Below are 72,089 nucleotides of genomic sequence, written 5' to 3' on the forward strand. Positions count from 1 at the left end.
TCAAGCTGTGATGTTGATGGTTTGATGAACCAGAAGGGATTAAGAGCGGGAGAGAAATAAGTTCTTCTCATTGTTGGAGAGAATGAAAAATTTCCTTAGAAAATATTTGTTGAGTTATTACACTTTATATACTATGTACTTTTTATGTACTCTCACTAAAAAATAATTATAATGGTAAACCTATTATTGATAAAGAAATAATCTAGGTAACACCCTCCCGCAAGCTAGAATTGTGTAAATCTAACAATTCTAGCTTGGAAACATTAGCAAGAAAAGAACCCGGTGTCAGAGCTTTGGTAAGAAAATCAGCAAGTTGATCATTGGAACGAACTGGCATAAGATGAATGAGACAAATGCTTTTCACGAACAATGTGGCAGTCCACTTCAATGTGTTTAGTTCTTTCATGAAAGATGGGATTATTGGCAATGTGAATAGCTGACTGGTTGTCACAGAATAGAGTGATAGACTTTTGAAGCGGCAAGCCAATGAAATCCATTAAGAAAGATAACCAACTAGCTTCCCAAGTGGCAACAGCAAGAGACCTATATTCAGCTTCTGCAGAGGACTTGGCAACTTGCTTCTTACTCTTTCAGCTAATGAGCGAGTTCCCAAGCATGAAGCAATAATCGGAAACGGAGCGACGAGTATCGGCACAGGTAGCCCAGTCAGCGTCGGCAAATCCAGTGAGATGCAGATTAGAAGTAGAGGAGAAGAAGAGACCAGTTGCAGGTCGGCCTTTTAAATATCGGAGTACACGAAAAGTAGCCTGTAGGTGAGAAGTGGTTGCACAGTTCAAAAATTGGCTCAAACGTCCCACAGCATAAGAGATATCGGGTCTAGTGTTTGTGAGGTAAAGGAGTCGGCCGATGAGCTATCTGTAAACAGTGTTGTCTGTTAAAATGGTACCTGATTCCTTTGAGAGTTTCTGACTATAATCAAATGGAGTAGAGAGAGGCTTGCAATCTAGATAACCAAAATCTCTGAGAAGGTCCATGGTATACTTCCACTGATAAATGTGAATTCCAGATTTAGAGCATGTTACTTCCATTCCCAAGAAGTATTTGAGATCACCAAGATCCTTTATTTTGAATTTGTCATCCAAATCTTGCTTGATGGAATTGATTTCACCAATGTCATTCCCGGTTAAAACCAAGTCATCAACATATACTAGAATGGCAGTGAAGCTTTCAGATTGTTTCTTGATGAAGAGTGAATGATCATAAAAAAACTGCTTATAACCAGCATCCACAAGAGTCTGAGTGAGCTTAATGTTCCATTACCTGCTTGCTTACTTAAGCCCATATAGAGATTTTTGTAATTTACAAACCAAACCTGGTTGTGACACAGCCAAACCGGGTGGTATCTTTATATAAACTTCCTTGTCCAAATCTCCATGAAGGAAGGCAGTGTTGACGTCCAGCTGTTTCAAATGCCATTTCTTTGCCACTGCTAATGCTAACATTACTCGTAGGGTAGTCATTTTGACAACTGGACTAAAAGTATCACCATAATCTACTCCTTGCACTTGAGTGAATCCTTTTGCAACTAGCCTTGCTTTGTGCCTCTCTATGGTGCCATCGGGATTGAATTTTACCCGAAAAACCCATTTACAACCCATAGCCTTCTTGTCTTTTGGGAGTTCAGTGAGACACCAAGTTCTGTTCTGATCTAGAACTGTCAATTCATCTTGTATTGCCTTTCTCCAACATTCATGTGTAGCCGCTTCCTCATAAGTGCTAGGTTCTTGATTTGAGGTGATGGCTAGAGAAAGTGACTTATATTTTGGGGTTAGTTTATCATATGACAAGTATTGTGAGATAGGATATAAAGAGTTAGAGTTGGCAACGTTGCTAGAGTGAGCTGTGTGGGTTGTCATACAATGATAGTCCTTCAAATAAGCAGGCAGTTTCTTGACTCTTTCAGACTTTCTAGTAATGCAGTCATGTGTGATGTCAGAGTGTTATGATGCAGGTGCATTGTTAGTGTGTGGTGTGGTAATGGGTGCAATGGTGTGTGAGAAAATTGGTGAGTGTATTGAGCTTGAGAAATGTTCATTTGAATCTATGAGTGTGGTATGTGTGGGTGATTGCAAATGATGTGTGGATGGTGTATCATATTGAAAAAGATCAATGCATTGTGGAGTACGAATGGGTACCACAGAAATGTCAGTGCTAGTGGAATGTAAAAATGGAAAATGAGTTTCATAAAAAATTACATTTCTGGATATGAAAATTTTCTTTGATTTTAAATCAATAAGTCGAAAACCCTTTGTTCCTAATTTAAAACCAAGAAAAGCTATTTTTCTGGCTCTTGGGTCTAATTTTGTTCTTGAATTTGTTAATGTGGAAGCATATGCAAGAGAACCAAATACTCTTAAATATGAAAGGTCAGGTAAGTTACCATACAAAAGTTTATAAGGACTAACATTATCCAGGTTAGTGCTGGGCAGCCTATTAATTAGGTGAATGGTGTGAGCAACTGCGTATTGCCAAAAACAATGTGGAATTCCTGATTGAAATAGCAGTGCTCTAGCAACACCTAAAATATGCTAGTGTTTTCTCTCTACAATCTCGTTTTGCTTTGGTGTTTCGACACAAGAAGTTTGGTGTAAAATTTCAGTTGATGCAAAAAAAGATTTTAGAGTGAACTCTAGCCCATTGTCGGTCCTTATACACTTAACTTGTTTTTCAAATTGTACTCTGACAAAATTCACAAAATTAATAACCAATTGTGATGCTTCAGATTTGGTTTTCATAAAAAAAATCAAGTGAATTTGCTCTTACCATCCACCACAGTAAAAAAATACATATGTCCTTTATTGGAAGGGACAGAAATAGGACTCCAGATATCCATATGAACTAAGTCAAAACAATCTTTTATTTTAGTTGTACTAAGATTAAAAGATAATTTCTTTTATTTTGCAAAATGACATGAATCACAAGGAAATTTTGAAGCAATACAATCTATAAAATGATAATACTTCTTCAGAAAAATCAATTTATGCATGGGTATGTGTCCTAATCTAAGATGCCAAATGTTGTTGTGCTCACTGTGTGAAGGTGTGGTGGGATGAGTAGTAGTCGTAGTTACCGTCAATGAAGTGTGCTTTGTTGGAAGAGGGGGAAAGTGAGAGAATTCTGGTTCTCTACTCATTGTATATAACCCTTCTATACACTCAGCAATGCCAATCATTTTTTATGTGGATCTATCTTGTATCTCACAACACTTATCATTGATTAACAGTTGACAATGTAAGTTTGAGGTTAACTTTGACACAGATATCGGTTTAAAATAAAAAGAAGGAATGTATAAAACATTTTTGAGAAAATTTTTTTTAGAGAATGTGATTGTGCCAATGATGGTGCTAACAGTTTTGGTCCCATTTGGCAATATCACATTGATTGGATCAATATTTTAAAAATTTACAAAATCTTTTAAGTCAAAAGTCACATGATCTGTTGCACCGAAATCAATAACCCATAGTACATATTTTGGAGTGATAATGCTCATAATTCTCGCATTAAAATATAATGCAATGGTTTTATCTGGAGTGGAAGTTTGAATGGAATTAGTCAAAATTTGATTTGCATTATGAGGTTGTTGCTGTACACTTTTGTCTTTGATCAACTCTAATAAGGCAAATCTTTGCTCTAGAGTGAATCCAGATCTTGATATTTTAGTGTTCTCTTGGAGACAATTGAGCTGGAATTATTTGTCACTGAGTATATCATCATGCCCCTCAGTGATCACATGATTGATGGTGGTGTTATGTTGCTGCCATTGATAGAAATGGGAGGAGTACCCATGCTTCTTATAGCATACATCTTCTGTGTGGCCTTGCTTGTTGCAATGAGAGCAAGCCAATGTAGCTCCACGACCTCTGCAATGGGAGGATCTGTTTGCCATGTTTGCCATTTTGAGAAATCAATGAATCACAGAGTAATAGGAATTCAGATCTTCTTCCTTCCAACTCGTTGATTGGAACAGCTATGTTCACCAAAAAAGAATCTTGCGAAATAGCCTCTCATCAAACTCTATTGGATGAGTTTGAAGGAAGGGGTAAGAATGGGGGAAAGAAAATGTCGAAAGAAGAATTAGGAATAGAAAGAAAATGGCAAAATTGGATTGATCTCAATTCACAACTTTTTTTTTTAATAATTTGATTCCCAGCTTGGTTGCTCTCCACGCTCACCGCACGATGAAGAAAATCTCATGCCCTAAGCTATTCAAGCTGTGATGTTGATGGTTTGATGAACCAGAAGGAATTAAAAGAGGAAGAGAAATAAATTCTTCTCATTTTTAGAGAGAATGAAAAATCCCCTTAGAAAATATTTGTTGAGTTATTACACCTTATATACTATGTACTTTTTATGTACTCTCACAAAAAAATAATTACAATGGTAAACCTATTATTGATAAAGAAATAATCTAGGTAACATAATTTCTTAAAATATCAAAATCTCCGTTAATTGAAACACCTTTTCACTCCTCAATTCTTCCAAGCATCGCCGTGCCGTCGTGACAAGAAGCGCCGACTTCGTCGTCACACGTGTTTGAGAAAATGCAGAGGCCCGGGACTCCACTCTACAACATCAAGGCTTACCTCCCTGTCGTCGAGTCCTTTGTATTCTCCAGCACCTTGAGAGCCGTTCCCGCAATGTGTATTTGATCACTCGGACATGATGTCTTCATATCCATTGGAGTCTGGATCATAGGCTGCACAGCTTGTTATTGATATCCGTAAGAGGAAAGGTTTAAAGGAGCAAATGACGTCTCTCCGGATACTGCATTCTCATACAATCTCTCTTTCTTCAGTGCATTATTATTTCTTAACTACGTTGTTAAATTCCCGAACGCCGATATCATTGCTATCTCCTGTCTTCTTACTCAATTCCTCTTTCTATTGTGGATCACTCTTACTAACATAATTAATGGATAATTTGGTTACTAAATTTTTTATTAAAAAAATATATCTTTATTTAATTACATAATAGAACATATTTTCATATGTAAAATATAATATAATAAAGTAAATCTATTTAGGGTACTGAAAATATAATTAAAATCATGAATATATAAATATAATAGTAAAATTTGTATTCTAAACAAGTAAACATATGTTTTATCATACATAAATTATTTAAAAAAATTGAATAAATTGTTAAATTAATAACAAAAATTTAAAATGATAAAATCTAACTTTTTACCGTATTTTTTTATAATATTTTATTCTTTTAATTTTTAATTTATTATTTAATTAATTATTAAATAAATTATTTTTATGAAAAATTATTTTTTGTTTTATCTTAAAAAAGAGACCAATATAACAGTTTAAAAAATAACGTAAAAATAATATTTTAAATAAAAAATATTTAATATTAAAATTTTTAAATACAAAAATAAATTGTATAAATATTTAACAGATAAATATGAAATACATGCCTAAAATAAATAAAATATATAAATAGAAGTACTCTTGAAAATTAAATATATAAATAGAAGTACTCTTGAAAATTAAAAAATAGAGAATTATTTTTGTCTGTTTTTATTTATTTTAGACATGTATTTTATATTTATCTCTTAAATATTTATACAATTTATTTTTGTATTTAAAAATTTTAATATTAACTATTTTTTATTTAAAATATTATTTTTACGTTATTTTTTAAACTGTTATATTGGTCTCTTCTTTAAAATAATACAAAAAATAAATTTTCATGAAAATAATTTGTTTAATTATTAAGTAAATAATAAAGTACTAATAAATTAAAATTTAAAAGAATAAAAATACTATAAAAATACTTGTAAAAAAGTTGAATTTTATCATTTTAAACTTGTGTTATTAATTTTAACTATTTATTTATTTTTTAAATAATTTATGTATGATAAAAGATATGTTTATTTGTTTAAAATACAAATTTTATTATTATATTTGTATGTTCTTGATTTTAATGATACGTTTAAGTACTTTGAATAGATTTATTTTATTATATTATATTTTACATACGAAAATATATTCTATTATGTAATTAAATAAAGATATATTTTTTTAATAAAAAATTTAATAATCAAACTAACCATTAATTATGTTGATAAGGAGTGATCTACTGCAGAAAGAGGGATCGAATGAGAGGATAGGAGATAGCGATAAGGTCAGCATTGACTATATTAAAAAAAACGGCAAAGTTACGATGACAATTTAACGACGTCGTTAAGAGACGACGACGTTGGCGCTTTTTGTCATGACGGCGATGCTTGGAAGGACGGAAACTACGCGATGAAAAAATAATGGAGGAGTAGAAAGGTGTTTCAATTAACGGAAGTGGGGTTTTGATATTTTAAGAAATCATGTCATTACCCATCTCAAATAATAAATTATAAAATAATCTAACTATGGTTAAGATGATGACCAATTAAAATTTGACACATGATGAAAGGTAACTTACATGTTATTTTAGAAGGGATTGAGTAGAATTTACCTTTTTTTAACGTAGAACTCCTACATTACATTCAATTCAAACTATCAGTGATGAATAACAATTTTCACAAACAGAAACAACATTATTCACCTATAGAATCATAAACTACTAATGAAAATATTAACTAGAATCGAACCACATCTCAACCACTTGATTGGATTCAAAATATTAATCTGAACTTGAATCATTCATTATCTTCAACAATAAGATAACTGTTCAAAACTAATTTTCAGAGCTTGATTTCATCATCTTCTCTTTTTTTATTCATCTTTTTTTCTTGTTTTACCATCTCAAGTTTTCTCTTGTTTTACTCTTTTAACAAGAATAAAAATAAAAAAAAATTAAATAAAGAAGAAGAAGAAACACATAATGCTGTAAAATTACTTGGAAGAGGATGAACTCACATTCATTCAACTAAAAGAAAGAAAGAAATAAGAAAAATAAGAAGAAGAAAAGATGCATTAAAGAAAATATTTTTGTGTATTTGTAACAAAAATTTTAATGTAGGAGTTCTGAATCTGAATTGTTATTGTGATGAATCTATTCCATTCTCGTTTAGATATATTTTTATTCTGATAAGTTTTGCATAATTCAAAACTCTTCCTCTTCTTTCTCCTCATCTTCTGCAGCTGCTTCTTCTTCATCTTCTCATTTCATATTTATATAATTCTTTTTGGGAGAAAAAATCAAACAAAGAAAAAAAATACATAATGTTACAAAATCAATAGAAAGAGGAGGAGGAAAAAAATACAGCAACAACAGTAATAAAAAGAACGACGATGAAGTTGAAACACGCGAAAAAAGAGAAAAAATGCAAAGAAAAAGGAGAAGAAGAAGGAAGAAGAAGAGGAGGAGGAACGCAAGATACAAACATTGGAGGAGGAACGCGCGCATTATATAAAGAGGAGTGCTACACATACAAGTCATTTTTGTTTACAAGTCTTACAAGTTGGGCCTAACACGCGCGTTACAGAAGAAGAAGAAGAAGAAGAAGAAGAAGAAGAAGAAGAAGAAGAAGAAGAAGAAGAAGAAGAAGAAGAAGAAGCGTAAATATAAATAACTTGTATGATTTGTATGGAAAAGCGTTCTCTCTTTGCCTTCGATCTCCTTCTGTTTTTTTCGATTTTCATGGTTTCTGAAATCAAGCTTTGAAATTGTTTTGAAGATGATGGAACTTCAGAAATACACCCGAACGATTACAAAAATACACCCAAACGATTATAGAAATACATCCAAAGGATTACAGAAATACACCCAAACAGTTACAGAAATAAACCAAACGATTACAGAAATACACCCAAAGGATTACAAAAATACACTCAAAGGATTTAAGAAATACACTCAAAGGATTTAAGAAATACACCCAATATAGGGAGAGACAGTATATTTCTTCTTGAAATCAATACACCCAAAGAATTATAGAAATACACCCAAAGGATTACAAAAATATACCCAAAGAATTTAAAAAATATACCCAAAATTCGTTGAAGTACACCTTATGCATAATTCAGAACTCTTTCTCTTTTTCCTCCTCATCTTCTGCTGCTGCTTCTTCTTCTTAAAAAACGATTTCAGAGCTTGATGTCAAAAAATAATGGAAACCGAGAATAACGAAGAAAGAAAACAAAGAGAAAAGCACGTAAATGAAGAAGAAGAACAGGAAGAGGAAGAAGAACGTGTAGCAAGAAGAAGAAGAAGGAGAAAGAGAAGGTAAGAAATGTACCTTGAATAATGTTTCTTCGTTTTTTCTGGTGATTTTGATGAAGGAGAAAGAGAAAACGAAAAGAGGAGAAAAATTTCAATAAAAAAAGAGGGAGAAAGAGAAGAAAAAGAGACATAGAGAAAGAAGAAGAAGAAGAATAAGAAGAAGAAGAGGAAGAGGAAGAGGAAGCACGGAGAAAGAAGAAGAAGAAAAAGAGGCACACAAAAAAACGTGAAACGGCGTGTTTATAAATGACTTGTATGACTTGTATGGAAAATTACTTGTATGTGGAGAATTACTCTTATATAAATAGATTTTGTTGAGTTAAGATTAACTTATATGAACTTGTATGTGTAGCGAGACTATATATATATATATATATATATATATATATATTACCAAAGATAGGAAACTCGAACTCGCGACCTCTTAAATGAATATGAGGATTGTGAGAGACTATGTCATTTGAGTTATAACTTATTCGCGATAATAATATTATATACCTACCATTATTCTATGTAAGTGTATTTTTATGTTTTTATTCTTTTAAAATTCCTTCTATATACGTATACTAATAATATATATTTTCACTTTTGTTATACTAAACTAACTTTTAAATATATTTCTTAATATTATAATATCCACAAAGCATTTTAAATTAAATTAGTCAAAATATAACAAATTAAAATAAAAATAAATTCATATTAATATTATATATATATATATTCCTTAAATTAATTGTAATATAAAATCATTACATTGATAATAAAAAAATAGGTAAAGTATATTTTTTGTCTCTAAAATTTGATAAAAGTTTAAAAAATACCTTTAAGTTTTATTTTGTTTTAATTTTGTCCCAAAAATTTTTTATTTGTATCAAATATATCTTCGACGGCTAAACTTTTAAAAAATTTAAGACCAATCTAACAATAATGTATGAAAATTATGCTTGATTTGCTTGTGTTAAAAGTTGTTCTTATAAAATTATTGTTGAATTGGTCCTAAATTTTTTAAAAAAATTAGCCATTAAAAATATATTTAATACAAATCCAAAATTTTTAGAACAAAATTAAAATAAAAAATATACTTTACCCTAAAAAATATACTCACACGAAATATATTTTTAATTAATCAAAACGCTCAGTCAATTTATTAGTATTAAAATGTTGTGGTAGTCATGGAATGAATACCTAAATTTCTCAACAATTTAATGCCTGACTATGAAATATTTAACACTAGTCGGTCAATGTTGACCGTTAGTTTTTTATTTATATTTATGTTCAATTTAAATGTTGAGAATAAACAAAAATCCTAACTACCAAAACGACATGAATGTCGTGTGTTCCTATGGTGACTGTGACTTATCTATTACGCGGAGGGCGTAGAAAAAGGGCAAATGGGTCCCATCATCCGAGATGACCAAGACGTCCACTGCAAAATTCCACTTTCTTATTAGTAGAAAGACTTTGTGACTATGACACAAATTATAAGAAGGTTTAAAGCCTTTGCCAGCATGCTTCAGGTGCGTCATTCTCCTCTAATGAATGTTAAAACTCAACTCTTATGGCGTTAATCATGATTAATTCTCCACTCTAACATTATTAAAAGACTTTAAATTTCGTTCCTCATGACTAGTAGGTGTTATATTTTAAGGTGGAAACAATGTTTTCTCTTCTATACTCTAATCTGATGTACGAAGACTAACTTAAAAATTGCATTTCCACTACTATATATGGTATTATATTCGGGATGTAGTGGGACTAATTTTTCTCTGCTTCAATAATACTATGAAAGGACTACAAATTGCAGTTTCACCAATATATTATATTCTGACGTGGAAGTGTGGAACTGTACGTTCTACTTTTTTTAAATTATTTCTCCATTCTAATCTTACAAAAAGACTTCATTAAATTGCATATTTGCGTTTCCATTAAGTTATTAATTTAAGGTGGAAGTAGTGTCTAGTGGAACTATGGTTATCCTTTGAGTATTCCTGTCTAGAGTTTGGCAACATGGCATCATACAAATTACATAAAATGACTTTGTTTTTATAATTGAATAAGACGTAATAATATTCGACATAAATAGAATAAATGTTATAACAATATTTCCTAAAAAAAAATGTACAAATACAAACTTTGTTAAACATATATGTCTCTTTTTTTTGTCAATTTAAAATTTTGAAGGAATGGCTTTATTATATGATATTAAAATTTTTAGAGAAAAATCTATACTTCAATTCTCGTTCCTCATCGATTGAAAAATGACATTATGGCCTCTAACGATTAATTTCATCCGAAATTCTATCTCTCTATTAATGTCTCTATTTAGAACTAACAGATTTTGCTTACGTGTCATGTTAACTGATGAGGTGTCAATGAACTATTTCAAGGGACAAAACGCCCCTAACCGTATTAGCAATGCAGTAAAATAAGACAATTAAATCCCTAAAAAAAATTTAGAAGACACTTAAACCCCTAACTAGGTTAAACATAGACACATAAATCCATAATAAATAATGAAATAGGACAAATATCCCTAAATTTCAATAAGTCATTGTATTTGTTACATTGGTTGCTGGCCTTGGTTAGCGGCAACCTCAGTTTTTTGCTCCTTCTTCTCTTTCTTTTTCTTTGCAAAGTCCTGGTATGAGTGCAGTAAAAACTATCTCATCAGTTCAATCCCTTTCAATCATTTTTTTCTTGATCTCCAGTCCAAATTTCATGTCCCCATCTTTATAATATCCATCTATTATGCTGCATTTGTTTTTGTGGACATAACAGAACATGATACTGAAACAGAGACAATAGAACAAAGACATTAAAAATTATCCTTTGTGTATCGTGTTTGGATATAATGTATAAGACACTAATGTAATATCCTGTACTATGTTTGGATAGACATGGACAAAACTAAAATATTATGCAAAATGACTAAAATAGCCATATGATTCTAAATTTTATGCATCAAATATAAACTAATTTAATAGAGAATGAGAGTACGTGGGAGTATAGAAGATTACAAGAATAATTGGTCTATGAACCAACAAGGTAAAAATGGTATTGAAGTAACAAAATTAAGAATAAACAAAGTAACGTAAGTAGAGAAGAGTGAATTAAGCTTCCATTGAGTAAACCTGCAGCATGCCATAAAGAAGAGAATGAACAATAAGAAGGAAGGAATTATCAAGCCAAGTAAAAAATTCTGCAAGAAGAAGGGAAAGAAGAAGAACGTAGAGATAGAGAATTGAAAGGGTAGGGAGAAAAGAGTACCTTTCTCAGAACAACGATGCATAGGAAAAGCTCAAATTAAGGAAAATAAGAAGGGGTAACAGTAAAATAACAAAAATTTCATAAAAAAAATCCATGTTCACCCTCCCAAATCCCATGTCCATTATTATCCTTCGTTTAAAAGTGGACAAAAAAAAAACTGTCCTGAAGATATTGTGTCCAATGTCTATGTCTCTCTATCCAAACACTTTTTAGATATTTACTATCTTTGTATCCTGTCTACGAAAACAAATGCTGCCTTAGTGTTGTGAACGTGACCCTGTTAGATTTTAAACCTCTCTCACTCATCTCATTCACAAGTTTCCTAACTTCTTTCAAATCGCAGATCTTGCAAAGGTCATTGATCAGCGCATTGTACGTGATCAAGTCCGGCCTAATGCCTTGATTGATCATTACCTGAAAGTTCTTCCAGACCAAATCAATTTTTCATATTTACATTGCCCATCAATCAAAGTGGTGAAAGTAACACCATTCGAGACCAACCCTTTCTTGCACATGTCATCAAACAAAATCTCTGCAACATAAGAAGAAAAAGAAGCAACAGCAGTAGCAAGGAACTAAGGCTACTACCAACCAAGGCCAACAACCAGTGTAATAGCAGGTACAATGACTTGGTAAAATTTAGGGATACTTATCCTATTTCATGGTTCATTACAGGTTTATGTTTAAATTAGTTAGGGGTTTAAGTGTCTCCAAAAATTTTTTTCAAGAGTTTAATTGTCCTATTTTACTGTAGCATATTGCTGACATGGTAGGGAGCATTTTGTCCTTTGGAATAGTTTCTTGACACATCATTAACTAACGTGACATGTAGACAAAAATCCATTAGCTCTGGATGAAAATATTAACAGAGAGGGTAGAATGTTTGACGGAGTTAATCGTTAGGGACCACAATTATGTCATTTTCTAATCGATGAGGGGGCGGAATGAGAGTTAGCAAAATAATTAGGGGCGGAGTAGGATTTTACTCAAGTTTTTATGAAAAAAATTTAAATTCTATCCTTATTAACTTACAAATAAAAGGTTTAATTACTCTATTGGTCCCTATAGTTTTGTCAAATTTTCAATTAGGTCCCTATATTTTTTTTTTAATTAGATCCCTGAATCATTTATTTTTTTCAATTAGGTCCCTCTTGGATAGTAAACATTAAAAAAAGAATAAATTTACTGTTATACCCACTGCTTGTTTTCAATTTACTATTATTGTGACTTCGTCCTTTTCTATTAGATAATAGATATCGTTAGCCATGTACAGGGTGGCTTCATTCCAGGTTGTCGTTCAAGAATATCATTGTGGCACAAGACGTTCTTCATTTCATGAAGCACAAAAACTCCTAAAAAGGTACTTTTGCTTTCAAAATAGATCTTGAAAAGGCTTATAATAAGATCGACTGGAGGTTTTTCGAAAGCACTCATTTTTTTGGCTTCCGTAGGATCACTGTTAATTTAGTTATGTCAAGCATTTATATTTCATCTCTTTCTATTCTGTCTACGGAATGGCAATAGGTTGAATAGTTTTTTTTCTAGGAGAGGGCTAAGACAAGGAGATCCAATGTCTCCTTACTTGTTTGTTCCTTGTATGGAGAGGCTTGAGTGTTATATCTCCCATAACTCAAAGAGGGTGTGTCGAAACCAATTTCTATCTCAAGGGGTGGATCAAATTTTCTCATTTAATGTTTGTAGATGATCTGTTACTTTTTTGTCAGGCTTCTAAGGTTCAGGTTCAAGTGGTGATGCAATTCTTGAACTCTTTTTTGTAAGACATCCGGAATGAAAGTCAACCTAATGCATGTCTACTCGCTAAAGAGATGTTCTTACAAGTGTTTCTTCTATAACATGTGTATTAGACCTAAGCAAGTATCTAGGGGGTGAATCGCAATCATTCTCATGTGATCAGGATGTGTTTTCATTCGGTAATCAAGAACGTTCGAGGAAGATTAGCTAATTAGAAAGGAAGACTCTTCAACATAGCAGGTATGTGCTACTTAAACAATTCAGTTACAATGTCTTTCTCTGTTTACCATATGCAAGTATATTTTTTTTTCAAATTAAGTTTGTGATAAGTTATCTTCTATGATGCTTCAGTTTCTTTGGAAGAGTCAAGTGGATGGTAGGAGTCTTTTTAGTTAATTGGAAGAAAGTGGTCACTCTTAAGAAATATGAAGGCCTAGGCATTAGAAATCCTACTTATGCTAATCTATCCTTACTTGGGAAACTAGTCTGGCAACTTTTGCACCATCAAGCCAAGCCTTAGGTGGCGCTTATGAGCATGAAGTTAAGAAATGAGAGTGTGTTAGATGAGTCTCTTCCTTGCAATGCGTCTCATGTTTGGAAAAGCATTTTTAAGGCCTTTCAATTTATCAAGGATTGTTTCTCTTGGTGTGTTGGCCCTTCTAATTAATCTTTCTGGTTTGATAAGTGGATGATTGAAGCCCTATTGCCGAAGATCTCCCTTTTGTGCATATTTCTGCTTCTGACTTAACTATTAGTGATATTTGGTAGGGCGAGCAGTAGGATCTGCATGATGTTTTCTCTATCATGCCGAAGGAGGTGATATAGCGTTTGGATGATTATAATCTATATTTGGAAGTTTGGGAAAGACCTAGATGGAATTGGCACCCGGCGTCCACTAGACTCTATTCATTGAGCAACATATATAGTTGGTTGGCTAAGAGGAAGCTTAGTTAGGATTAGCAGCAGAATTGGTTGTGGTTATGGCGGCTTCACATTCCAAAGAAATACAAATTCTTGATTTAGCTTAGTCTTTATAATGCTCTTCCTACGGCAGAGTTTCGATTTGATCATGTTTTAGCTATGTCGAATACTTACCATCGGTGTTAGCTTGGTTCTGAAACTGTTTTTCATTGTCTTCAAGATTGTCCCAGTGCCAAAGAGGTATGGATGCTATTAGGACTTGTTCATACCCTGGGTCGAGCTATCCGACCTGGGATGATTGGAGGCAAAGTGACCGACATCTTCAGGTCAGACTACCCGACCTCTTTATAAAAGAAGTCGGCTAAATCGACAGGAAGGCCCAAGTAGGCCCAAACAAAGGGACACAACCCAATCCAAAGGCAACCCAAGCCTACAGAGAGAAGGGAGGTTCCGTTAAAGATAAGCTGACCTCACCCAAAGATAAGATAAGATAAGATAAGATAAGATAACTAACTTATCTTATCTAAAAAGGTCACTCTACACCATTATAAATACACTGGAGCACCCAGGTATAACTCATACTCTGATTCTACAATAAACCTGCTTAATACCCATGCTAACTTAAGCATTGGAGTCTCTTACAGGTACCCCCCACCCTCCGGTGACCAAGGATCAGAAGTGCAGCTAGATCAACAAGTCGGACACGACGGCTCCGGCCGCCACTTACCGGCCAAACACGTCGGCACCGACCAGTGACATTGGCGCTGTTGACGGGGAACCTGGAAGTCATCCCATCACCATGGCGGACGACCATGACAACGACCACGATTCAGATCTAGAAGATAGAACGCCGCACAAAAACGCGGACACTACACTGAAAGATACCCCGGAATCCAACGGGGACAAAAACTCACCAAATCCGGGAGCAATAGAAGCGCTTCAAGATCGCTGAAAGCAACTTGAAAAAGAAACCCAACAACAACGAGAGATCGGAAAGGATCTACAAAGAGAGGTACGGTGACGTCGAGAATTGAAAGAAAAACTACAGCAATTAGAAGCCGATATCAAATCAAAAGCTCCTCGAACCACCCCAGACGAAAATTCACACAAAGAGCAAGACCCATTTACCAGGAAAATCATGAAAACCAAAATTTTAAAAGACTTCAAACTCCCGGATATGACTTTGTATGATGGAACCACAGATCCCAACCACCATCTCAGTAATTTCAGAAGCAGAATGTACCTCACCGACGCCTCAGATGCCGTTCGCTGTAAAGCCTTTCCAACAACTCTCACGAAGACAGCAATCAGATGGTTCGACAACCTACCTCCAAAGTCCATCTCAAACTTTGACGACCTGGCCAAAAAATTCCTAGCCAGATTCTCCATCCAGAAAGATAAGGCCAAGCACGCCCCCAGTTTACTAGGGATCAAGCAAGGAGATCGGGAGAGCCTCCGCAACTACGTGGAAAGATTCAACAAAACATGCATGGACATACAAAGCTTACCAACAGAGGCTGCCATCATGGGACTCATCAATGGCCTACGAAAGGGACCTTTTAGCCAATCTATATCAAAGAAGTACCCTACCTCCTTAGACGAAGTACAGGAGCGAGCAGAAAAATACATCAACATGGAAGAAAACGCTCGGTTAGGAGAAATCTCAAAATCTGGGGCCCCCTACCGAGATAAAGACAAGGAATCCAAAAAGAAAGAAGATCGACAAGGGGAGAAAATAAAAAATACCATAATTACACTCCTCTCAGGGCATCCCTGGTCGACGTATACAAAGAAGTCTGTCATACAGAGAAAATTCCTCCAGCGCGGCCACTCAAAGGCAAAAAGGGGAGGAGGAAACCGGAATGAATACTGTGAATACCATCGAGTCCGAGGGCACTCCACCAACGAGTGCTTTGACTTAAAAAACATCATAGAAAAATTGGTGAGAGAAGGAAAATTAGATCGATTTCTGGCCACCCGAGATGAGGACCAAAGAAAGAGACGAAGGGACGAATATGCCGGACGAACTGAACGATCACCTCGGACACCAGAAAGACACGTCCACATGATACACAGCAGATTCGCAGGAGGTGGGATCTCCAAATCATCTCGCAAAAGACATCTCAAAGAAGTATATCATGTCAAGGGAAAGGAGGAAGCACCCGACATCCCTGCGATAACATTCACTAAAGAGGACGCATCCGGCATCATCTCGGGACAAGACGATCCCATGGTCATCACTATCATACTGGCAAACGCCAATCTACACTGCACATTAATAGACCAAGGGAGTTCTGCCGACATCTTATTCAAAACAGCCTTCGACAAAATCGGCTTAGAAGAAAAGGAACTTAGAGCATACCCGAACAGTCTGTTCGGACTAGGAAATACCCCGGTACAACCACTGGGATACGTATCGCTACACACAACCTTCGGAAAAGGGAATCAACTCTCAATGCTCTAATAGGTCAGACAACTCTCAATCAACTCGGCGCAATAGTCTCGACTCCACATCTATGCATGAAATTTCCAACTACAGAGGGGATAGCCACGATAAAAGCAGATCAAAAGATGGCATGCCGCTGTTATAACGAAAGTCTAAACCTCAGAGGCAGAGGAGAAGAGTTTCATACAATTGAGATTGACGGAGTTCAGCGATGAGAAGAACTCCGTCCACAGCCAGAAGGCGAGATAGAGAAGGTTCAGATCGGAAATACCTCGGACAAAACAACTAATATCGGAACGATCCTAAGAGGAGACTCAAAAGAATTACTGATACAATTCTTACGAGATAATGTCGATCTCTTCGCATGGAAAGTCGCAGACATGCCAGGCATAGACCCCAAGCTAATGTGCCACAAGTTGGCGGTCTATCCAGGATCTCGGCTGGTGCAGCAGAGACGAAGAAAACTTGGGCCAGAGCGATCCCAAGTTGTGGAAGAACAGGTACAAGCACTACTGGAGGCAGGATTCATAAGAGAAGTAAAGTACCCGCTATGGCTAGCCAACATCGTCTTGGTGAGAAAATCAAATGGGAAGTGGCAAATGTGCACCGATTACACTGATCTCAACAAAGCCTGCCTAAAAGATCCTTACCCACTCCCAAGTATCGACGCTCTAGTAGATACTTCCTCCGGATATAGATACCTTTCATTTATGGACGCATACTCGGGATACAACCAAATTCCCATGTATCCACCAGATCAAGAAAAGACCTCGTTTTTAACGCCGAAAGCAAATTATTGCTACATCGTGATGCCTTTCGGTCTCAAGAACGCGGGAGCTACTTATCAAAGACTAATGAATAAAGTCTTCTCAGATCACATCGGAAAAATCATGGAAGTCTATGTGGACGACATGTTGATAAAGACACAAAGCGAAGATATATTATTGTCCGACCTGGCTCAAGTGTTCGACACTATAATGAAGCATGACATGCGACTCAATCCCACAAAATGCACCTTTGCAGTAGAAGCAGGCAAATTCTTAGGTTTCATGCTCACACAAAGAGGAATTGAAGCAAACCCGGATAAATGTCAAGCCATACTCAACATGAAGAGCCCCACCTATGTCAAAGAAGTACAGCAACTCAACGGGAGATTGGCTGCCCTATCCAGATTCTTAGCAGGAGTAGCGATAAGATCTCTCCCTTTCTATGCTACTTTAAGGAAGGGAAAGAAGTTTGAATGGATGACAAAATGTGAACAAGCCTTCCAAGCTTCAAGGAATTCTTAGGACGGCCGCCTATCCTATCTCGACCACGAGAAGGAGAACTGCTCATATTATATCTCGCAGTAGGAAGCCGGGCAATAGCCTCAGCACTAGTCAGAGAAGACGAAAATGGGCACAATCCGTCTACTTCATTAGCAAAGCGCTACAGGGATCCGAGCTGAACTACCAGAAAATAGAAAAGTTTGCCTATACCCTCATTCTAACATCCCGACGACTTCGCCCGTACTTTCAGGCTCGCACCATTAAGGTTTGAACTAACCAGCCCATAAAAGGAATATTGCAGAAAACAGATTTAGCAGGTAGAATTTTACAATGGGCAGTTGAGTTATCAGAGTTCGACCTCCAATATGAAGCTCGGACGGCCATCAAATCACAGTATCTGGCCGACTTTATCGCAGAATTCACAGATGCCCTGGAAACCCTCACAGAATGGAATCTCTATGTGGACGGTTCTTCAAATAAAACTGGAAGCAGTGCAGGTGTGATAATAGAAAGCAACCAAGGAACCCAGGTTGAGCTCTCCCTCAAGTTCGGGTTCCCGGCCTCAAACAACCAGGCGGAATATGAAGCGTTATTAGCTGGTTTGAAGCTGGCTAAAGAGGTTGGAGCTCAAAAACTCAACATTTACAGTGACTCACAAGTAGTCACCTCACAGATAACAGGGAGCTATCAAGCCAAAGATCCCACCATGAAAAAGTATTTGGATAAAACCAAGGGACAGCTCGGACAACTCGGGGAATATAAGATCTGCCACATACCCCGAGAACAAAATGCCCGAGCTGACGCACTCTCGAAACTTGCCAGCACCAAACCAGGGGACAACAATAGAAGCCTCATCCAGGAAATGCTACAGAACCCGTCAATCTCGGAAGAGGAAAAAGTCCTAGCCATAACAAGCCAGGACCAAGGATGGATGACCCCCATCATCAACTACCTCAAAGCAGGAACACTCCCCATAGAAGAAAAGGAGGCAAAGAGGTTAAAAAAGGAGGCACAGTACTACACCATCATAAACAACATCCTGTACAAAAGAGGGGTCTCAATACCATTACTAAAATGCGTGCCGACCTCCAACACAGGGGAAGTACTAGAAGAAGTACACGGCGGCATTTGTGGTAATCATCTCGGAGTACGAGCTCTCGCAAAAAAAGTATTCCGGGCGAGATTTTATTGGCCAACCCTACAGAAAGAAGCTACAGAATTTGTAAAGACATGTCCACCATGTCAGAAACATGCCAACTTTCACATCGCCCCACCAGAAGAGCTCATCAGCGTGACTTCGCCTTGGCCGTTTGCAAAATGGGGACTCGATCTTCTCGGCCCCTTCCCCCAGGGGTCAGGACAAGTTAAATTTCTCATAGTAGGGGTAGACTATTTCACAAAATGGATCGAGGCAGAGCCCCTAGCCAACGCCACCGCCCAAAGAAGCCGGAAATTCTTATATAGAAACATTGTCACAAGGTTTGGGGTTCCATATTCAATAACCACAAACAACGGCACTCAATTCACAGATGCAGGCTTTAGAAAACTAGTAGCCGACTTAAATATAAAGCACCAGTACACCTCCGTTGAACATCCACAAACCAATGGACAGGCCGAAGCTACCAACAAAGTTATATTAGCCGGGTTAAAACGGAGATTACAAGATGCAAAAGGAGCTTGGACAGAAGAGCTTCCACAAGTCCTATGGGCGTATCGAACGGCGCCACATTCCACCACGAAGGAATCCCCCTTCCGGTTAGCATATGGAATAGAAGCAATGATCCCAGTGGAGATCGAGGAAGGATCACCTAGAGTGGTTCATTACAATAAGGGAGCAAACTCCCAACTTCAGAGGAAAGAGCTCGACCTACTACCTGAAATCCAAGAAAGAGCTCAGATCAGGGAAGAAGCACTAAAGCGTCAAATGGCTTCCAGATATAATCAAAGGGTAGTGTCGAGAAGTTTCGCGGAGAATGATTTCATCCTAATCCAAAATGATATCAAAACAACTCGACCAGGAGAAGAAAAGCTGGCAGCAAATTGGAAAGGACCCTACCGAGTTGTAGAAGTACTTGGGAAGGGCTACTACAGACTGTCCGAACTCGATGGACGAGAGCTTCCCAGATCATGGCACGCCTGCAACCTAAGAAGGTACTACAGTTAGAAAAAGTAAAAGATCTCATTATTGGATGCACTCTTTTTCCTGAAAAGGTTTTTTAACGAGACACCAAGTTGAGACTCAGACACTATCCGACTTAAAGGGATGAAAAATTCCCACATGTATATATTTGCACTTTCCTTTGAATAAAATATATTTTTTAGATATTCTACAAGATCTCAAGACGCATTAATCTGAAGCATTCATCGTCCGATTATAAAGCAACAGATCGGCGGAAAGTGAAAAACAATTTCACTGCACGATCACGATAAAGATAAACCGTCCGATAAAGGTGAAAACGCGATTCACCCAAAAGACGATCTAGAGATGACAACCACTTTCTACAAATCGACAAAGATGAACACAGAATAATGTAAGAAGTTATCGAAAGTGATCCAAAAAAGAACCTGACGAGGTCTTACGGATTGCTAAAATAATAACTTAAAGACTGGCCGACGTTAAGAAGTCGGACCAAGTCAACCCAAGTTATAAGTAAACCCTGGAAAGAGGTCTGGCCAACCCTATTAAAGAGGATTACTTTAACTTAGAAGGGCCCGACATGACAAAGTCAGCCCAAAATGAAAAAGTTATAAAAGTAGTCCCTGAAAGAGACCTGACAAAGGTCCAAAAAAGAGGACTACAAAAATAACTTAGAAAGAGGACGAAACAAAGAAGTCGACCTCCTACAAACAAGTTATAAAAGTAATCCCTGAAAGAGACCTGACAAAGGTCCAAAAAAGAGGATTACAAAATAACTTAGAAGAGATCGACCTAACGAAGTCGATCTCCTACAAAAGAAAGTTATAAAAGTAATCCCTGAAAGAGACCTGACAAAGGTCCAAAAAAGAGGATTACTAGGAATAACTTAAAAACGAAAGCTACAGCTTGGACCGACAGGAGAAGTCGGACCAACGAAAACTACAGCTTGGACCGACAAGAGAAGTCGGACCAACAAAACTACCACTTGGACCGACAAGAGAAATCGGACCAAAGAAAGCTAAAGAAGGACCGGCAAGAAAAGTCAGACAAAAAAGAAACAAGCGCTAAAAGGGACATAGCTTTACCCAATAAGCCACCCGACAAGCCTAACGAAATTGTTCAAGACTAACTAAAAAGGTTTCACCAAGAACACTAAGAGTTGTCGAACAAAAGTCGTCCTACCTCAACCAAAAAGGAGACACCACAGACAAGTCGAAAGAAGGCCGAAAAGACCTCTCAAACAAATTATGCAAAAGATCGACATGATAGCATCGGTCAACTACAAATAAACTTGGAAAAGGACAACATAAGAGAAGCCGGTCATGGATTGACACTTAAAAACAGCTCAAAAAGGCTGAGCAACAAAGCCTCAACATTCTCAAAGCGCATAAAGAAATGCAAGCAAGCATGACATAAAATACCAAGCTTCAGGGTCAGACCCAAAAAAGCTTAGAAGCTACTCGTTGCGTTTGTTTTAATGGGTTGCTTAAAGCAACCAAAAAGAGTGTCATCAAAGGATACCAACCACAAAGTAAAAAGTTAAAAGCCCACAAGCCCGGCCAACTACACAGATATCTAAAAACTAAAGATCAGAAGACTTTTTAATAGCACCAGTCTGAGGAGAAGGAGGGCGAGCCTGGAGAGGAACAGCATCCACAGAACCATTGTTCCGGTTTAAGATCTGGCAGTCAGGATCAAAAATAGGAGGGCCGACCTCAGCAGGAGGAACAGTAGGAGTTGACACCTTGGCAGAAGGAACAGGGAGAGGTTCAACATCATCATCATCCTCATCATCAGGGACAACCTTACCATCCCTGACGACATTCTCTAGGCTGAAGAGAGTGAGGTCAGCCTTGGGAGCAATAATCCGAACCTGCTCCTTCAGGTTCTCGTAAGCAGCAGTCACACTGCCAACGAGATGACCTTGGAGCTCAGAGTAATTAGCTCGGGCATTCTCCAACTCCTCCCTCACGCGCACCACCTCCCGATAAGATGTCACATAACTGTCCTTATGTCTCATAGCTGTATCCTCGGCCAGCCTCACCGAAGCCGCCAGAGAGATGGAACTCGCCTTCTCATTCTCCAGATCCTTCTCCAACTTGGCTACCTTTACCTCAAGCTCTTCCTTCAGGCCCTTCATCCGGTCGAACTCCTGTTTAGCCTCCTCCATAAATTCCTTAGTGGCATGGAGAGGAAGATTCTGGGCAGTTCGGTATAAGGCAGCCCCCATGTATGCCATTTTAACACTGTTTCGGGTCATAAAATCCAGATGGCGAAGGATTGACACATCATCCATGGGGAGGGTACCGTAGGGACCGATCTGCTGATCTACGAATTCGATTGCATTAAAATCAGGGGCGTCAAGGTTGAAGACCTCAGTTGTTTTTTGTTTCTTATTGGGAGGAGCACCAGAAGTAGCAGCTGAAGACTGTGGAGGCTCAGCCAGACGAACTCGAGGAGTGGGGATCACTTTTCTCGGCCCAGGAGAACTCGGCATGGGCGGCTTCACTAGCACTTGGAAAGATCCCTCCCTGGCCGCCTTGGCCGAGATGTTCTGAGCAGCAGCAGCCTTCTTCGCCTTCTTATAGGCCTTCATGGAATCATTATTTTTTGACATCTCTGAAAGAACAGAATCAACCATAACGATAAGTTACAACACAGGAAAAGAAAAGCTCAGAAAGCAAGTATAAAAACAAATCAGATAGTACCCAAAGCAGTTCGAACCAAAGACGGATCACTCAAGAATCTTTTTGTATCCAGATGGGGTGGTTTCCCCCACAAATCCTCAAGAACAACCACAAAAGCCCGCTCAACCTCATTAAGCATCTCCCATGTATAACGTGGCACTCTCACATTCTTTTGCCACTCTAGAGGAAAAGCAGGCTCATCATTTTCATCAAGAAAAAAGGGGCGGACCCCCTCAACAACACGGACGCGGAAGAAATAGTTCTTAAAATCTTTAAAAGACTCATCATACATGGCAAAAACTTTATGCCCCTGGGCCGACCTGAAAGAAACCCAGAAAGTTTTCTTTTTGGAGGAACCTCCGGGCTTGGTCGAGACGAAAAGATAAAGGAAAAGAGTTTCAGAAGGTGCTATGCCTAACTCTTGGCAAAGCAGTTAAAATATTTTGATAAAACCCCAGGAATTCGGATGAAGCTGGGATGGAGCAATGTTACATGACCATTACAGGTCAGTTTCAAAAGCAGTAAAAGGAAAAGTAACGTCTAACTGGCTGAAGAAGTATTCATAAGCGTAAAAGAAGGGACGCTCCCCCTCGACGAAAGTAGAAAAGCAAGCCCTCTCATCGGAATCAGGAGCTACGAGTTCATAATCCCTCTCCCGGGCACTGCTACTACAAATCCTATGACGCTTCCTCAGTTCTACACAAAATTCAGCATCCACGACAGAGACACACATTAGGACAAGGGAGTCCAGCCAATCAGACATCCCCTCAGGAACTTTGGAAGACACCTCTACAATGTTATTGCGAGAAGACATGACGCCGACTAATCCTACAAATAAGAAAAGAAGATTGGATTACTAAAAAATATCTCGGACGAGGGGCAAAACAACTCGACAAAAATGACTCAGGCAAACACATAGGAAAGGAAAACCCCAAGACTCAAAACCAAAGTCCTGGGGCATCCTTTGGAGGCAGAAACAAGGCAAGGTTTCAGGAAATTCCTACAGCTTACGAAGGTCTCAAATAAACAAAGGAAGCAAAAACACAAAAAGCCACTATCTTTCTACAGTTTCACCAAACAAAAGGGCATAACAAAAAAGCCGAAAGCAGGAAAATCGTCAAAGATACAACCTTTTTTCAGAAACAAAAATCATCATTTCAAATACAATCATCAAAAGCACAAGCAGAAGTGACGGCAACATGCAAAACTCTAAAGGCATCAAGCAGCAGAGAAAGTCAAAGAAATCACACAAAAAGACGAAGAAATCCCAGAATACACAACAATCAGGCATAGTAAAACAGAAAAATCCAAACTTTCTCCAAATCAGACTTTCTCTAAATCAGACAAGAAAATGACGCAGAAGAAAGGGAAGGAGAAAACCAACCTGGAACAAAAGAGAAGCTGCAAAAACTGAAGACGGGAAAATAGAATCAACCCAGAGAATCGCCAAATGACGCTATCACACAAGGAAAGGCAGAACGATGCGGATGAAAACAGAAAGTGAGAGAGTGAAGGAAGAAGTTACGAAGGAGAGAAACCATTTTTTGATCGAAAGATTCAAAATAAAAACCAAGGAAAACGAGCAATTAAAACCAATTAATGAAGGTATTTAAAGCCTCGCATATTTCCAAAGTCAAAATATTAAATGCAAAAGTGCGCGCTTTCAGAAGAAGCGAAAGAAGAAACGTTCCACATTCAAAAAGACTCTACAAAGAAAGGAATCGACAAAATGCTTGAGTTCGGCTTCACTAAAAAGGACCGAAGCCAAGGATTCGACCTCAACAAGAAAGACCGAGCTCAAGCAGGGGCACTGTTCATACCCTGGGTCGAGCTACCTGACCTGGGATGATTGGCGACAAAGCGACCGACCTCTTCAGGATCGGCTACCCGACCTCTTCTCAAAGAGGTCGGCCAGATCAACAGGAGAGCCCAATAAAGGGCCCAAATAGAGAAACACGACCCAAATCAAAAGGCGGCTCAAGCCTACAGAGAGAAGGGCGGTTCCGTTGAAGATAAGCTGACCTCACCAAAGATAAAATAAGATAAGATAAGATAACTAACTTATCTTGTCTAAGAAGGTCACTTCTCACTACTATAAATACACTGGAGCACCCAGGTATAACTGATACTCTGATTCTACATAAAACCTGCTTAATACCCGTGCTAACTTAAGCATCAGAGTCTCTTGTAGGTACCCCCCACCCTCTGGTGACCAAGGATCAGCAGTGCAGCAAGCCCAACAAGACGGACACAACAGCTCCGGCCGCCACCAGCCAGCCGGATACGCCATCTCCGACCAGTACAAAAGATCTCATCCAAGATCGACCTCCAATTTCAGGTAACCCTCGGAACAGGTACTTTGTTAAACAAATCATTTAGATGCATTCATTTTGGTAAATAGACAATTATTGGGTTCAAATATTCCAGAATAAAAATTAGCAAAATAAATTTAAGAGAATATAAATTAGGACTTCCAAATTACTATTGCTATATATAATCTAAAGAGATGTAAATAGTGTACCAGACTGTATGGCTAGAACAGCTGTTTCTAGTAAAGAGTCTTATTCAAATTGGGTTCAACCTTAAAGTGAACTTTAACATTGTATAGTAATCTTAGGGTAAAATACATAAATAAACCAAATGTAATAATAAATTACATAAATTATCCAAACAAAAAAATATTACATTGATCTTCCAAATGGACGTCTTTATGTAAATTAAATGAGGCTTATTCGATTTGTCAATTTTTCTACTAAATCGAATTAGGCCAAATCGAATTACCAAGAATTTTATGTAAATCGAAGCATCATGAGTCGATTTAAGCATGCATGTAACGTTCCTTAGTAAATCAAATCACCATGATTCGATTTATGCATCACGTGATTTAGCTAGTAATTCAAAATAAGCTGTTTCGATTTATTCAGATAACCAGCTAAAGGACATACCACCAGGACATTACAAATTTTTATAATGCTCTTAACATCTTTTAAATCATTTTTTTAAATTATTTTGCATGAAATAAAATATTTTTTTATGGTATAATTTAAATAAATTTATTAACTCAAATTTCAAATACAATGCTCTTCTACATAATTAATAATTTAAAAATTGAAAAATTATTAATATTCATGCAAAAAAATTATTTTATTCCTATATTAAAAAAAATTAACAAAATATTTTTTTGGTGACTAACTAACAAAATATTTAATTATGAGAGTTATTCAAAATTAATATTTATTTATTAAATTAAAATAACATATAAAATAATAAATTTTAATATTTTTTTAAGTATTCTCAATATTATTATTATTATTATTATTATTATTATTATTATTATTATTATTATTATTATTATTATTATTATGTATGATCAATTTTTTATTTATTTTATTCAAAAAAAATTAACAATTTATATTATAATATAATTATAATAAGAAATTCAATAAAAAATAAAAAATTATAATATGAATTGTTAATTTTTGGACAAAATAAATTTAAATTGATAACATATAATTTTTTTTGTTAGATTTCTTATTATAATTTTGTTATAATATGAATTATTGATTTTTTTAGATAAAATAAATAAAAAATTGATCGTACATAATAATAATAATAAGATTATTGAAAGTATTTACCAAGAGTATTAAAATATATTATTTTATATGTTATTTTTAATTTAATAAATAAATATTAATTTTGAATAAGTTTCATAGTTAAATATTTTATTAGTTTTTTATAATTCATGGAATAAAATAATTTTTTTATTTTTAAATTATTATTGATTATATAGAATATTTTATTTAAAATTTGAATATATATATGAATATTTATATTTAAATTTAATTTTTTTAATTTTAAATTATTAATTATGTAGAAGAGTATTGTATTTAAAATTTGAGTAAATATATTTTTTAATAAATTTTTTTAAATTATACCACAAAAAATATTTTATTTCATACAAAATAATTTTAAAAAAATAACTTAAAAGATGTTAGAAGTACTATAAAAATTTGTAATGTTTTAGTGGTATGTCTTTTAGCTCGTTGCTGAATAAATTGAAACAACTTATTTCAAATTACTAGCTGAATCATGTGGATGCATAAATCGAATCACCAGAATCATGATGATTCGATTCGATTTACTAGGAGAAGACGTTACATGTATGCTTAAATTAACTCATGCTGCTTCGATTTACATCAAATTCTTGATAATTCGATTTAGTAAAAAAATTGACAAATCGAATAAGTCTTATTTGATTTACATAAAAATGTCCCTTTAAAAGATTAATATAACGCTTTTAGATTTGGATAATTTATGTAATTTAAAATTGTATTTGATTTATTTCTGTGTTTTACCGAATAGTCTTATATGATTCTAATCACACGATTTGACTTTTTTCTCTTTTCCTTTTTTTTATTGTTTAGTCGCAATAGTAAAAAAAAAAATGTTATTGCGTGATCCATATGACATAAACGAATAAAGTTTCTGATGATTTCTGAAGATTGTTCATATGTTCTGTATTTAGTCATCATAAGATAAGTTCTAATGCTAGTTTTTATATTGTTTTGCGGTAACAAATCGGCCCCCAAAAGTACTTTTTCCCGTCGAAGAATATTTTCGTATATTATTTTACAGAAACTGATTATCATCCACCGAAACAACAAAAGAAATAAATAATTAGCCTTTTCTTTCATCACTTTTTCCTCTATCATGTGACTACAATCAGCTAGTCAAACATAACGAACGTCACATTATTTATGCAATGCATAATTAGTTAATCATTGTATACGTGTTTTCCTTTTTCTTTATTCCCCAAAATTTGATTTTGGAGACAGTTAGTGAATTTTTTATTTTTAATATTAGAGTGGTAGTGGTATTTTTTTAAAATGTGAATTGTTAGGGGTATTATACTCAAATGTTGAATTGTTTAACTAGAAAAGCATAAATCGGACGGTCCGATTTATTAGAGGTACAGAAATCAGACCGTCCGATTTCTAGAAGTACACAAATCGGACCGTCTGATTTGTGAGAGGTACACAAATCAGACCATCCGATTTGTGAGAAGTACACAAATCGGACCGTCCGATTTGTGTTTAAAAAAAATTAAAAAATTTTAGGTACAGAAATTGGACCCTCCGATTTGTGTACTTCCACAGTTTTAAAAAACACTAAAAATTACAATGTTAAAGTATATCACCACTTCTACTTTTATAACAAAAAAAATTAGCTACAGTTAGTGTGTTTGTGTATACCATACTATAAATTTTCGTTCTGTGTGAAAAAAAAAAAAAACCCCTCAAAGATGTCTATTTGTAACAGTTTGACATTTTCAGAGCTGGTGTCCTTCCGTCCTTTGAAGTGTCACTTGAAACTTGTGAGCAACAATATAATTACAAAAATCACCTACATAGCAAAAATTTCGACGTACCTAAACGGCCTCTAAAGCGATCGTCTGATGACAGTGATATAATAATAATAATAATAATAATAATAATAATAATAATAATAATAATAATCTTTCATATAAAATTAAATCAATTTGGATATTAGTTCACTTTAAGACGATATTTGACTCCCACGTTCATTATTTCGAAAGATAAAAATGTTATGTCTATATAAAAAAATTAATCGCAAAATCAGTTACAATATATGAATATATATATTATTTAAATTATTTTTAATATATATTTTATATTTTAACACGTATTTTATACAAATAATTAATTTTTTATATATACACTTAACATAGTTGATCAAAATATTGCATAGATTATGTACAAAATATTAAGAGAATTAATTACCCTAACACGACTATATAATTTATATTTTTGCTTAGTAGCCTTAGAATGTGATGCATGCATAACTAAATTTGATCATGGCATATTGGCATGAGCATTGACAACACAAATTGGACATGATCATGGAAAAGACATATAAAAACTAGGTGGACCTATGACAAACACTACAAGAAAAAAAAGCTTGTGGTCATGCTTTTTTTTTTGTCACGCTTTTAAAAACGTAGCCAAAAAGGGTTAATAGTCACGCTTTGAAGAGAGCGGCGATTGATTAAAGATTTGGTCATATTTTTCTTGTCATGCTTCAAAAGTGTGGCGAAAGGGGTCAATGGTCACACTTTTATGAGGATAACAATTGATTAGAGATTTGGCCACATTTCAAAACCGTGGCTATAGAGAGAAACATGCACGCATTTAAAGCGTGGCGACATGGTTTCGTTATAGTGACATTTTAAAGGCGGATCCGTTTCTTGTAACCCTTTTAGCACGCATCAAAAGCGTGGCCAAAGGTTCCAAAAAAAAAGCATTCGTTCAAATATGATGAGTTACATTGTACACCAGCACTCTTTGAAACTCTTTCTCCTTCTTCGAACCCTTTTGTGCTTCATTGAAAAATAAATATCAAAACCTTAACCCTTTTGTGCACTCCGAAGAACATCGTCGACACTTGCAATGCCTCCGTCGGCGCTCCCTCTTCCGACACTCCTATCATCGTTGCTCCCATCATAAACCCCTAACCCTCCTTCGGCGGTGACTCTCTCTGGCGGTGACTCCCTGGTGCTCACTGTCCCTCGCAAACCCTCCGCTGATGCTCCCTCCACCACCGCTCCCTTCCGTTGCTGCAAACCCCTAACCCCTTCCGCCATCGCTCCCTTCTGTCGGAGCATTGGAGAAGGCTTGTTGTTTAGGGTTGTTCCTTTCCATTGCTTGAAAGAAACCCTTCCTCGTGAAGGGCCGAGCTGGTTTTGAGACCTCTGCCACCACCTACATTGCTTCAGAACCACACCCCTAAACCCCAAACACCCCATTGCACCACCTCATCGTCGCTGTAGCTTCCTCAATTCGCCTTGTCGTCACTTCCCCTAATCTTCCCCTTCAACTCACAGTAACCCACTTTCAATCCCTACCTTCTACCCTCCCTATGTTGCATCCATCTTTTCTTTTAGTTTCTGATTTGTTTGCTTCCATTTTCATTTTCGTGATATCTTTAATCTGCATTTGTTTTAATAGGCCTTCAATTGTTGGTGCTCATCGATTCCCCTGCTTCTCCACCGTGTCCCAATTGAACATGCCTTAGGTATTTATTGTTTCTGCAGAAGTTTCACCTCTTCTTCAGCTCATAGTAATGAAAGAATAAAACAAATTATTCTAACAAATTCCAACTTTGTAATGCTATTTGTTCTTGTTGCATGTGGTTTACTGTTAGTTTGTTATAGTTTATTAGTTGAAAGTTGAAACACATTCTTAATTTACTCGGCATAACATGTTAGCTGTTGAATTTCTTGTTCATTTCTACTCTAATTGTTACTGATGCTTATTTTATCCTAAACAAATCAGTATTTAAAAAGCTTTGAGACTAAACAATTCAGTATTTGAAAGAGTGTTGGCTATTAAGTATTTTGAAGCACACATATGGATATTGTTATATGCTTTATTCTGTTACACAACACGTGTACACCCACGATATATTTATCAATGTATGTATCTTGTCTTAAGTACACTATAAACAAGATAAGTAATAAAACCTAAAAATATAAATTGTCTCTAAATGACTTATTTTGGTAAATAAAAGAATTGAATTATTTATTTAAAAAAACTATTAATACACCAGTGAGCACACTAAAAGAAAAAATCCAAACAAAACAAAAAACCAAAATTATAATAAAATGTTTGATAATTTATGTTCTAAGGACAAAAAAAATTCTATAAAAATTACTAAAAAATAATTTTTTATATTTTTAATACATTAAATACATAAAAAAATTTAAAAAAATTCATTACTATATATTTAAAATTGCTCCTTAAAACACAACTTAATTAAATCCTTATAATAAAACATGTTGAGTTTTGGAAAACTAATCCTTGATTAGAGTGATGAGCAAACATTATTGGGTCAATTGTTTATATAATTATGTTGTATTTGTGTGCAGAAAATTAATAAATTGACATTGGCCCAAGAAGCATGAAAAACAAAGTCCACACTATATCAAGTCCAATATAATTCAAAGCTCTCATGATAAATGGCTATGAAAGCATGATGCTGAACCTTATGAAAGAATACTGAAAGAGTCCAAAGAAAAGATCCAAGCCCATTCGATGAAGTAACCTAAGCCTAACTCTCAGAAACTTGAATCTCAAGTTAAATTCTTTTTAATTTCATCTAGCTTCTACCAAAGCGAAACTCTCTCTCTTCTCTTCTCTCTCTTTCGGTCACGTCACTCAACGAAGAAGAAAGAAGAAAATGGAAACTGGAGAAGCTAGGTTATGGAGAAAGTCAAAAAGGTTATTTCAAATCTAAGCAAAGAAGAAGGGCTACAACTAAGAAGCTATTTTCATTTGGTCTGAGAACGTCAAAAGGCTTCTTTCTCCATTTGTGTTACACTAAGGAACTGTGAAGAAATCTGTCAAGCCTCAAGTACAATTCAAGCAACCATGGTAAAAATCAAGTCAAACATGGTCAGAATCTCATCAACGCTCAGAAATAAAACTTGGGGCCAAAGTCAAACTCAACGGACAAGATCAATGGAGCTTGAAGAGAAAGGATGAAAGAGAAGGTAAATTGCATGTCTCATATTCGGCCTTCTCTCTCTCTCCTCTGACCAAGCTACTGCAAGCTCTAATGAATTGGAGAAGAAGACATCACATGGTTTGAACTTGATTCAACCTTGGAAGCTTCAATCTTCTATAATAAGAGTGAACGTCCAAGGGTTGAAGGCAAGAGAGAAAAACAGAGCATTGAGTTCAGTTCTCAAAGCTACCTAAGCTGTTCTGAGTTTTTCTCCTTCATGGTTTACATGTTGTATTTTTTTTTCTCAGTTTAGTCTATCTGAGTTTCATTGAAAAAGACAAACATGGTGAGGTTTGTAAGAAAAAGCCGATGAAAGGTAAAAGGCAGTGAGTTAAACTTGGAGAAAAAGTCATAAGATGTCTCAGATTTTCTTTGTACATCTTTCTATTTTGTGTCATGATTCTGTGGGAATTCCCTTGCAAGTTGGGTTAGCACTTGGCTGTTGAAAGCTATGTTGAGTACTAGTCAAATTTAGATTAGGTTAGAATCTGGATTTGTCCCGGATAAGATTGGGTAGATCCTAGAGAATTATTAGTGTTTGTAATCTTGTGAAAAAGATAGTGAAATTCTATTATAAATGTGATGGAGACTAGATGTAGGCTACATTGTACTGAATAGTTGAACCAGGATATATCTGGATGTCACTATTTTTTCTCTTCTCTCTTTTTGTTTTTGTAAATTCAGGAGACAAAAGGTGGAGTCTCATACCTCAACGGAGACAAAAGCAAAAATATCTCGCAAGTTCTTTTGATAAAACAAAAGTAATATTTAGCAAAAAAAAAAAAAGAGGTCAAAATTCAATCTCCCTTCTCTTAGCCACTGATAACTATGAAAACATGCATGTGAAATCCAAAGGAGAGATTAAAATCTCAAATTAGTATTCAAACATCTTTTTTAGGCACATTAGTTCAATTGTTTTGTTTCGAAGTTTTAAATTTAAAGACAAATTCCAGTACAAGTCTACAAGTTCTTAAATACTCTACAAAATAAGAAGTATATTTTATTCTTTGTTAATTAGACATAATTTAATTCTCTATTTTATTATATTTTATATTAATAAATTAAATTTAACCATTTTTCTTTTTTGTAAGATTTGAAATCTTTTGAAAAAAGCACTACAAATTTATTTTTTGCTTCTAAGAATAAGATTGTTTCAAGAGATGTTGTATTATCTAATTATTTACAAATCGCATTAACTTTCATCAAATTTGTCCTATAATTAACTAGGTTAATTATTGAACTTTATAAATAAAAATATCAAAGTGACTGATTTACTTTTTATCTTTAATGATAGGTTATTTTTTAGAAAGGACTTTTTCTTCTATTTTTTTCTCAAGCCCATTAGTATTTGTCATTAATCAAATATGAAAAAAAAAAACTAATTTAAGATTTTAAATTTAAGTATGCTTGTGATAAGATTAATTATTTAACGAGGCAGATTTTATGAAAAGGTTTGACTAATGAAAAAGTGTTGTCTCTAGTAAGATAGGATATTATTACTTCTTCTAAGAGGTTGGATGGTCTTGGGATAAAAGATTATCAGTGTGATAATATGACTTTCTTTGGCAAATTGATTTGGAATTATTTTAATTATAAAGACAAGTTATGGGTAGATTTTCACTCACAAATATCTTTAGAATTCTTTCTTGTCAGGTAGTAATTATTTTCCTAATTTCTGAACTATTTGAAGGTTCATTGTCAAAGTTTATGATTCTCTTAAGGTAGATTTTAAGTGGCCTGTTAAAAATTTTCAGCAATCTTAATATGATGAATGGATTCCTCTTAAAAAATGGCGTGATTTTACTTCATATGTATATATATCTAAAACTGAATTTATAGTTGCGAATTTGTGGAGAGATGGGTTTTGAAATTGGGCTAAATTGGCTACTCAGTTTTCTACAGATATTAAGCAGATTGTTAGCAATCTCAATTTTCAATTTCATATGGGAAAGGATGTCGGATAAAAATGATGGATGTAAAAAAATAAGTGCAATGACCATTTTAATGCTGAGAGTCTTTGGTCAAATTACAAGATAATAGCGAATGCTAAGATCATGGCTAATCTGATCTTTAATTTGAAAATGGTTGATTTTAGTTATATAATTTGAGACTTTAATGATTGTTAGAGTATGAGCTATTTAGATAGCATTTTTCTTGATTTATTTTTAGATGTAAGTTATTTATTGTTTAGAAAGGTCTTGTTTTAATTTGGGACTATAATATCAAAAGATATTATGTGTAAAACTGACTGTTTAAATATCTTATATCTTCTACATAATAGTATTGATGGTGGCATGTCTAAAATTCTTGATCTAGTTATAAATATTAAAGAGTTTCTGATCAAACAATGAGTTGTGCTCGTGAAAATAATAAAGCCACAAATTGATTAGAGTATTATGAGACTTTGATTAATTAGAGTCACGTAATTTGGAGTTCTCCTAATGAAGATGTTACGGACTCTTACGATCCAACCCAAAAGAACCTGGCGGGTCGGGAACACTGACCCGACCCGAAGCCCGAATCACCCTCCATGATAGAGAACCCGGCGGGTCGGGAACACTGACCCGATCCGAAGCCCGAACCACCCTCCATGATAGAGAACCAGGCGGGTCGTACCCATGCGCCCGGCCCAAAGCACGCACAACTACTCCTAGCAAATCGGTTGGGGCGGCGTTATCGGGGCAACACCCGAGGCCCCGACCCGAACTCCGGAACGATCTGCTCCTCCCCACGTGGACAGGGACAACTTATAGATACCCTAATCAGTGGGCTAGGTCATTTATGGGTCCGTCCAACACAGTATATAAGGGGAGACGTCAGCTCTCCCCCCGAAGTAGACACACTTTTACTTAATCTGGCTGTCATTTCGTACGGACGCTGACTTGATCGTCGGAGTGTCTTTGCAGGTGGCCACCCCCCTCCGCCCGTTCAACCACCAATTTTGCCATCCTCCAGTACCAAACCAGAAACCCGTTCCAAGCCACTTCAGGGTCTTCCCCTCTTCACCCTTCACCATCACCCGACCCATTGAGCACCCGAGATTATCAGGTGACGAACAGAAGACTTCTAGTAAATTATTCATTCTGATTCAGTTTAGTTAATTTGCTTTATTTCTTGATTTGTTTAGACAAAAAAAATATTTATCTTTTGGAGCATAATAACAAAGAAAACAATAGGCAACCAATGAGCTATTTGACCTTATGACTGATAAATCTAAAAATAAAAATTAAAAATATTAGATTTATTTAGATGAGTTCATACAAAAAAAATTAAGTAATTTTTGAAAAAAATTTTAAAAAAATAAAATTAATATTATGTTCGAATATTTTATATAAAAATATTTTTATATCTAACAATTATTTTTGGATATAATAATATAAAAATATTATTTATTTATTATTAAATTTTTTTTTAATTAAAAATTTTAAAAAATATATAAATTATAACATTTAAAAAAAAGTTAATTTTATTTTTTTAACATTTTTATTTTTATTATTAAAATTTTATCAAATATACTAAAATAATTTTTTTCATTTCTAAAAATTTAATAGTATCCAAACAAACTCATTATCTAATACTGATAGATATTTACTTTTATATTATTAAAATTTAATATTTAAAATTTAAAATTAACTAATTATTAAATAAATAATAAATTTTATTAATTATATAACATTGTCCATAAATGATTTAATTACTCTGTTGGTCCTTATAATTTTGTAACATTTTTAATTAGGTCTTTATATTTTTTTTCTTTTTAATTGAATTTCTGCGCTAAATTTTTTTTTTCAATTAAGTCTCTTTTAGTAGTAATTGGCGTAATTTTATAGAGATCCAATTAAAAAAAAATTAGTATAGAGACCTAAATAAAAAAAATAATGTAAAAATTTAATTAAAAAAATTTTGATGCAAAGACTTAAACTAAAAAAAATATAAAAACCTAATTAAAATTATAGACCACGAGAATAATTAAACCTAAAATACTATAAGCTATAAAATAGAAAATTCTGGAATGAATAGAACCTTACACGTACACATAAATCTTTTAAGACCAATCATAGTTATTATTGAAAAATAAAAATTAAAAACAGAAAATTAAACATGTCACCACAGAATCAGGCTACACTCAATCATGTCCAAACTAAACTATAACAATAATAATTAAAAAAGAAAGAAAGGAAGGAAGGAAGGAAGGAAAAGAAACTCCACAAGACGACATGGAACCATTTATACAACAAAGAGAAAACTCCTCATTTAACGCTTTCAAACGAAGAACACAGCAGCAACAACAATGGTAGCCGAATACACCAAGAATTTCGAAGGAGTAGCAGCCCAAGCGTTATTTTTTCCCGGCGGTGGAGCCGTTTCACTTGAAGCTGGCGGATTAGCCGTTCCAGGAGCTGCACCCCCCGGAGGTGTCGCCGGAGGCGGAACGGGAGGTGAAGTCGTCGGACCCGGTGATCCAGATGAAGGAGACGGCGTTGTACCCGCCGGAGTCGGGGACGGAGGTCCACTTACAGGAGATGGTGACGGTGAATTCCCCGCCGGAGCCGGTGAAGTCGCCGGAGTAGGAGTAGGAGTAGGTGTAGGTGGTGAAACGGAAGGCGCCGGAGGATTTCCGGCGGGTGCTGGTGTCGGTGCCGGCACCGGCGGCGAGCCAGATGGTGCTGGTGTTGGTGTTGGGGTTGGTGTTGGTGAGGGTGATTTTGGTGAAGGCGGTGTTGGTGTAGTGCCACGTGGCGCCAAGACAACAACGATTAGTTTCTGACCTTTGTTCTGACAGTTTTGGTCTTGGCCGCTGATGAAGTAGAATGGACCTGAATGATCCAAGGTGAATTCCGTGTTACCGTCGTCAAACTTCTTTATTGGGTTTGATTTGTTACACTTATCGTAATCTTCTTTCTTCACCTCTAGCACCGAGTCTGAACCCTTCTTGTATTTGAAAACTGCACAAAACATGCACATAATTAGCAAAACAGTCCACAGAGTCAGTTAAATAATGAATCAAAATTGTGGTCACTTATTATTCCCAAGGTGGTCATAGTAATACTAGTAATATGATCTCTCTATCACGAGGAAATAGCAAAATTAAAAATCTATGAATTGAATGACAATTTGATATTTCGAAAAAGGAAAAAAAAAATCATTTGATCACTAATCAGAGGATAAACATTTGGTACTTTATTTTTATTCCCCCTCCCCCCCCCCCCCCCCCTCTTTTCTCTCCCTCTTTTTCTTCCTTTTATCACTGATTATGGAATAAAAATTTGATTTTTTGCAACCGAGACTTGAAATATATATATAACTATTTAAATACTAAGTATACTTTTTATCGAACAATAAAATTTAACCTTTCGAGATGAAGATTGGAATTGAAGTATACTAGCTAGGTAGTGATTATAGTAAAGGAGTAAATTAAACTCACCTAGAGTGTCATTGATTTGGAACCTGTTGCTCCCAGCCCATTGATTGTAACTCTGAGAAGGGTTTGGAACCCACCCTGCGCTTCCACCAACGTTAAATTTGAAGGCTTGGGTGGTTGACAAAACAGATAAGAGAATCAACAAAAGGGGAAGAGGTCGCACAAACTCCATGATGATTATGTATGTATGCGCAGGACTACGATATAGATATGTTGAGTATATATATATATATATATATATATATATATATATATATATATATATATATGAGAGAGAGAGAGAGAGAGAGAGAGAGTGAAGGAATAAGGGGAAAACTGAAGACAAAAAGCAGTGATGAAGGGATTTTGTAATGGAAATTGAAATATAAAGGGAAAGATTTTAGTGCTTATGTATCGGTGGAAATTGTGCCCCCGGGAGGAGAGGAGGGGGGGGGGGGGTGACAATTGACAAATCAGAATTAGGTGTCAAATGCAGTCGTGTAACGTGCTTAGATTTTACCCTTGGTTGTGTCCAAACGTTGGCCACCGTACACTTGGCAAAATCAAGGGTGTGGATTACTTAGTAATGGTTGTTACACAATTTTTATTTTATATAATGTACCTCACTGATTTCAGTGATTTATCTATATACTAAAGTATATATTTTAAAAATAAATTTATTTATATTTTATTGTTATCTAGTGTACAAAATGTACAGGAGAAATATGCACATATCATGTTTACTATATTCGGCTCATTTTTTTCATATGAATTCTGCTGGTGTGTTATGTATTGATATGAAAGAGGGGTGTATTTTATTTGTTTGTGGCGTTAGGCTTTTTAAATTAAAAATGTTAAAATCGGAGGGTTCGATTTATTTAACAAAAAAATCATGATGAAATTGGCAGTCTGAATTTTTCGGTAGAATAAAATTTGAATTTTTATAAAATAGAAATCAGTAGGTTCAATTTAAGTATTTTAGATTTTTTTTATTTTAGAAAAAAATAATAAAGGAGTCTAATTTGTGTTGTCTATATAGGCAACATATTTGTTAATTCTCTTCTTTTTCTTTGTCCCTCGATCCTTTTCTTTCAGAGAAGAATTCCAGTGAAAGAGTTTTGTAAATGTGAGTAGAAAAATATATAATGGATGATAGAATTATATTAAAAGTATATTATTATAGTTAGATTTTGTTACAAATATTTGAAGGAGTGAAATTTGTATGTGAGAATTCATTTGATATTATTATTTATTTCTGTTACGGCCCAGCCCAGCTAGACGTGTGGACTGATCCGGCCCGAAGACCTATCGATCCGGCCATGCACTCTCTTTGTCAGCTGCATAACAGCTGGGGAGAAGGAAACTTCCTGGAAAGAGGCCTTCTACTATGGGGCCCACTTTTCTGACAAGGTATATAAGGGGAGGGTAGGCCCCAAGATACGTCACATACATCATTTTACCTCTTTTTTGTATGCACACTTGACGGACTAGAGTGTCGGAGTGTCTTTGCAGGTGACACCTCCGCTCTCCACACAAAGAGCTCGGGACGCCGGCTGCTCCAGTTTCACCCCCGCAACCCAGGACCAGGCGATACCCCACCTTATCAACTCAAGGACCTCTCCGAACCGTCCGGTACCTGGACCGAACATTGGCGCCATATGTGGGGATTGCCTAAATGGACATCGTACAGGGTCCTGGCGACCATGGTCGTGGGGCAGATCCCGGGGGAGCAACCTCCGTGGCTTCTTCCCGGGAGCGCACGAGGTCCCCTCCACGACGACCCGAGCCGTCTTCACGATCCCAAGAAAGACTACCCTTTGGGGGGACAGGCAGCAACAACGCCAGAAGAATGCAGGAATTGCGTCATAGGATGTAGAACTTGGAGCGTCAGCTGGCTGATCAAGAACGTCGTCAACGAACTCACGAGCCAGACTATTCCCGGTCTTCCGAGACACGTGGGAGAAGTCACTCCCAGCGCACGCCCAGCCCGCGATCCGAGTCTGAAAGCGTCGGGGAGGAGCGGGAATGCCCCCAAAGATGGCGTGACCCTGTGATATACACCCGACCTGAGGGGAGGCGCGCCACAGAGAGAGACCGGGAGGACGGCGGAGAAAGGCCGAAGAGAACGCGACGACCCATGATAATGGGCGCAACCCCGTTTCATTATTCCGTCCTCGAGGTCTGGCTACTAAAGCACTTTGATAAGCCGACAGACATGAGGTATGATGGAACCCAAGACCCACAGGAGCATCTTACGGTCTTCGAGGCCAGAATAAACCTGGAGGGAGTAGGCGACGAAGTGAGATGTCGCGCTTTCCCGGTCACTCTGGTGGGACCTGCAATACGGTGGTTTAACAGCTTTCCGCAGGGGTTCTGTTGCCAGGTTTTCAGACATTAGCCGCGCTTTCTTGGCCCAACTCACTACCAGAATCGCAAAGGCGAAGTACCCGATCAATTTGCTCGGGGTGGAACAAAGGCCCAGCGAGCCAACCAGGAAATACCTGGACTGATTCAACGACGAGTGTTTGGAGATTGACGGGCTAACTGATTCGGTGGCCAGTCTGTGTTTGACGAATGGACTTCTGAATGAAGATTTCAGGAAGCATCTCACCACGAAGCCAGTATGGACGATGCGAGAGATCCTAAGTGTGGCTAGGGAATATATCAACGATGAAGAAGTCAGCCAAGTCGTGGCAGCCAACAAGCGGCAGCCCGCCTACAATCAACCCCGGCAGCACGGTGGAGGGGAAAGGCTGAAGGAGCACACCAGAGACGGCGGGCCGAGCAAGACATCCAGGCCGTTCCCCCGAGTTGGGAAATTCACCAACTACACCCCCCTTACCGTCCCCATAGTAGAAGTTTATCAGCAGATAGCCGAGAAGGAAATTCTGTCGAAGCCCCAACCTCTAAATGACCGAACCGGGGGGAACAAAAGCCTCTATTGTGATTACCGTAAGGGCTACGAGCACAAGACGCAGGATTGTTTCGACCTCAAGGACGCGCTAGAACAAGCGATCCGGGATGGAAAGCTGGCCGAATTCTCCCACCTCATCAGGGAGCTGAGGAGGCGAGATCGCGATCGCGAGGGAGAGGACAAGACTCGTGTGGTGAAGCGACGTCAAGAGCCAGAGGACAACGAACACGGCCTTACCATAGTAAACGTGGTAACAGCAAGAGACGCTGCTCCAAGGTCGAAATCGGCAAACAAGAAGGACGCCAAAGTCCTGGCAGAAAACCCTCCCATGGTCATCACGGCCAGAGTGGGAACCGGCATCATCAAGCGGATCCTTATAGACACCGGGGCTGACTCGAATATCATGTTCCGTAACGTGTTTGATGCCTTGGGTCTCCGGGATGCCAACTTAAGGACTCACCAACACGGGGTAGTGGGCTTGGGCGACCACTTTATCAAGCCAGACGGGATAATCTCCCTACCGGTATCTGTAGGACTAGGACGTGGGAGAAGGTCGGTAATGGCTGAGTTCGTGGTTCTACGAGACTCCACGGCCTACAACGTCATCCTAGGAAGAAAGACTATCAACGATCTCGGGGCAGTGATCAGTACAAAGATGTTGGTAATGAAGTTCGTCGCTGATGACGGATCCGTAGGATCCATAAAAGGAGACTTGGAAATGGCAGTTGCTTGCGACAATGCCAGTCTCTCCTTAAGAATAGGGGTGGCAGTGGGGCGGGTAGGGGCGGGTTTTTACCCTACCCGACCCCGCCCCGCCGGCCTATTATTCATCTACTACCCGCCCCGTCACTACCCGCGGATAGTAAATTGCACTACCCGAACCCGCCCCTGCGGGTACCCGCCCCACCCCTACCCGCCCCTATAAAAATTAAATATTTTAATTTTTACATATTCATATATAAATTAAGACAAAAACTTAAAATTCATAGATAAATTAAACTACAAACATAAAATTCATACAATGTCATTAGCTCAAATAACTTGAAATTAAAAAAAAAGTGTTAGATCACTACAAATTTAACACCATAATAAAGAAATTACAATATTAGATATAAAGGAAACTTCAACCCTTATTCTTGATCACTTTCAACATTTTCATCATCATTAAAAGTTTGCAAATCAAGATTTAAACCTGAAAATCATATAAAGTTTGCAAATCAAGATTTAAACCTGAGGGTATAAAATTAACATAAATCATATAAATGTATAAAGATCAGAATGCACAATTGCAAAATCAGAATAAAATCAAAATTCAAAATGCAAAATCAGAATAAAATCAGAGATTTTTTACTCTTTATGAATACACATGCATAACTTAAATGATCAAAAGAAACAGAGTCACTACAACACACTAAAATGATTTGAAATGGAAAAATAAATTAGAAAGAAAGGAGGGTAATAGCTATCAGCTTGTCCTCATAGAGAACAACAAAATTGACTCAAGAGGTAAAAGAACATTGACTCAAGAACAACAAAATTTTGATGTCTCTACTCTAGGAAACACTGAATAAAAACAATAGTATATATAAATAATATACATTTCAGTCTTGTTAACACTTAACACAAGGCTTTAAGTCACATGAATAAGTAAAGTGGCTCCTCTAGCCTAGTGGGGTCAAGTTCAAGTTCAAGTTCAAGTCATCATTTCTAACCACAACATTCCTTAGATGAACAACATTAATCTAATAATAATGATAATAATGGAATACATACATTTGAAATGTTTAGAGCTATATAGCATGTATAATAAGCAGCATTGAAATGTAATAATGATGAAGATTGGATTATGAATCTTTGATAATCTCATAAAATTAATTAAGATGATGCATGCACTGATGATTAAAAAGAAGAGAAAAAGGCTGCTATGCTGTAGAGTGTAGTAGTGTCTTGCAAATACAAACTCATAATACATATTATAAAATACTAATATGATCTACAAACATAAACAGGCATAGCACAAGTAAATTAAAAGGAGTAATTATTATTGTTACTATTATATTCATGATTAAATAATGAGGAAAAGAAAAGGGAGAAGAAAAAGTTGGACATGGTTACAGCTAAGCAGTAGGCAGATCTAGAAGGAGCCATGGTTCAAGCCAAGAAAGAAATGTGTGTGTTGTTGCGGTTTACAGGAAAAAGGAGCAAAAGTATATATAAATAATATACATTTCAGAGCTCAAGTTTTTAAAAGGATTGAAGCTAAAGTTTAGGAGAAAAAAACAAAACTTTTTGGTTCAGTTTGATTAAAAAGAAAAACATAAAGGGTGAAGCTTCAATAAATGAATAAATAAATAAAACAACAGTGGAATTATTATATCATCATTCAACAGGTTGAAGCCATCAATCTCAGACTCAGAGTAACGAATTCAACAAGAATCAAGCTATTTCAATTTCAACAGGATGAAGCCATCAACCCACACCGTCACTTCATAGCTCAATTTCATAATTTAATTTTTTATTTAAAAAAGGGGAAATGATTTTTTTTTTTAATTGAGCCAACAAACACTGATTGTTCCCTAAATCAAGCTATTTCAACCCACAAAACTTAGTAACAAATTCAGGAAACTCCCCAGAAAATCTGTTATCACCCAAATCAGAAATTGAAGAATTTTACAAGAAGAAGAGTTACACAATGCAGGAATCTACCCAGTCAAAAGAATCTATGGATTGAATTTTAAATGTTCTTTTGAGCATCAAAATTAATTTTAGTTTTATCTTAACTATTTTAAGATAAAACATAAATCATAAACATTAAATTAAAGAAAAAAAACTGAAGATGCACATCAGCGGTAAGTATTGAGCGAGAAGTGCTTAGTGCTTACCAGTCACCAGAGAGATGACGACGGAGGAAGGAGGGACGACAAGGTGAGCAGAGACCAGGGACCGCAGATCGGAGAGGCGAGTCGGCGAGGACTGTGACGGCGGGAAGTGGGAGCGACGCCGACGTGAGCTCCGTGAGCGACAGCAGCGAGGCGACCGAGATGAATGAGGAGGGTTGGTGTCTTGGTGAGCGACGGCGAACGACCGGACGATCTGTGACGGCGACTTACCGGCGAAGCTGAGCAGAGGATGTGGTCCTTGACAGCCTTCGAGACTTGGAGAAGAGCTGAAGGCTTGAAGCCTGAAGGAGTGAAGAGCGACGCAGAACTGAGTGACGGCGAGGAAGTGAGTGACGGCGAGGAAGCCCTAATGCCTAGGGTTGAGAATAGAGATGAAATGACTAACGGCTTAACCTAATTTCTAAATTTCATATATATACTTATGCACTCCGGGGCGGGTAGGGGCGGGTTCACCATAAATCCGACCCCGCCCCGCCTCGCTCGTCCACCCCGCCACGCTTCAGACCCGCCCCGCTGCGGGTCGGGTTTAAACCCGCCCCGACCGGGTAGGGGCGGGGCGGGTACCCGCGGATTCGGGTATTGCTGCCACCCCTACTTAAGAAAGAAATCTAAAGAAGCATCGGGAGTGTTCCTCGCCGACCTGGACGCAAGAGTCAGCGACAAGCCCAGACCCGAACCAGAGGGGAACTTAGAAAGGTTTAGGGTCAGTGACACAGAGGAGAAGTTCACCTTCGTGAACAGAAACCTCCCACACGAATTGAAGGAACCTCTAATGAAAATGATCAAGGCTAACGGTGACCTATTTGCTTGGACGCCAGCCGACATGCCGGGGATAAACCCCCAACTCATGTCACATCACTTGACCGTCAAGGCGGAGGCCAAACCGGTGGCTCAAAGGAGAAGGAAAATGTCACAAGAAAGAGCAGAGGAGGTAGCCAGGAAGACGGCCAGCCTCCTCGAAGTAGGATTTATCCGGGAACTCGACTACTCGACCTGGCTGTCGAACGTAGTTCTAGTAAGAAAGCACAATGGAAAATAGAGGATGTGTCTAGATTACTCCGATCTTAACAAAGCATGTCCTAAGGACTGCTACCCCCTACCCAACATTGATGTGCTCATTGACGCGGCGGCGGGATATCGGTATCTGAGCTTTATGGATGCTTATTCTGGCTACAACCAGATACCGATGCACCGGCCTGACAAAGAAAAAACAGCGTTCATAATACCGGGGGGAATAAAGTGCTACAAAGTAATGCCGTTCAGCCTGAAGAACGCCGGGGCCACATACCAAAGGTTAATGAACAAGATATTCAACGATCTCATAGGCAAAACAGTGGAAGTATACGTGGATGATATCCTTGCAAAAACCACCCGACCTGAAGACCTCTTAAGCGACCTAAGAAATGTGTTTGCTTCCCTCCGACAACACGGCATGAGGCTTAACCCGCTCAAGTGTGCCTTTGCCATGGAAGCAGGAAAGTTCTTGGGGTTTATGATAACCCAGAGAGGGATAGAGGCCAACCCCGAAAAGTGTCAAGCAATACTCCAAATGAAGAGCCCAGGCTACGTCAAGGATGTTCAGAGATTGTCAGGAAGGCTCACCGCATTGTCTCGCTTTCTCGGTGCGTCGGCTGCGAAATCACTGCCGTTTTTCAACTTGATGAGGAAGGAGATAGCGTTTGAGTGGACCCCGGCATGTGAAGAGGCGTTCAAGAATTTCAAAGAGATTCTTGCAACACCACCTGTTCTCGGGAAGCCCAAGGTCAGAAAACCACTATACCTGTACTTGGCCATAACGGATGAAGCGATGGCCGCGGTTTTGGTGTGAGTGGAAGGGAAGATCCAACAACCAATTTACTTTGTGAGCAAAGCACTCCAAGGAGCATAATTGAGATACAGCAAATTAGAGAAGTTGGCACTTGCACTCCTGACCTCTTCTCGTAGATTATGACAGTACTTCCAAGGTCATCAAGTGGTCGTGAGAATAGAACAGGGAATCCGCCAGGTACTCCAGAAACCCGACTTAGCGGGAAGAATGATGACTTGGGCTATCGAGCTATCCCAGTACGACTTGCAGTATGAACCCAGGCATGCGATTAAGGCGCAGGCCATGGCCGACTTCTTGGTAGAAGTAACGGGAGACCCAACCGAGGCAACGAGCATACGGTGGAGGCTCCACGTAGACGGAGCCTCCAACCAAACGTTCGGAGGTGTCGGGATCATGCTGGAAAGCCCTGCCGGGGTCATATATGAACAATCAATCAAGTTTGAGTTTCCAGTGTCAAACAACCAAGCGGAATGCGAGGCCCTCCTGGGCGGCTTAATCCTAGCTAGCGAGGTCGGAGCCACGAGGCTCGAAGTGTGCAGTGACTCGCAGGTCGTTACTTCTCAAGTAAATGGAAGCTACCAAGCCAGAAACTCACTGTTACAAAAGTATCTGGAGAAGGTCAAAGAGTTGAGCAAACAATTCGAGGAGGTCACGATCCAACACGTTCCGAGGGAAAGGAACACGCGGGCGGACCTCCTATCCAAGCTAGCAAGCACAAAACCAGGGTCCGGCAACCGGTCTCTCATTCAGGGCCTGATAAAAGAACCAGCAATCACCCTATACCTGACAAAGATAGACCCCTCTTGGATGGACCCAATCACCGACTTCTTAGAAAGCGGCAAACTCCCTGACGACGAGAAGGCGGCCAGAGCATTGAGAAGGGAGGCGGCCAAATATGCGATTAATAAACCACTATTTTATGGTTTATCTTATGTTTAATCGAGTGGTTTCATCAAGTCTTCACCCACTTATTCATATGATTTGCATGATTTTACAATTCCTTCCTAGTTTTGTTTTATGGTTGAAAACTTGCTTCCTAAAGATCTTTAATTTGTGTATTTTAATTCTCCTTTATACCATTCGATGCCGTGATCCGTGTGTTAAGTGTTTCAGGCTTTATAAGGCAGGAATGGCTTAGAAAATAGAGAGGAAACTTGCAAACAAAATGGAAGGAACACAAGAAACTAAGGAGATGACCAGCGAGCATCGACGCGCACGCATGGCTCATGCGTGCGCGCGACATGGAGAAAATTGCAGCGATGCGTGCGCGTGCCTAACGCGTACGCGTGGATTGGAATCTGCAAGATGACGCGTGCGCGTGCTTGACGCGAACGCGTGACACGTCAAAACGACCAGCGCACGTACGCGTGACTGATGCGTACGCGTGACATGCGCAATCTGCAGAATTAACAGAATACGCTGGGGGCGATTTTGGGCCGCGTTTTGACCCAGTTTTTGGCCTAGAAACATAGATTAAAGCCAGGGAACATGCAGAGACTCAACACACATTGACACATTCTCATTAGGATAGTTTTTAGGTTTTAGATCTGAATCTAGAGAGAATTTACTCTCCCTCTAGGTTCTCTTTACATTCATAGTTTATTAGTTTTATGCTTTTGCTTTGGATATTGAAGAGTCATCACCTCCGTTGAAGATACTATTCTAGTTTGTTTCCTTACTTGCTCTTTTATTTATTCCATATTCTTAATTCTTGTTTAGAGTGGTAATTGGATTATTTTGAATTTATTAATGCAAAGGATTATTTTTATTTTTAATTAGTTTTCAATACCTATTTTATTTAGTTTATTTTTTCTTCTTCTTATATTTCTATGAGCGTAATATTCATGTCAATGGAGTAGATTCCCTACTTAACATGGGGTTGATTAAAAGGAGACACTTGAGTTGGAATGCTTAAGTGGTGATTAAGCTGGAAGTTGTTGGTTAGTTCTGTATTTACTAACGCTAGACCTTCCTAAGGGAGAGGACTAGGATTTGCAAATAAGAGTTAGCTCAATCACTTGACTTTCCTTTATTTAGTAAGGGTTAACTAAGTGAAAACAACAACCTTTTTTATTCTACACTTAAGAGATCCCAACAAGGATAGAACTTCCGATTAATCATTCCCCTAGTCAAGGCTTTTTATTTAGAATATTTTAAATTTTTTTTAGTTTTTATTGCTTTAATTCACAATTATTTAATTGCTCATTACCCAAACTCAAATTCTCTTGGAATTCCTGATTAATAAATTAGCATCCTTTCTTGCAACTCGTTGGGAGACGACCTGGGGCTCATACTCCCAGTATTTTTATTCTAAATTTCGTGACAACCTTTCTAAATTGATGAGACGAATTTTAGCTGGTTAGGGGCTATACTCGCAACGCTGCTCTTATATTACAATCTCTTAATTGGCCTAATTTCTGCTACGCATCAATTTTTGGTGCCGTTGCCGGGGAGTTTCAATTGTGTGCTAGATTATTAATTAGTGTACATATTTTATTTTTATTTGCATATTTTACTTTGTTTTATTACCACGAGCTATATGTTTCTTTCATTGAATGACGCGTTTACTACCTGATCCTAGCTTAGTCGCGTTTGATCCTGAAATTGAAAGAACTATTTCACGTATTAGGCGAGCTTGACGTCGGTTAGCCTCTGAGGGTGGTGAAGTGATTGTTATCGATTCACCAGTCTCATCTGAGGGCGAATTTGAACCGCTATCTGAGAGCGAAACAAGCTCCTTTACTACTGATTCATTTGATTCACGCGCAGATAGAATGGCAGCACCTAGGAGGATTACTCTCCAGGAAGCTGGAGCCCCAGATTTTTCAATACAGCCGTATCAAGTGCATCACTCAGCTATGGCTGCAGATTTTGAACTGAAGACTGCACTATTCAACTTGATGCCCAAGTTTCATGGCTTACCTGCTCAGGAGCCCATCAAGCACCTCAGGGACTTTCAGACAGCCTGTTCTACTGTTAGGCGTCATGGTGCAAATGAAACTTCTATTCTGTTAACTGCCTTCCCGTTTTCTCTTGAGGGAAAGGTGAGGGAGTGGTACTACTCCCAACCTGAAGCGACTGTTACTAACTGGGACACGCTCAGGAGAGAATTTTTGGAGAAATACTTTTCAGCTGAAGTTACAGACAGACTGAGAAAAGAGATCTCCTGCATTGTTCAAGGTGAATCAGAAACTCTCTTTGAGTACTGGAAGTGTTTTAAGAACCTTCTGGACGCATGCCCCCATCACATGATTGACAGGCTAGTGTTGATCAGCTATTTCACTCAAGGCATGAAGCCTCGAGATAAAACTACACTAGATGGTGCTAGTAATGGTTCTCTGAAGAAGTACAAGATCACAGCTGAAGCATGGCAACTGATCAGCGACTTAGCTGAGTCCACCAGAAATCACAGGCATAGGAGTAGCCACTCAAAAGCTGTTGCAGAAATTCCCTCTAGCACTGAGACTTCTGCTCTTACATAGAGTATATGTGAAATGACCAACCTACTGAAGCAAATGCAGTTGAACCAACAATAACAAGCTCAACCTTCCCCACCACAACAAAGCCAACAGTTAGTTCTCCAAAGAGTATGCGGAATATGTGTTGATTATAGTAATTATACTGATGAATGCCCGCAGCTCCAACAAGAAGACAATACTATGGCAGCTACTCATAACTTCTATGACCGCCCGAATCAAGGATACAATCAACAAGGCGGCGTTTACAAGCAAGGTGGGAACTATAACCAAGGATGGCAGGAACAACTCCAACCAAGGTTGGAGGGATAATTCCAACCATGGCTGGAGGGACAACTATAACAGAGGAGGCAGAGACAACAATAGAAATCAGAGGTGGAATAACAACAACAGACAGCAAAATCAGAACCAACCTTACAGAGCTCCTCACCTAAGGCAATCACAAGGACCCCAGCACAACCAACAACAGGTCCCTCAGATCACTTATCCCACTTTCTCATCAAATGACGAGATGCTCCGTTCTCTTGCACAAGGACAAAAAGACATGCAGACTACACTGAATTCTACTCTAAATGGTCTGAATGCCACTTTAGAAGCTCTCGCCGCCCGGATAGATTCATTACCTACTTCCACTAACCAACCTTTAAGCTCCAGTAGAATTCCTTCTCAACCCTTACCCAACCCCAAGGGTGGCATCAATGCCATCACTTTGAGGTCTGGAACCACACTGCAAGAGAGGAACCAAGAGGAGCCAAGAGCACTAGAACACGCCCCAGCTGAGGATGTGGTAGAAGTGGAAGATGCTGAAGAGGAAGAGGAAGTACAAGACGTTGTTGAAGAATAATTAACTCATCAAAGGAATGAACCACCAAAGGATGCAGAAGCTGCAAGTGGCGCCATCCCTATTCCATTTCCACACGTTGCAAGGAAATCCAGAAAGCAGATGAAACTTGATCCCAAAATGGTAGAAATCTTCAAAAAGGTTGAGGTAATTGTTCCCCTTTTTGATGTTATTCAGCAAGTACCTAAATATGTAAAATTTCTGAAAGATTTATGCATACACAAAGATAAAATTAATGAATTAGAAACTATTCCTTTAGGTAGTTCTATATCTGCTTTAATGGGAGGTATACCTGAAAAATGTAGTGATCCATGCCCATGCATGGTTAACTATACCATTAGAGGTGTAATATTTTCTAATTGCATGTGTGACTTAGGAGCATGTGTTAGTATAATACCATTGTCTATATATGATACTCTAAGGCTCCCTCCCTTAAAAAGGTCAGCGGCTCATTTTGTGTTAGCAGATAAAAGCATTATTACAGTAGTTGGAATTGCTGAAGATGTATTAGTGAGCATTAAGGGGCTCACTTTTCCCATTGACTTCTATATCCTGGAAATGCCTCCTAATGACTCAGGAAAACCATCATCAATCCTGCTTGGAAGACCATTCCTGAAGACCTCGAAGTTCAAGCTGGATGCATTCTCAGGAACTTACTCCTTTGAGATAGATGGCAGAACAGTGAGATTCAATTTAAATGAAGCTATGAAGCACCCTCCGGAAGACCTTTCTATCTTCCACTGTGACATCGTTGATGAAACTATATCTGAAGTTCACCAAGAAGAAGTAGAAGAGAGGCATATGGAGCAAGGTCCAAGTGTGGGAACACCCTTTGAACACAATGAGGACACTTTGCCATTATCACTAGCCCCTGGATGATCCAGAGCCTAGCTATGAGTAGAAATTGGAATTGAAGCCCCTTCTTTCACACCTCAAGTATGCTTACCTTGAGGATAATCAGAAGTTCCCAGTTATCATTGCAAGGGAACTCACTTCCCAACAGGAAGAGCAACTGCTCAGAGTGCTGAGAAAGAACAAGAAAACAATTGGGTAGAGTTTGGCGGATATATTAGGCATCAGCCCTCAAGTTTGTGAGCATAGAATATATTTAGAAGAGGAATCAAAGCCTATCCGTCAACACCGAAGAAGATTGAATCCCACCATCTTAGAAGTTGTCAAGAAAGAAGTGTCCAGGGTACTTGAAGCAGATATCATTTACCCCATCTCAGACAATGAATGGGTCAGTCCAGTACAAGTGGTTGATAAGCGGATAATTTATACGCTTTTTGGCATTGTTTTTAGTATGTTTTTAGTATATTTTAGTTAGTTTTTATTATGTTTTTATTAGTTTTTATTCAAAAATTATATTTCTGGACTTTACTATGAGTTTGTGAATTTTTCTGTGATTTCAGATATTTTCTGGCTGAAATTGAGGGACCTGAGCAAAAATCTGATTCAGAGGCTGAAAAAGGACTGCAGATGTTGTTGGATTCTGACCTCTCTGCACTCGAAGTGGATTTTCTGGAGCTACAGAAGCTCAAGTGGCTCGCTCTCAATTGCATTGGAAAGTAGACATCCTGGGCTTTCCAACAATATATAATAGTTCATGCTTTGCTCGAGATTTGATAGCCCAAACCGGCGTTCCAAGTTAGCATAGAAATTCTGGCGTCAAAACGCCAGAACTGGCATGAAAGCTGGAGTTAAACGCCCAAACTGGCACAAAAGCTGGCGTTTAACTCCAAGAAAGGTCTCTACACGTAAAAGCTTCAATGCTCAGCCCAAGCACACACCAAGTGGGCCCCGGAAGTGGATTTCTACACTAACTATTCTAGCTTACTCATTTTCTGTAACCCTAGGTCACTAGTTTACTATAAAAACTACTTTTAGTGATTCATCTTGTACCTCATGACACTCTACACATTTCATATTGTATCTTCTATGGCATGAGTCTCTGATCCCCATTGTTGGGGGTGAGGATCTCTGCTGTTCTTCATGAATTAATGCAATTACTACTGTTTACCATTCTATCACGCTTGCTTCTATTCTAAGATATTCATTCGCACTTCAACCTGATGAATGTGATGATCCGTGACAATCATCATCATTCTCACCTATGAACGCGTGCCTAACAACCACCTCCGTTCTATCTGCAATAGCTTGAGTGCATATCTCTTGGGTTTCTAATCTAAGATTAGAACCTTCGTGGTATAGGCTAGAATTATTGGCGGCCATTCTTGAGATCCGGAAAGTCTAAACCTTGTCTGTGGTATTCCGAGTAGGATCTGGGAAGGGATGACTGTGACGAGCTTCAAACTCGCGAGTGCTGGGCGTAGTGACAGACGCAAAAGGATCAATGGATCCTATTCCAACATGAGTGAGAACCGATAGATGATTAGCCGTGCGGTGATAGCGCATTTGGACCATTTTCACTGAGAGGACGGATGGTAGCCATTGACAACGGTGATCCACCAACATACAGCTTGCCATGGAAGGAGCCTTGCGTGCGTGAAGAAGAAGACAGTAGGAAAGCAGAGATTCAGAAGACAGAGCATCTCCAAAACCTCAACCTGTTCTCCATTACTGCATAACAAGTATTTATTTCATGTTCTTTTACTTTTTACAATCAAATCTGAGAATTATTGACATCCTGACTAAGAGTTACAAGATAACCATAGCTTGCTTCAAGCCGACAATCTCCGTGGGATCGACCCTTACTCACGTAAGGTATTACTTGGACGACCCAGTGCACTTGCTGGTTAGTTGTGCGGAGTTGCAAAAGTGTGATTGTAATTTCGTACACCAAGTTTTTGACGGCGTTGCCGGGGATTGTTCGAGTTTGGACAACTGACGGTTTATCTTGTTGCTTAGATTAGGAATAATTTATTTTTGTTGGTTTAGAGTCTTTTATTCTAGTTTATTTTCATATTTTAAGTTTGGTGTCAATTGTATGCTTTTATTTTCTTTCAATTTTTCGAATTTGCATGTTCTTAGTTCTTTCTTGATCTTTAAAAATTCTAAGTTTGGTGTCTTCTTTGTGTTTTCCTTTAAATTTTCGAAAACTTGTGTTTGATTTTCTAAAAATTTTAAGTTTGGTGTCCCTTGTGCTTTTATTCACTTAAAAATTTTTCAAAAATTTGTTCTTGGTGTTCATCTTGACATTCAAAGTTTTCTAGTTTGTTCTCTTTGTTTTGATCTAAAATTTCTGAGTTTAGTGTCATTTTGTTATTTTTCTCTTTCCTCATTAAAATTCAAAAATAAAAAAATTATCTATTCCTTATTTTACTCATAAATTTCGAAATTTTGCATTAAATTAGTAAAAAAAATTTTAAATCATATCTTTTTTTAGTCAAGTCAAAATTCTAATTTCAAAAATTGATCTTTTCAAATCTTTTTCAAAAATCAAATCTTTTTAATTTCTTCAATCATATCTTTTTTTTAATAAATTGCAATCATATTTTCTCAATCATATCTTTTTCAAAATAATTTTCAATCATATCTTTTTGATTGCTAATTCCAAAATCTTTTTAATTAATTAATTAATTTAGTTTTTAATTTGCTTTTATTTCATTTTCTTCTAATTTTCGAAAGTTTTATTTTATCTCCCATTTATTTTGTTTTATTTTTGGTTACTTTTAATTAAATAAAATAAAATAAAATATAAAAATATAGTTTAATTGTAATTCATATCAATTTCCTTTTCTCCATCATGGACATAAGTGGAAATGAACAGTCCAGAAGGACTCTGGAGTCATATGCTAACCCCATTACAGCTGCATATGGGAGTAGCATCTGTATACCTCCCATCAAAGTAAGCAGTTTTGAGCTAAATCCTCAACTCATTATCATGGTGCAACAAAATTGCCAGTATTTCGGTCTTCCACAGGAAGAACCTACTGAGTTTCTGGCACAATTCCTACAGATTGCTGACACAGTACATGATAAAGAAGTAGATCAGGATGTTTACAGGTTGTTACTATTTCCATTTGCTGTAAAAGATCAAGCTAAAAGGTGGTTAAATAACCAACCCATAGCAAGCATAAAAACATGGAGACATTTATCAGACAAATTTCTGAATCAATTTTACCCTCTAAAAAGGATGACACAGCTGAGGCTGGACATCCAAGGCTTTAAACAAGAGGATCATGAATCCCTTTATAATGCTTGGGAGAGGTACAGAGGGATGCTAAGGAAATGCCCCTCTGAAATGTTTTCAGAGTGGGTACAATTAGACATCTACTATAGGCTTACAGAAAAAGCTCAGATGTCTCTAGACCACTCAGCTGGTGGATCTATACACATGAGGAAAACGATTGAAGAAGTTCAAGAACTCATAGATACGGTTGCTAGAAATCAGCATCTGTACTCAAGCAGTGAGTCTTCTATAAAAGAAGAGGCTAGAACAGTAACTACTGATCCTAATCCTCAAGAACAGATTGTTGAACTTAATCAGCAATTATTCCTTATGACAAAACAATTAGCAGAAATTAAAGAGATGCTCCAAGACACTAAAAATTCTAACAAGAATATGGAAGTACAATTGAATCAGACAAGACAGCAGCTATCTACACAGATAACAGAAGAATGCCAAGCTGTCCAATTAAGGAGCGGGAAGACATTAAATAAATCAGCTCAAAGTAGCAGAAAGCCAAGAAAGGAATAACTGACAGAGGATGACCAAACCACTGCCCAAAATCCCTCTGAGGACAGCAAGAGCCCAGAGAGGAATAATTCTGGCATTCAAACGCCAGAAAAGGGTGAAAAATTGGCGTCAAACGCCCAGTAGATGCCCAATTCTGGCGTTCAAACGCCAGAAAAGGGAGAAAAGTTGGCGTTGAATGCCCATTCCTTGCCTAGTTCTGGCGTTCAAACGCCAGAAAAGGGTGGGAAGCTGGCGTTGAACGCCCATCCAGCACCCAATCCTGGCATTCAAATGCCAATGAGGGATCAAACACCTGCAAGTGCTGATAGTAACCCCTCTAAGAAGGTTTCTCCAACCACCTCTGTAGGGAATAAACCTGCAGCAACTAAGGTTGAAGAATATAAAGCCAAGATGCCTTATCCTCAGAAACTCCGCCAAGCGGAGCAGGATAAACAATTTGCTCACTTTGCAGACTATCTCAGGACTCTTGAGATAAAGATCTCATTTGCAGAGGCACTTGAGCAAATAGCCTCTTATGCTAAGTTCATGAAAGAGATCTTAAGTCATAAGAAGGATTGGAGAGAAACTGAAAAGGTGTTTCTCACTGAAGAATGCAGTGCAGTCATTCTGAAAAAGCTTACCAAAGAAGCTTCAAGATCCAGGAAGCTTTATGATACCATGCACATTAGAGGGTGCTTGCACCAAGACAGCTCTATGTGACCTTGGAGCAAGTATCAACCTAATACCTGCATCCACTATCAGAAAGCTTGGCTTGACTGAAGCAGTCAAACCAACCCGGATATGTCTTCAACTTGCTGATGGCTCCATTAAATATTCATCAGGCATAATTGAGGACATGATTGTCAAGGTTAGGCCATTTGCCTTTTCCACTGACTTTGTAGTGCTGGAAATGGAGGAGCACAAGAGTGAAACTCTCATTCTAGGAAGACCTTTCCTAGCAACTGGACGAACTCTTATTGATGTACAAAAAGGGGAAGTGACCCTAAGAGTCAATAAGGATGAGTTCAAGTTAAATGCTGTCAAAGCTATGCAGCATCCAGACACATCAAATGACTGCATTAGCACTGATATTATTGACTCTTTGGTGGAAGAGATCAATATGACTGAAAGTCTCGAATCAGAGCTAGAGGACATCTTTAAAGATGTTCAGCCTGATTTGGAAAAATCAGAGGAAATAAAAGAACCTCTGAAAATTCCTCAGGAAGAGGATGAGTCTTCTAAACCCGAGCTCAAACCACTACCACCATCCCTGAAATATGCATTTCTGGGAGAAAGTGACACTTTTCCAGTGATCATAAGCTCTGCTTTAAATCCACAGAAAGAGAAAGCACTAATTCGAGTGCTAAGGACACACAAGACAGCTCTTGGGTGGTCCATAAGTGATCTTAAGGGCATTAGCCCAGCAAGATGCATGTACAAAATCCTATTGGAGGATGATGCTAAGCCAGTGGTTCAACCACAGAGGTGGCTAAATTCAGCCATGAAGGAGGTGGTGCAGAAAGAGGTTACTAAGTTACTAGAGGCTGGGATTATTTATCCTATTTCTGATAGCCCCTGGGTGAGCCCTGTTCACGTTGTCCCCAAGAAGGGAGGCATGACAGTGGTTTATAATGAAAAGAATGAACTGGTTCCTACAAGAACAGTTACAGGGTAGCGTATGTGTATTGACTACAGAAGGCTCAATACAGCCACCAAGAAGGATCACTTTCCTTTACTATTCATAGACCAGATGCTAGAGAGACTAGCAGGTCATGAATATTACTGCTTTTTGGATGGCTATTCAGGTTACAACCAAATTGCAGTGGATCCTCAAGACCAAGAGAAAACAGCATTCACATGTCCTTCTGGAGTATTTGCCTACAGAATGATGCCCTTTGGTCTGTGTAATGCACCTACAACATTTCAGAGGTGCATGCTCTCTATCTTCTCTGATATGGTAGAGAAATTTCTGGAAGTCTTCATGGATGACTTTTCAGTATTTGGAGACTCATTCAGCTCTTGTCTTGACCATTTAGCACTTGTTCTGAAAAGATGCCAAGAGACCAACCTAATTTTAAACTGGGAAAAATGTCACTTTATGGTGACTGAAGGAATTATCCTTGGGCATAAAATTTCAAACAAGGGAATAGAGGTGGATCAAGCTAAAGTAGAGGTAATTGAAAAATTACCACACCCTGCCAATGTTAAGGCAATCAGAAGCTTTCTAGGGCATGCAGGATTCTATAGGAGGTTTATAAAGGATTTTTCAAAAATTGTAAAACCTCTGAGCAATCTGCTAGCTGCTGACACACCATTTGTGTTTGACACAGAGTGTCTGCAGGCGTTTGAAACTCTGAAAGCTAAGCTGGTCACAGCACTAGTCATCTCTGCACCAGACTGGACATTACCATTCGAACTAATGTGTGATGCCAGTGACCATGCCATTGGTGCAGTGTTGGGACAGAGGCATAACAAGCTTCTGCACGTCATTTACTATGCTAGCCGTGTTTTAAATGATGCACAGAAAAATTACACAACCACAGAAAAAGAGTTACTTGTAGTGGTTTATGCCATTGACAAGTTTAGATCCTATTTAGTAGGTTCAAAAGTGATTGTGTATACTGACCATGCTGCTCTTTAATACCTACTCACAAAGCAAGATTCAAAACCCAGGCTCATAAGATGGATGTTGCTTCTGCAAGAGTTTGATATAGAAATAAGAGACAGAAAAAAGGACAGAGAACTAGTTAGCTGATCACCTATCCCAGATAGAACCAGTAGCAGGGGCGTCCCTCTCTCCTATTGAGATCTATGAAACCTTTCTGGATGAGCAACTTTTTGCCATTCAGGAAGCACCATGGTTTGCAGACATTGCAAATTATAAAGCTGTAAGGTTCATACCAAAAGAGTACAGCAGGGTGCAGGCAAAAAAACTAATTTCAGATGCAAAGTACTACTTATGGGATGAACCATATCTCTTTAAGAGATGTGCAGACGGAATGATCCGTAGATGCGTACCCAGAGAAGAGGCACAGAAGATCCTATGGCACTGCCATGGATCATAGTATGGAGGACATTTCGGAGGTGAGCGAACAACCACTAAGGTCCTCCAATGTGGCTTCTACTGGCCTACTCTCTATAGAGATGCCCGAGAGTTTGTGTGTAACTGTGACAGTTGCCAAAGAGCTAGCAACTTGCCTCATGGTTATGCCATGCCTCAACAAGAAATCTTAGAGATTGAGTTGTTTGATGTATGGGGAATTGACTTCATGGGTCCCTTCCCACCATCATACTCAAACACTTACATTCTGATGACAGTAGACTATGTATCTAAATGGGTAGAATCAATTGTCACACCCATTAATGATACTAAAACCACTACAAGAAAAACACCCATTCAGGTACACTTGAAAAGTGTAGCCAAAAGTGAAAAAAATGATGCCTTAGGCTACGGCTACGCTTTTTAGGCTACGGCTACGCTTTTCAGGGTGATTCCTATTCGGCCGTTGCCTATTCTCAAAGGCTACGCTTTTCTGCACCAAGGGCTACGCTTTTGGCGTTTAGGAATAGGCTACGCTTTTCAAGTGATGCTCTCCGTGACCAAAGGCTACGCTTTTCAGCTTTCGTTCTTCCAGAATAGGCTACACTTTTTAACGCTACTGCATCACTTGTAAAGCGTAGCCACAGTGGATACTATAGCTACTTTTTATAAGCGTAGCCTTAGGTCCCTCTTTTTTTTTTCCGTATACTATAGCTACTGTATATAAGCGTAGCCTTAGGTCCCTCTTTTTTTTTTTTCGTATACTATAGCTACTCTATATAAGCGTAGCCTTAGGTCCCTCTTTTTTTTTTCTGTGTATATATATATATATATATATATATATATATATATATATATATAATTATCTAATAATTATTAATACAACATAATAGTTAATATGATTACATGTATAAAGTAATTAAATATTACAAAATAAAATAAAGACATAATTATACTAAATAATTACTTTATATAATAAAAATTGTCTCTAACCAAAATATATTTATAACATTATCCAAAAGTACTAGAATGCTCAAACTAAAGTAAGCATAGCCATATGAAAACCATAATATCACTTAGCCAATAAAAGTATCTTCTAATAAAAATCATTAGTCAACCATACATGTAAAGATTCTAAGTAGCATTCTATCTTAGCCAATAAACCACAATAATAGTCAGTTTTATCTTCATTGCTTAATCTTCATTATTACCCTGCATAATTATATAGAAAAGTAGTTAAAGAAATATTCATAATGACATTCGTAATTATAAAAATTAAATGGAACACGTAGTCATAGTAAACCAAGAAAGCATATACTAAAAAAATAGCATGGCTATACCACTTCAGAATACAAGTTTCACCCATAGCAATACAACTTCAGTGTTAATAAAGCCAACAAACATTTTCTAGCCATGACACGATCAACGTTTTGACAAAATCTTCTTGGAAGACCTTAACCAAAAACTTTCGCCTTCAACCTTAACGACGAATAACTGTAAAAATTAAATTGATATAATCAAACAGATTTGAAACCCAGCAGCAGCAGCAGCGATTAAATCATTCAACAGATAACGGCAATCTAATGGATTAAAAATACAAAATATTATTGTGTAAAACTATTTTATAAACAGAACGAAGGTGGTCTTTAATAATGAAAAGAGCTGTAATAATAGTAATTTTTAGGGAAACAGTTCTAATTAACTTTATGCAAGCTGATTTTTTCACACAAAGTTGAAGGAATCAAGAAATTTTAAGCGGAGAGAGTTTTAATGTTTCCTTTTTTCAGTCAAATAATTCAGATTCAATTCATTTTCAATTTCATTGGGTTTTGACTTTTTTTTATTACTATAATTAAAGAGACCAAAGAAATAAATGCCACCTCTCTTCAATCTAATCCTGTTTAATTACAATTTCTTGAATCTCAATCAACAAAGATTAAAGTTAAAGTAGACAAACAATAATCATTTGTTATCACAATAATAATGTGGCATGCATCTTAATTAGATAGCACCAAAATTATTATATATGGTATTTCTAGCTTTGATGAAGTGGCATAATAGATAATGTCAAAGATTATATGCTCCAACAACAATTATATATATATATATATACCGAAAATCACAAATTGAATTTGTCAACGTGAATTACAATGCACATGGATATATCTTCGGACGGACTGGGACTCTCTTATATGGTAAAATCTGTAACTTTATACCTTATAGAAACCTTTAAACTTGTATATATATATATATATATATATATGAATATATGTCAAAACAGATTCTTCAGGCCATAGCTAAAGCGTTTCTCCCTTTAGTTTTGCAAATACTATTAATATCCACAGAGAAAAGGGGTTGGGGGAGGAAAAATAAAGTCATAAAGTATTGTGGATTTCAGCTTAGCATGTCATGAGATATTCCTTGTGTACTAGGCCATAGTCCCACACTAAGCAAACATTTACTTCAACCCCATAACCTTGGAAAATGTAGAACATTAAGATATGACTACTGTTAAGGCTTTCAGAATTTTAGGATAACAATGTCCCTAAGGAAAAGACAGGCACTTCAATAATTAGAAATTAACTTCTATAACTCATTTGGGCACCATTTCCGAATCAAAATTTGAGATCTACAAGCATGTTACCTGATTAACAGCAGAATAAGCAAATAAGAAATCAAGATATTTGTTTCCCTCTGGATCCCACACAGCAACTCCCTTTGCTTGAGAAAACACAATGGGAATTGGATGGTAACTGCATTTGAATCAGAAAAGATCATTTCAATATCATAGGTGCAGTCTAAAAATTCACTCCTAGCTCCATCAGCTAGTTTTTAATCCATACAATTTTAGCTTCATAAGAGGCCAAGCTTCTGAATTCTACCTCAGTCGATTATCTACTTACTACGTGTAGTTTTCTACAAGACCAAGAGATTAAATTAGAGCGAAAAACACACAATTCTAAAATTGATATTCGATCCTCTAGGTCACACGTCCAATTAGAATAAAAAAACCATAGATTCTGAAGTCTATGTTGTTGTAAAAGCCAAAGCCATGTTCTTTTGTTCCACTCAAGTATCTCGAGACTATTTTAACAGCTTTCCAATGAGTAAGCAAATGCTTATGCATGAATTGACTTCGAATGCAAATGGAGAAGGATATATGAGGCCTTGTAAAGGATAAATATGGGAGACTACTAACTATTGATCTGTCCAGCTTAGGGTTTTGAAATTCTTCAGAACCTGTAGATAATAATTGTAGAAAAAATGCTATAGGAATTGACAGAGCTGATGCCTTTCCCATATTTACTTTAGACAATAAATCAGTAATATACTTTGTTAGAGACATATGTAACTATCTAGCACTTGTTCTTCGAACTTCAATGCCTAAAAAATAACTTAATTCTCCAATGTCTTTTAGAATAAAATATAATTCAATTCTTTAATCATAGATTCAATTTCAAAAGTATTACTTCTAGTGACGATGATATCATCAACATAACATAAAATATAGATAGTGTAAGTGGCAGATTACTTAATGAATAGAGATGTATCAGACTGAGTATTTTTAAAACTAAATTGCGATAAAATATTGTTTAATTTAAGAAATCACTCTCTTAGGACTTGCTTAAGATTATAGAGATCTATTTGACCTATAAAATTTAATTTGAACATTAATTTAAAAGCCTTTGGGCTGTTTTATATAAATAACTTATTTAAGATCTCCATTTATAAAGATATTATTAAAGTCAAATTATCTAATCACTCAATTGCTAAGTTCTATGATTATTTTCTCCCAATTTATCCTCAATAAAAATTTGATTTAACAATCTTGAATTTGTTGTAATTTGATTAAGATCTGAGTTGAAAATATTTTTGATTGAAGAGGATGGTGAATTATTTGCAGATTCAGCCATTTATAGATTAGAACCTTAAACTACTAATACCATGACATAGTTTTAATGAATCTTGCACAACAAAAAGTTATGAGCTGAGTGTTTGAACAAAACCAAAAAGTGAAAGAAGTAAAAAAGAAGAAAACTGAAAAATGATATTTTAATGAGAACTGAATTACAAAAGTATATTATTAAAAATGAAGTAAGACAACTCTATGTCAGTATATTATTAAAAGAAAGCCAATTACTGCACTAACAGTTTAAAAGAAAAAAATAAAGGATCAAAGAGAAACATTTAATCAAGTACAAAAACTTTCAAAACAAAAAGTGTTTCAATATTACACACATAACACATTAAATCATTCACCTATTCAAGAAATCAACTTCAGTCTCAGAAAAGAATTACCACAAGAATCAGCAACTGAGGGAAAAATTGTAGTTTTAGTCAAAAGGGGTATAAGTAACTATAATGTCCCCATTTTTATAGATGAATACATAGATTTCTACAATGGAGATGTCAAACAATCAGATTTCTAGAACTGAGGCATCCTAAACCCAATTCATACCTGAAGTAGAAGATCCTGTGCTTAAAAAAGATGAAGAAGTTGCAGAAGGCAAATTAAACTCTCTTTGGGTTTATTGCTGACAAGCACCTGAGATAATATTTATTCTGATGAGGACACCATAAAACTAGCAACGAATCATAAAATTTCCTTAACAAAGTCCACAAACTCTTTGTATCACTTCTAATAAAAACAGGAATTGTTATTATATTATTAATATTATTAATTTCTTATACTATGTTCTGTATTAATTATTAATTTAAAAAAGCTTTTAATTATATATATTATAACTTAAATAACATAGTCTTTTTATATTTATTGGTATCTACAAGGTTATTGCCTTTGTTGAAGGCTCACCTGATATGGCTACATAAACAGGATTGTATATGATTGGTTTTCATGTTAATCAGATTTCTTTCTTTCAATTCAATTTACAATTCACCTCACCTTTCTTCTTCCTCTTCTACTTCTTCTCTACTCCTTGTCTTCTTTTCATTCTTTACATTCTTCACACTATTTCTGTTTCTGGCTAACCAAGAAATAATTCAAACGGCAAGAACTCTGTTAGAAACAGGAAGCTAAAAACAGGAAGCTGAAAACAGAGAAATGAAAGCCAACTTATTCATTGAGAAATCACAGAAACAAAAGCTTATTAACGCTGCATTTGGATTCAGTTTCAGAAACAAAAATACACAGAAAATACACAAGCTGTATATTAAATCACAGTTCACAAACCCTAAAATACCACACATCTTCATCAATAACAGCATGCATGTTACCAAATTACAGTTCACAGACCCATATTTCAAAGATTAAAAGCCCCAAATTAAAACCCCTAAAATAGGAACCCTAAGCCACTAATCAATTTCAGAAGCAAATAGAAATCAATACATACCTATTCAATGATGTGAGCACAGCGAAGATGATGACGAGAAGCACGGAGATGACGATGGTGAGGGCCACACAGCGACGATCAGTGCAAGCGACGGCGAAGAGGAGATGACGACGGTCAATGTGTAGAGTAGTGCAGGTGACTCGTGAGTGGGAGGCGACGACTCTCAATGGCGAGAGTGAGAGGGTTTCCGCTTGTAGTGAGGCGGTCAATGGCGAGAGTGAGAGGGTGAATGGCGAGACCGAGAGTGAGAGGGTCAATGGCGAGCGTGAGTGGGGGGCGACGACGGTGAGCTATGGAGGGTGACTGAGCTATCGAGGGTTTACGCACGAGGATGAAGGTGACTGAGACTCAAAAGGGTTTAATTTTCTAAGTTTTACTAAGTGTTAGGTCATCACTCATCATCAGTTTGCTTTCAGGAAAAACAAGGAAAAAAATTACTAAGTGTTAAGTTTTTTGCTCTAGAGACATTAGGCATCACTTTTAAAATGCACCCGAAACTTAACAAATAGGCTATACTTTAAAAGCGTCTCCTTTGATATGAAAAGTGAACCTATAGATATCAACCTACGGCTACGCTTTTTAAGTGATATCTTTAATACCTAAGGCTACGCTTTTTAAATGATGCTGCATTTGTGTATCCTTTTCTCTTATAAAAAGGCAACACATTCTATGAATAGGCTACGCTTTTCAAATGTAGCCTAAAAAAAGTGTGGCTGAATGGGTATTTTTCTTGTAGTGAACCGTATTGAAATTCCTCCAGAAACATATCTTCAGCAGATTTGGCGTCCCCAGAGTACTAATCAGTGACGGGGGCACTCATTTCTGCAATAAACAGCTATACTCTGCTATGGTACGATATGAAATTAGCCACAAAGTAGCAACTCCATATCACCCACAGACAAATGGGCAGGCTGAAGTCTCTAATAGAGAACTAAAAAGAATCCTGGAACGGACTGTAATTGCTCGTAGAAAGGATTGGGCAAAAAGCTTGGATGATGCTCTATGGGCATACAGAACAGTATTCAAGACTCCTATAGGAACCTCTCCATACCAGCTTGTGTATGGCAAGGCCTGTCATTTGCCCGTGGAACTGGACATAAGGCCTACTGGGCAACCAGATTCCTAAACCTAGATGCTAAGTTAGCTGGAGAGAAAAGATTGCTCCAGCTGAATGAGTTAGAGGAATTCAGACTTAATGCTTTTGAAAATGCAAAAATTTATAAGGAGAAAGCAAAAAGGTGGCATGACAAGAAACTGTCATCTAGAGTCTTTGAACCAGGATAGAAGGTTCTGCTGTTTAACTCTAGGCTCAGACTATTTCCCGGGAAATTAAAATCCCGGTGGAGGGGACCATATGTGATTACAAGTGTGTCACCCTATGGATATGTTGAGCTTCAGGATATTGACTCTGACAAAAAGTTTATTGTTAATGGACAGAGAATCAAATATTATCTTGAAAGCAATTTTGAGCAAGAATGCTCAAAATTGAGGCTTGAATAAAGCTCAGTCAAGGTCCAGCTAAAGACAATAAAGAAGCACTTATTGGGAGGCAACCCAATGTTCTTTGAACCAGGATAGAAGGTTCTGCTGTTTAACTCTAGGCTCAGACTATTTCCCGGGAAATTAAAATCCCGGTGGAGGGGACCATATGTGATTACAAGTGTGTCACCCTATGGATATGTTGAGCTTCAGGATATTGACTCTGACAAAAAGTTTATTGTTAATGGACAGAGAATCAAACATTATCTTGAAAGCAATTTTGAGCAAGAATGCTCAAAATTGAGGCTTGAATAAAGCTCAGTCAAGGTCCAGCTAAAGACAATAAAGAAGCACTTATTGGGAGGCAACCCAATGTTCTTTAATTATATATATTTATTTTCCATTATTATCTTATGTTTTCTGTAGGTTGATGATCATGTAAAGTCACAAAAACAATTGAAAAAGCAAAAACAAACTGAAAAACAGAATGAAAAATAGCACACCCTGAAGGAGAAGCCTACTGGCGTTTAAATGCCAGTAAGGGCAGCAGAATGGGTGTTAAACGCCCAGTCTGGCACCATTCTAGGCTTTTAACGCCAGAAATGGGCACCAGACTGGCGTTTAACGCCAGAAAAGGGCAAGAAGCTGGCGTTAAACGCCAGAAATGGGCAGCAACCTGGCGTTTAATGCCAGGATTAGCAGCAAAGGGCGTTTTGCAAGCCTAATTGGTGCAGGGATGAGAAATCCTTGACACCTCAGGATCTGTAGACCCCACAGGATCCCCACCAACCTCAACTCACTCTCTCTCTTCTTTACACCTTTTCATAATACTCTTCCCTAAATACCCTTCACCAATCCACATTCATCCATCATAAACCCCACCTACCTCACCATTCAAATTCAACACTACTTCTCCCCCTTGGCCGAAACACTAACCCCCTCCATCTCCTCTATTTCTTCTTCCTCTACTCTCTTCCTTCTTCTTTTTCTCGAGGACGAGCAAACCTTCTAAGTTTGGTGTGGTAAAAGTGTTGCTTTTTGTTTTTCCATAACCATTTATGGCACCTAAGGCCGGAGAAATCTCTAGAAAGAGGAAAGGGAAGGCAAAAGCTTCCACCTCCGAGTCATGGGAGATGGAGAGATTCACCTCAAGGGATGCATTTTCCTCCACAAAATTATTGGGAGCAAATTAACACCTCCCTAGGAGAATTAAGTTCCAATATGGGACAACTAAGGGTGGAACACCAAGAGCATTCTATCCCCCTTCATGAAATTAGAGAAGATCAAAGAATCATGAGAGAGGAGCAACAAAGGCAAGGAAGAGACATTGAGGAGCTCAAGCACTCCATAAGATCTTCAAGAGGAAGAACTAGCCGCCATCGCTAAGGTGGACCCGTTCTTTAATTTCCTTGTTCGAATTTTTATGCTTTATGTTTATCTATGTTTGTGTCTTTATTACATGATCATTAGTGTCTTAGTGTCTATGCCTTAAAGCTATAAATGTCCTATGAATCCATCATCTTTCTTAAATAAAAAAGTGTTTTAATTGCAAAAAGAAAAAGAAGTACATGAATTTCGAATTTTAAAACAAATTAATTATTTTGATGTGGTGGCAATACTTTATGTTTTTCTGAATGAATGCTTGAACAGTGCATATTTTTGAATTTGTTGTTCATGAATGTTAAAATTGTTGGCTCTTGAAAGAATAATGGAAAAGGAGAAATGTTATTGATAATCTGAAAAATCATAAAATGATTCTTGAAGCAAGAAAAAGCAGTGAAAAGCTTGCAGAAAAAAAATATATGCGAAAAAAAAAGAGAGAAGAAAAAGAAAAAGCAAGCAGAAAAAGCCAATAGCCCTTTAAACCAAAAGGCAAGAGTAAAATAAAAAGAATCCAAGGCTTTAAGCATCAGTGGATAGGAGGGTCTAAAGGAATAAAATCCTGGCCTAAGCGGCTAAACCAAGCTGTCCCTAACCATGTGCTTGTGGCGTGAAGGTGTCAAGTGAAAACTTGAGATTGAGTGGTTAAAGTCGTGGTCCAAAGCAAAAAGAGTGTGCTTAAGAGCTCTGGACACCTCTAATTGGGGACTCTAGCAAAGCTGAGTCACAATCTGAAAAGGTTCACCCAATTATGTGTCTGTGGGATTTATGTATCCGGTGGTAATACTGGAAAATAAAATGCTTAGGGTCACGGCCAAGACTCATAAAGTAACTGTGTTCAAGAATCAACATACTGTACTAGGAGAATCAATAACACTATCTGAATTCTGAATTCCTATAGATGCCAATCATTCTGAACTTCAAAGGAAAAAGTGAGATGCCAAAACTGTTCAGAGGCAAAAAGCTAATAGCCCCGCTCATCTAATTAAGACTGATCTTCATAGATGTTTTTGGAATTCATTGTATATTTTCTTCTTTTTATCCTATTTGACTTTTAGTTGCTTGGGGACAAGCAACAATTTAAGTTTGGTGTTGTGATGAGCGGATAATTTATACACTTTTTGGCATTGTTTTTAGTATATTTTTAGTATATTTTAGTTAGTTTTTATTATGTTTTTATTCAAAAATCATATTTCTGGACTTTACTATGAGTTTGTGTGTTTTTCTATGATTTCAGGTATTTTCTGGCTGAAATTGAGGGACCTGAGCAAAAATCTGATTCAGAGGCTGAAAAAGGACTGCAGATGTTGTTGGATTCTGACCTCCCTGCACTCGAAGTAGATTTTCTGGAGCTACAGAAGTCCAAGTGGCTCGCTCTCAATTGCATTGGAAAGTAGACATCTTGAGATTTCCAGAAATATATAATAGTCCATACTTTGCCCGAGATTTGATGGCCCAAACCGGCGTTCCAAGTCAGCATAGAAATTCTGGCGTCAAAACGCCAGAACTGGCATGAAAGCTGGAGTTAAACGCCCAAACTGGCACAAAAGCTGGCGTTTAACTCCAAGAAAGGTCTCTACACATGAAAACTTCAATGCTCAGCCCAAGCACACACCAAGTGGGCCCCGAAAGTGGATTTCTACACTAACTATTCTAGCTTACTCATTTTCTGTAACCCTAGGTCACCAGTTTCCTATAAAAATTGCTTTTATTGATTCATCTTGTACCTCATGACACTCTACACATTTCATATTGTATCTTCTATGGCATGAGTCTCTGAACTCCATTGTTGGGGTTGAGGAGCTCTGCTGTTCTTCATGAATTAATGCAATTACTACTGTTTTCCATTCTATCACGCTTGCTTCTATTCTAAGATATTCATTCGCACTTCAACCTGATGAATGTGATGATCCGTGAAAATCATCATCATTCTCACCTATGAAAGCGTGCTTGACAACCACCTTCGTTCTACATGCAATCAAGCTTGAATGTGTATCTCTTAGGTTTCTAATCTAAGATTGGGACCTTCGTGGTATAGGCTAGAATTATTGGCGGCCATTCCTGAGATCTGGAAAGTCTAAACCTTGTCTGTGGTATTCCGAGTAGGATCTGGGAAGGGATAACTGTGACGAGCTTCAAACTCACGAGTGCTGGGCGTAGTGACAGACGCAAAAGGATCAATGGATCCTATTCCAGCATGAGTGAGAACCAACAGATGATTAGCCGTGCGGTGACAGCGCATTTGGACCATTTTCACTGAGAGGACGGATGGTAGCCATTGACAACGGTGATCCACCAACATACAGCTTGCCATGGAAGGAGCCTTGCGTGCGTGAAGAAGAAGACAGTAGGAAAGCAGAGATTCAGAAGACAGAGCATCTCGCTACCCCTTGCCATTTATTGATCAGATGCTCGATCGTCTATCATGGAGGGTTTGCATTTACTATAGGTGTCTCAACCAAGCTACTCGCAAGGATCATTACCCCTTGCCATTTATTGATCAGATGCTCGATCGCCTATCAGGTAAATCCCATTATTGCTTTTTAGATGGTTATACAGGTTACTTTCAAATTCATATAGCTCCTGAAGATCAGGAAAAGTCCACTTTTACATGTCCCTTTGGAACGTATGCATACAAAAGGATGCCTTTTGGCTTATATAATGCACCTGCTACTTTCCAAAGATGCATGATGAGTATCTTCTCAGATCTTATTGAAAACTATATGGAAGTATTTATGGATAATTTTAGCGTATATGGTGATTTATTTGACCTCTGCCTATATAGTTTAGCTAGAGTATTAGACAGGTGTGTTAGTTCAAACCTTGTATTGAATTTTAAAAAATGTCATTGTATGGTAAAACAAGGGATTGTTCTAGGACATGTTGTCTCCAAAACTGGTATTTCAGTGGATCTAGCAAAGGTAGATGTCATTTCTAGTTTAATTTACCCCTCCTCCGTGAGGGAAGTCCGTTCGTTCCTAGGCCATTCAGGTTTTTACAGGAGATTCATTAAGAACTTCAGTAAGGTAGCATTACCTTTATCCAGACTGCTGCAGAAAGATGTCGAGTTCGAGTTCAGTGAGGATTGCATGTAAGTATTTGATAAGCTAAAGATGGCCCTGACTCAAGCTCCGATTGTGAGAGGACCAGACTGGAGCCAGTAATTTGAAATTATGTGTGACGCCTCCAACCATGCAGTAGGAGCGGCGCTGGCTCAGCGCGAAGGTAAGGATCCCTTCGTAATTGCTTATGCGTCTAAAACCTTAGACGCTGCTCAGTCTAATTACACTACTACTGAAAAAGAGCTTCTTGCTATTGTTTTTGCTCTGGATAAATTCCGAGCCTATTTACTTGGTACTAAGGTAGTAGTGTACTCAGACCATGCAGCTCTAAAATATTTATTAGCTAAAAAAGAGTCCAAACCAAGGTTGATACGTTGGATACTGCTGCTGTAAGAATTTGATTTAGAAATTAAGAATAGGAGTGGTAACTAGAATTTAGTGGCAGATTACTTGAGCCGCCTTGAGCACATTAAGGATGACTCCACTCATATAAATGATGCTTTCCCATTTGATAGCTTGCATGCAGTATCTGAAGTAGTTCCTTGGTATGCACCTGTAGCTAATTATCTAGTTAGCCATACTTTCCCTCCCAATTTTACTAAACATCAAAGGGACAAACTGAAAAGCGAGTCTAAATATTATATATGGGATGACCCATATTTATGGAGGTATGGTGCTGAGCAGGTAATTAGAAGGTGTGTGCCTCAAACAGAATTCCAATCCATTTTAGAGGCCTGCTACTCTTCTGAGAGTGGAAGACATTTTGGCCATCAAAGAACAGCTAGAAAAATCTTAGACTGTGGATTCTAGTGGCCTACTCTTTTTAAAGATGCTGCTGATTTTTGTAAATCTTGTTCCCATGCCAAAGGTTTGGTAATATATCCAAGAGGGATGAGATGCCTCAACAGATTATGCTTTTCTGTGAAATTTTTTATGTTTGGGGCATTAACTTCATGGGTCCATTTCCAAACTCTAATGGTTATCTTTATATACTGTTAGTTGTAGATTATGTTTCTAAATGGGTGGAAGCAATTCCTACCCGTACTGGTGATGCTAACATTGTTGTTTCCTTTGTTAGAAACCATATTATCTGTCGCTTTGGATCACCACGAGCAATCGTGAGCGATCAAGGTACTCACTTCTGTAACAGGAGACTTACAGGATTACTGAAGAAACATGGGATAGTTCACAAAGTAGCAACAGCTTATCACCCCTAAACCAATGGACAAGCAGAAGTGTCTAACAGAGAAATAAAACGTATTCTGGAGAAGATAGTAAAGCCTCATAGGAAAGACTGGAGTGCCAGGCTATAATATGCACTCTGGGCATATAGAACAGCGTACAAGACACCCATTGGGATGAGCCCCTTCCGCTTAGTGTACGGAAAGGCTTGCCACCTCCTAGTAGAGGTGGAACACAAGGCTTTCTGGGCTGTAAGGGAATGCAATATGAATTTTGAAGAAGCTGGTGCTGAAAGAAAGCTGCAACTAGCAGAATTAGAAAACCTTCGCCTAGAAGCATATGACAACTCCAAGCGATACAAAGAGAAGATGAAGGCTGTCCATGACAAGCACATAAAAAGGAGAGAATTCAGACCAGGGGAGTTAGTTCTTCTTTATAACTCCAGACTGAGGCTTATGCCAGGTAAATTGAGATCAAGATGAGAAGGTCCCTATAGAGTAGATAAGGCAGAGCCATACAGAGTTTTTCACCTGCGTCATCCTTCAAGCTCCAAATTCCTTAAGGTCAATGGACATCGCCTAAAGCTTTATCATGGAGAAAAGATGAAGGATCACAAAGAACTAGAAGTTTTCCTCCTTGAAGACCCACCAACAGAAGCAGAATGAGCCTGAAGACCGTCTGACTTAAGGACGTAAAAGCAAAGTGCTAGGTGGGAGACAATCCACCATGGTATGATCGTTCCGTTTCAGTCTTAGTTTTATTTTACCTTATTCTATTTTGTTTTTGTTAAATGACTCTTCTCATAATCTCTGTATATAGCTGCATATAGCCTGCATTTGCATTTGCATTCTGCATATATAAAAAAAAAGAATAGGCACACGACGCGCAAGCGTCGTTGATGCGTCCGTGTCATAGGTGATTTCGAAACAAGAAGAAAAGAAGCAGAGAGTTACGCGGGAGCGTGGTTGAAGGCGTGCCTTAGGCACAAAACACGCCCACGCGTGCGCGTCAACCACGCGCACGCGTGACCCTGCGAACTCGACATAAATGGGTGTATGGCAGAGAATTATGATGGAGTGGGGCAGGAATGGTGCTGGAAGCACAAGCCCTATCATGCGAACGCGTGCCCCACGCGTCCGCGTCATATTTCAAAAAGAGGCCATTCACGTGTGCGCGTCACCTACGCACATGCGTCACCCAAAATTTTGGCAATGTGCGTATAAAATAGAGAGTTGTGCGTACGCGAGGCTGTACTCGCGCCAATAGCACAAATCAGGTCACGCGTGTGCGTCACCCATGCGTATGCGTCACCTGAAATTATCATAAACCACGTGAATGCGTGAACCACGCGTCTGCGTCGCCTGCGCCGCACAGGTTATCCAGATCAGCGCTAGATATCTTATCTTTTCTTCCCCAATCCTAATTTTTTCTTCCCCCTTCTTATTTCCTTCTTCTTCCTTCTTCCTCCTTTATTCTCACTCACTTTTTACTTTCCCCCTTCCTTCTTTTTCACATCCATTATCAAGGTTCTTTTCTTTCCTTCTTCCCTTTTTACTTTTCCATTATTATTTTTATTTATGTTTTCTTCTTCCCTTTCTTTTTACTTTCATTATCTATGTTTCCTTTTTCTTTCTTTTCCTTTTTATTCTAAAAATAAATCCAAAAATATTCAAGTAATTAAGTAATTAAATAAATGAATAAGGGGACAAAATTACCCCAATGCTAAGTTAAGTTTAATGAAAAGATCAATGCATATGTGATACAAGTTAAGAGAAAAGTTGATGCATGAGTATGTAATACAAAAGTGGGAAAATTTTGGGTAGCTAGGTATGATTTAAGAAGAATACAAAGTATGTATAGGTGATAGCTTAGGTTAATCAAGGATTCAATCTATAGCTCACTTAGCCATATATATACCCTCACCTTTACCTTGGCCCCATTACAACCTTGAAAAGACCTCATGATGTTTGTATTGGTACATTAAATACTTGTTGATTGGTTAGGTGAAGAACAAGGTTTAGAAAGTATGATTATAGAATAGTAGAGTGATTACCCTATACACTAGAGTGACTAGAGTGCATATACACTATCAGTGAGGGTTCAATGTTTGATTCTATGATTCCCTACTTTCATGAGATGTCTTCCTACAAGTTTACTTATTTTCACTGTATAATTTGAATTAGTGGAATTTGATTTATGTTTGAAGAACTTATTTATTTAACCAATTAGGCAAAATCATTTTAAGCATATAGTTGCATTCATGTACATAGGTTGCATTGCATTGCATGAGTCTTACTTTTCCCTACTCATTTATTTTATCTCCTTAAGCTAAGCATGAGGACATGCTAATGTTTAAGTGTGGGGAGGTTGATAAACCACTATTTTATGGTTTATCTTGTGTTTAATTGAGTGGTTTCATCAAGTCTTCACCCACTTATTCATATGATTTGCATGATTTTACAATTCCTTCCTAGTTTTGTTCTATGGTTGAAAACTTGCTTCCTAAAGATCTTTAATTTGTGTATTTTAATTTTCTTTTATACCATTCGATACCGTGATCCGTGTGTTAAGTGTTTCAGGCTTTATAAGGTAGGAATGACTTAGAAAATGGAGAGGAAGCTTGCAAAAAAATGGAAGGAACACAAGAAACTAAGGAGATGACCAGCGAGCATCGACGCGCACGCATGGCTCACGCGTGCGCGCGACATGGAGAAAATTGCAGCGACGCGTGCGCATGCCTAACGCGTACGCGTGGATTGGAATCTGCAAGATGACGCGTGCGCGTGCTTGACGTGAACGCGTGACACGCCAAAACAACCAGCGACGCGTACGCGTGACTGACGCGTACGCGTGACATGTGCGATCTGCAGAATTAACAAAATACGCTGGGGGCAATTTTGGGCCGCGTTTTGACCCAGTTTTTGGCCCAGAAACACAGATTAAAGCCAGGAAACATGCAGAGACTCAACACACATTGACACATTCTCATTAGGATAGTTTTTAGGTTTTAGATCTGAATCTAGAGAGAATTTACTCTCCCTCTAGGTTCTCTTTACATTCATAGTTTATTAGTTTTATGCTTTTGCTTTGGATATTGAAGAGTCATCACCTCCGTTGAAGATACTATTCTAGTTTGTTTCCTTACTTGCTCTTTTATTTATTCCATATTCTTAATTCTTGTTTAGAGTGGTAATTGGATTATTTTGGATTTATTAATGCAAAGGATTACTTTTATTTTTAATTAGTTTTCAATCCCTATTTTATTTAGTTCATTATGTCTTCTTCTTATATTTCTATAAGCGTTATATTTATGTCAATGGAGTAGATTCCCTACTTGACATGGGGATT

At 37.5% G+C, this 72,089-nt stretch overlaps 2 protein-coding genes across 2 annotated transcripts; one reads left to right on the forward strand and one right to left on the reverse strand.

Annotated features, from left to right (window-relative positions):
* Positions 1-35,291: 35,291 nt before the first annotated feature.
* On the reverse strand, positions 35,292-37,065 carry LOC107630231 (uncharacterized). The gene is made up of 2 exons (XM_016333318.3): positions 36,674-37,065; positions 35,292-36,194 (listed from the first exon to the last, which is right to left on the reverse strand). Exons 1-2 carry the CDS (start codon positions 36,840-36,842, stop codon positions 35,512-35,514), a joined length of 852 nt encoding a protein of 283 aa, XP_016188804.1. The 5' UTR covers positions 36,843-37,065; the 3' UTR covers positions 35,292-35,511.
* Positions 37,066-38,792: 1,727 nt separating this feature from the next.
* On the forward strand, positions 38,793-42,860 carry LOC148570234 (uncharacterized). The gene is made up of 3 exons (XM_088506917.1): positions 38,793-39,032; positions 39,181-40,351; positions 42,709-42,860. Exons 1-3 carry the CDS (start codon positions 38,793-38,795, stop codon positions 42,858-42,860), a joined length of 1,563 nt encoding a protein of 520 aa, XP_088363043.1.
* The last annotated feature ends 29,229 nt before the right edge of the window (positions 42,861-72,089 follow it).

This window comes from Arachis ipaensis, chromosome B3 (assembly GCF_059453495.1).
Source record: "Arachis ipaensis isolate K30076 ecotype BB chromosome B3, ASM5945349v1, whole genome shotgun sequence".
Lineage (NCBI taxonomy): Eukaryota > Viridiplantae > Streptophyta > Magnoliopsida > Fabales > Fabaceae > Arachis > Arachis ipaensis.

Coding starts and splice junctions, on each gene's coding strand:
- LOC107630231 (XM_016333318.3), bottom strand. CDS start 36,842: ATGGAGTTTGTGCGACCTCTTCCCCTTTTGTTGATTCTCTTATCTGTT. Junction 36,195..36,673: donor CCAAATCAATGACACTCTAG/GTGAGTTTAATT, acceptor TGTTTTGTGCAG/TTTTCAAATACAAGAAGGGT.
- LOC148570234 (XM_088506917.1), top strand. CDS start 38,793: ATGGGCGCAACCCCGTTTCATTATTCCGTCCTCGAGGTCTGGCTACTA. Junction 39,033..39,180: donor CGCAGGGGTTCTGTTGCCAG/GTTTTCAGACAT, acceptor GAGTGTTTGGAG/ATTGACGGGCTAACTGATTC. Junction 40,352..42,708: donor AGTGGGGCGGGTAGGGGCGG/GTTTTTACCCTA, acceptor GGTCCTTGACAG/CCTTCGAGACTTGGAGAAGA.